Below are 72,089 nucleotides of genomic sequence, written 5' to 3'. Positions count from 1 at the left end.
TATTTGTTTATATATTTATAATTTATTAACTTTTTCTTAATTTACTTATTTATTTATTATGTTTTTTAATTTATTTATTTACTTCCTTATTTATTTATTTACTAACTTATTTATTTTTATTTACTAATTTATATATTTTTATATATATTTATATATTTATTTATTCATTAACTGATTTCTTGTTCTATTTACTAATTCTTTATTTACTGATTTCTTTACATATTTATTTATTTGTAGCAATAAATTAATTAATTTATTTATTTTATATTTATTTATTTCTTAATTCAATAATTTATTAATTTATATAAATATTAATTAATTATTTTTTTTTTATTTCTTTATTTACTTATTATTTATTTATTTATTTACACACTTATTTATGTACTTATTTACTTCTTTATTTATTTACAAATTAATAATTTATTTAGTTATATATTAATTACATAATTATTTTATTATGTGTTTATTTAAGTATTTATTAATTTATATAATAATTTATTTACACATTTGTTTCTTTATTTATTCATATATACATATTTTCTTATGTATTTTATTTCTTTTTGATCTACTTTTTTACTTATTTGATTACTTAATTATTTTGTATAATTATATATTTATTTATTTATTTTATATTTATTTATTTACTTATATATATTTGTATATACTTTTTAATTTTATTTACAAATGTCTTAATTTATTTATTTGTTATTTATTTATTTATTTATGTATTTATTCACTGTTATCATTTATTTATTCATTTGATTATTTATGTATTTACTTCTTAATGTATTAATTAATTAATTTATTAATTAATTTATATTCTTATCTATTCATTAATTTATTAATGTATTTATTAATTTATTATTTTATTAATTTATTGCTTAATTAATGAATTTATTTACTTATTCATTTATATTTATTTATTTTCATATATTTATTATATATTTACACATTTATATATCTATTTATCAATTTTTATTACATTATTAATCAATTTATTTATGTTTTAAAATAATTTAATTACTTCCTTATTTATTTAGTTATTTATTTACTAATTTAAATATATATGTATTTATTTATATACTTATTCATTAAATTATTTTTTATTTCTTTACAATTTATTTACTTATTTATGTATTTCATTTATTTATTTATTTTTGTCTATTTATTTGTTTACTTATTTGTTTCCTTATTTTTTCCTTATTTATTAATTAATTAATTTATTTATGAATCAATTGATTAGTTTATTTATTGATATATTTATTTATTTGTTTATTTATTTACTTATTTTTATTTATTAACATTTTCATTATTCACTTACTTATTTATTAGTTAATTTATTTATTTATTCATTTATTTATTTCCTAATATATTTAACTATTTATTTATTTATTTATAAATTTACCCATGTATTTATTAAGTTATTAATTAATTAATTTATTTGTTTATATATTTATATATATATACTTATTTAATATTTATTTATTTAATTATTTATTTATTTTCTTATTTATTTCCTTATTTATTTATTTTACTTACATATTGATTTATTAATTTATTCGTTTATTAAGTTATTAATTAATTTATTTACAAATTTTGTATTTATTTATTTATCTATTTATTAAGTTATCAATATATTAACTAATTTATTAGTTAATTAATTTATATAATTATATATATATATATATATATATATATATATATATATATTTGTATTTACTTATTTATTTTTTAAATTTCTTTATTAATTTCTTTATTTATTTATTTGTGCATTTATTCATTTCTTTATTTACTTGATTATTTATATACTTCTCAATATATTAATTAAAAAATTTATTAATTTATTTACTTAACTATTTAATAGTTTATTATTGTATTTATTAATTTATTATGTTATTAATTGATTACTTAATTAAATTGTTTATTTATTTATATATTTCTTTCTTTATTTTGATATATTTATTTATTTTCATATATTTCCTTATTTATTTATTTATTTATGTATTTATTAACATTTAATTAATTAATTAATTTATTTATTTATGTTTTAATTAATTTATTTACAACCTTATTTATTTATTTAATTATTTATTTATTGATTTACTACTTTATATATTCATGAATTTATATATTTATTTATTTATTAAATTATTTCTTTATTTCTTTACTTATTTTCATATTAATTTACTTATTTATTTATTTATTTATTTTTTATCTCTTTATCTTTTTACTTAATTATATCCTTATTAATTTATGAATTAATTTATTTATGAATTAATTAATTAAATAATTTTTTATGTTTTTATTTATTAATTTAGATATTTGTTTCTTTATCTATTTATTTATTTACTTATTTATTTATTAATGTATTCACTTATTCATTTATTAATTTATTTATTTACTAATTTATGTATTTATTAATTTATCTATCTATTTATTAATTTATTAATTCATTTATTAATTTATTAATTTATTTATTGATTCATATATTTATATTTATATATTTTTTAATATTTATTTATTTCCTTATTTATTTATGTATATTTAGTGATTGATTTCTTCATTTATTCCTTAATTAATTTATTTATTTCTTAATTTATATTTTATTTATATACTTATTAATTTCTTATTTATTTATTTACTTTCTTATTTATTTATTTACTTCTTAATGTATTAATTTATTTATTTATTTATTTATTAATAGATTTATTTACTTATTTATCTATTTATTAATGTATTAATGCATTTATTATTTTTTTACTCTATTAATTAATTAAATTATTTATTTATTTATTCACTTATTTATATATTTATTTATACACATATGTATTTATTTATATACTTTCATTTATTTATTTACTTATTTATTTATTTATTTACTTATTTATTTATTTACATATTTATTCATTTATTAACGTTTTGTTAATTAATTTATTAATTATTTTTTATTTATTTATATTTTATAATTTATTTATTTACATCCTTATTTATTTATTTACTTATTTTTTTATCTATTTACTAATATATATATTTATTAATATTTATAAGAATTTATTAAATTATTTCTTTATTTATTTACTTATGTTTTTATTTACTTACTTATTTACTTATTTATTTACATATTGATTTACCTATATATTTATATATATTATTAATTAATTACTTATTTAATTAATTTTTTATTTATTTATTTACTTACGGAATTATTTATTTACTTATTGAATAATTTATTAATTTATTTATGTATTGATTTATGAATTAATTAATATATTTCTTTACATATATATATATATATATATATATATATATATATGTTGATTTATTTATTTGTTTATTAATTAATTAATTAATTATTTAATTTGCTTATTTTTTTATTTATTTACTGATATTATTAGATTTATTTATGTATATGTATTAATTTATTTAGCTATTCATTAATTTATTTATGAATTTATTTGTTTACTTATTTATTAACTTATTACTTTATTAATCTATTTATTTATTCAGTAATTTATAAATTTATTAATGAATATATTTATTTATTTTATTTCTTTATTTACTTTATATTTTTTTAGTTATTAATTTACTTATTAATTAATTTATTAATTTATTAAATTATTTATTTATTTAATTATCCATTTCGAAATTTTTTAATTAATAATTTCATTTATTAATTTACTTTTTTATTAATTTATTTATTTACTAATATATATATATATATTTATATTAATTAATTTTTTATTTATTTATTTATTATTTGATTATTTTTTTAATTTATTAATTCATTTATTAAATTATTAATTTATTAATATACATACTGATTAATTAATTCATTCATTAGTTTATTTATTTATATTAATTTAATAATTTATTAATTTATGTATTATTAAATTAATTAATTTATATATTAATCTATTTATTAATTTGTTTGTTTGGTTTTTTGTGTGTTTATTTATTTTTTATTTATGTACTTATTCATTTTTTTATTTATTTATTTACTTGCTTATTTATTTATTTACTTTTTAATATATTAATTAATCAATTTATTAATATAATTATTTACTTATTTATCTATTTATTAATGTATTAATGCATTTATTAATTTATTACTGTATTAATTAATTAAATTATTTATATATTTATTTATTTATTCACTTATTAATATATTTATATATATTTACATATATGTATTTATTTATTTATTTTCATTTATTTATTTACTTTTTTATTTATTTATTTATTTACTTACATATTTATTCATTTATTATCTTTTTATTAATTAATTAATTAATTAATTTTTTATTTATTTATATTTTATAATTTATTTATTTACTTCCTTATGTATTTATTTACTAACTTATTTATTTATTTATCTATTTACTAATTTATATATTTATATATTTATTTATATTTATATTTATATTTATATTTATTTATTAAAATATGTCTTTATTTATTTACTTATTTTTATTTTATGCTTTATTTACTTATTTATTTACTTATTGATTTACCTATATATTTATATATTTTATTAATTAATTACTTGATTAATTAATTTTTTATTTATTTATTTACTTACCAAATTATTTATTTACTTACTTATTGAGTAATTTATTATTTTATTTAGGTATTGATTTATGAATTAATTAATGTATTTATTTATATATATGTATATATTTGTTTAATTAATTATTTACTTATTTATTTATTTATTACTTTATTAACCTATTTATTTATTTAGTAATTTATGAATTTATTAATGAATATATTTATTTATTTATTTTATTTATTTATTCACTTATTTATTTATTTATTTACTTTATATTTTTTTTAGTTATTAATTTACTTATTAATGTATTTATTAATTTATTAAATTATTTATTTATATATTTATCCATGTAGAAATTTTTCAATTCATTATTTCATTTATTAATTTACTTTTTAATTAATTTATTTACTCGCTAATATCTATATATTTATATTAATTAATTAACTAATTAATGAATTTATCTATTAATTAATTTATTTATTACTTGATTAATTTTGTTTAATTTTTTAACCCATTTATTAAATTATTAATTTATTAATTTACATATTGATTAATTAATTAATTAATTCATTTATTTATTTATATTTATTTATTAATTTTTTTTATTATTTAATTAATTAATGTATATATTAATCTATTTATTAATTTGTTTGTTTGGTTTTTTTGTGTGTTTGTTTGTTTGTTCGCTTCTTTATTTATTTATTTATCATGGTGATGTGATGCGATGTGATGTGATATTTATTTGTCAGCCAACTGTACAATTCATAGTTATGGTGGATTATTTAATTTCTACCTTTCGATCGACTCTTCAGACTATTTCATCATGTAAAATCATCACTGACATTTCATGTTATTCTTAAGCTTCTAAAACTTTTTGCGACGTCGAAAGAAGTGTCTTGCAATGTAAGTTTGTTTAAGTGACCACTTGACTTCAATTTTGGCTAATTTCGTATGTACAGCATTGTTCATTTCAACGCTAGTGTGGCATAGCTACCAGGTGATCCATCTGCGCCGTCTTTTGTTGAGCTACACTTCCCTTCGGGTATTAAACGCTAAATAGTTGCCTAGAGGCTTAGAGAACGGATCCCAAAACAAATGCAAGTGTTTGACTCGAGTGTCCACTGTTTCAAACATCAAGCACAACTACAGTAATAACAGGGTTATGAAACCGCTTCATTTAGTTCGTTCCTCTTTTGCTACTAATGAATGATAACTGCAGTATTCCTGGTACACAGACATTGTTTTACTCTTTGGTGAAACACTGCAAAATGCAGCTGTAGCTCGTAGGCTTTACTGGCAGTGATTTGAAAGTGATGTTAATAATAATAAAAAAAATAATAATAATAGTAATAATAATAATAATAATAATCATCATCACAATAATTACAAGCTATAAATCCCTTTCAGTATATTTAGCCATGGATAGAAACCAGCGACAATCGCCATCACATTGATTTCATGAACACATTGCTCCTGTAATGCAAAACTCGTTTCGTGCTCTTCTGTTTGATGGGTTTTCAATAATAGTTTTTAAAACGGTGCAGATGGGCCACCTGGTATAATACTCTCGGAATATCTTGACCGATAGAGATCGTTAGATTAGAAGTAGTTGGTACCTATTACGCATGCGTTACATTTACATCTATATTAGCTACATTTCTATTTCTACTGTTGTAATTATATTTCTGTATTCTGTATATATATTCAAATTTAATACATCAGTTGTAGTATGTACTATTTAATTTTACCATATGTACTTAATGATAAGATGTTATTAAATTAAAATTAAATCGTCGAATTCGGTATAGTCTGTAGTTTCTTTGGATGCGACTGTATTATCGATAAAGAATATAATCTAATCCTTTCAATTTCACATGGATAATCCATAGTAAAATGCACAGCTAACTTCAAATAATGGTCTACAATTTGCTTCTCTAAATTATTTCACCGAATAGTAGAACATCTGTCACTACAATTTTATAACATAAAACATTTGTTTCTCTAAATTTTGAGCAATGATTTGAAGAAATCTCATTACATATTATACAAATTTAATAATCTCGTATTCGAGAGCACTTATTTTACTGAAGAAATATTATATGGATGTAATAACGGAAATTAAAGTATGAAACAGAATTAAAATTGTACCCTACAAAGACATACACTTCACAATATATACAACGTTGAAAATAGTTCATCATTTCTTGGCTTACACCATCGCAAAGAAAACTTTAAACTTTGATATTGCAACACCATGATGAAGGATAAAATCGTAATTTTTAAAATAACAATAAATTTTATTATACCATCTACAATATTCAATAATCTTTTACATTACAACAATGTAAAAATTTTAGATACAAAATATACATCAGAATATTAATTTTCGAAAATTTGCATCATTCCAGTTATTTAAGAAAGAACATCTATCACTGAATAATCGTTCGAATTTTTATGTTTGCAATTGTGCTGAAAGAAAAAATTCACAATACTTTATTAAACGTGTAACAAAACCGAAGTTGGACTACACTGCAATGATGTGCAACGAAAATGTGACTTAACAGAGAGGGCAAGTGAACTCTGGATGGAAGTTAGTCGTAATACAAGAAGAGACGCAGTCGCCTTATTCATATCCTCAAATAGTGAGAACAGCATGGAAAGTCATCTTCATCGCCTCAATATAACAGACTCTGAAAATAACTCCTGATATTATTATCTTGTACAGTACGAAGACCTGGATCAGTAATAAGAACAACAGTGGTGTGAAAAAGGACAATAAAGTGTATTAAGACAATGTCCGAGAACATTAAATAACGTAAAGCTTCCTTTAAATGAAAGAAAATATCATGTTTGAAATGTAACAAAAAAAATAGTAAAAATGTACACCTCTAAGGCAGACGGAAGAAATCTATAAAATTATATATCATATAAATGTAATAACTTCAGCATATGAAGGGAAGCATATATTTTGGGAAGTCTTCACAATTCAGATAGTTAAGACACATGCCGAGAAAAGAATTTGCTGAAAAATTCGCAGAAAATGTGGAGGTGCTTCAACGTCTCTTCAGGTGTGGTGGAAAATTCACCATTTCGAAATAATACTTTACTTTACGTTTAACGGCGTCCTACTTTCAGCAGTTGCCTTCGATGGGAAAGGTATAGATCCTAGTCCAGTAGGCGGATCGTTGGCAAATGAATTTGAGAGAATTGCTGCTGGCAACCATTGATCCTCTCCTACCCGGATACACACTTGACGTCCTATGAGAATAAATCGTTATTGAAATGGAAAAAAAATTGCTAGAAATATTGACAGTGGATACTGACATGTTTGTTTCCATATTTCTTTACAATTTCCAATTAAAATATTATTTAATTACAGTATTTCAAGAGCAGAAAGAGAGAAACTTCAATACGTATAAAAAAATTTAGAAGAAATGGAAGAAAGAGAGAAAGCCATAAAATAGAGAAACAAGAAATAGAAGTTACTAAATTCTTGTCACAAAATATTATTCATCATACCGAAAGTTATCCTACACTTTAGCTAAAAGGGAAAAAAATGACAGACGACAAGAATGACATCGAGCATTTTTTCATATATCTTGTTGCACTGATATACAGTAATTGATTATATTGTACTGGAATATCTTAATAATGTGATTTTCATAAATTGAGACAAAAAAGATATGAAGTGGAAATCTAAATACTGATTCAAGTCGAAGAGTATGAACATAATTGAAAGAACAAAGAATGAATAATGAAATGGACTTGCCCACAAGGTAGGGAGGTTGGGATGGGCAGGGCGGAACTCGACATGCAGCCACCTCCACGTGGTGAGTTCTGGGTTGTTTCAGTTCAAGAATGAAACAAGCAAAGAGCTGCATCTCTTCTTTCGCCATTTCTTTCTTTTTATTTAGTAATAAATCGATTTAACACAGAGAACATAGATCTAGGATTATCTCACCATAATGCAGTCCTGTTACATGTAACTATACCAAAACAAACAAAAATAATCTAAATGAAAACATTTGCATATGGAAAAGATTTATAATGCTGAAAATATTGAACAATTTAACTTCTTATTATCTAAGGATAATTGGAATGAAGTATTAAACGAAAGTGACATTGAGAAAAAGGCAGAACATTTATAAACATTGTTACATATATTTTTGACCGGGCTTTTCCATTGAAAAGAATTAACAAATCAACTGCCGTATTAATAAAATGGGCAAGGGATGCTCATAAAAACACCTCATTGAAAAAAAGAAATAGTCTTATATTCGAATGCCAGTTCACAAAGTGCAGTCGTAGAGAGCGGTCGAGTGGTAAACAGTGTCTATAAGTAGGTTAGCGTGTGTGAAGAAGTTATGGGTGACGACCTAGTTTCCTACAGAGCGCGGATGAGAGGCTATAATGCAGGGCATTACCACAGGCATACAAAATGTGAAAACGCTGTAGTGATAGATAGATAGATACAATATATTACTGACCGCGTCTGTTTTATCAATCCTATTAATTATTGGAAATGTGGAGTTAAACCCTGGGCCAGGCTCTAGGGAAGGAAGAGACAACAGTGATGAAGTGTTTCAAAGAGGATGGATAAACTACATGAAAGAAACGAGACAGAAAGCAAGTGTTCTACTAAAAAAAGTTTCAAATGACTTAGATACACTAGTTAATAGGTATAATGAAGTGGAAAATAAGTTAAAAGAGGTTATTCAAGAGCAGGTTGTGTTAAAAGCAATAGTGAAAAGATGGGAAATTGAAAGCAGAAGAAATAAAATTGTTTTCTATGGTGTGGAAGAGGAAAATTATGAAAATGGAAGTGGCACTTGTTTCGTTGTGTTAGACTTATTAACTAAATATTTTAGACTTAACTTGGACGTAAGCGCAATAAATAATTTTAAAGGCATATTGGTTCCGTTAAGTTCAGTGTTACTTGATAAATGAGTTCTATTCAGTCAATACTTAATATGAAAACACAATAAAACAAGTTATAACAACATTTAAACAGATTTAAAAACAAACGTTTTCGCCAATTTTGATTGGCATCTTCAGGTCGTGTAGGTCGAATAGAATATGTTATAAAAAGTGAACACTTGGCATATAAAGTTAAAAACAGAAGTTAAAACTATAATATAACTTAAAAACAGAGAATAGAACTTAGCAAAAAGCCACACTGTATATAGAAGCACTATGTTGAAAGAGGCGTGTGTGACCCAAGGGAACGGCAAAACTCTTCCGTCATTGCAGGTACAGTTTTCGAGACGGATTTGACGATGCTACAAACAGGTCGGTCGTGTGTCCGATTATGGAAAGCAATTTACAGGATTTTTTGCCGGCGAACAAAACACATAGGCTACCAGAGCAACGAACGGTGTTTCAAATCCCCACAGAATTTTGTTCTAACAAGCAGTGTAAGCATTGTGGGCGAGAAGAGTGTTAAAATGCCTTAATCCGGTGTGCTTGGTGCACGATTAATTTGTGTTTCAACCACTCCGTGATTTACCAACCACAATACAAGTGTAACAACGTTATACAATAACTGCAGGGGCGCAGTCAGGGTGCGATGAAGCGCCGCCCCGGTACTTTTCTCTGCAACCTGTGAACGCCCTGTTTCTTTATTTTTACTTCTTAAAATAGTAATTGAAAGAAGTGAAATAGGGAGAGGAGTACGTCAAGGATGCTCTTTATCACCTACCCTGTTCAACATATACTGGAGGATTTAGTGAAGAACTGTTTTCAGAACATGGGAGGAGTGATAGTAGGAGGAAGATGAATAAAGTGCGTAAGATTTACTGATGATACAGCATTTTTAGCAGAAGAGGAGCTGATACTAAGGGATATGCTACTGAAGGTAAATGACAGCTGTGAGCAGAATGAAATGAAGATTAATGCAAATAAGACGAAGAGCATGGTCATTGGAAGAAAAATAAAGAAGGTAATCTTGCGAATTCTCAATGAGGCAGTAGAGCAAGCGGGCAGCTTCAAATACTTGGGGTGTACTATAAACAGTAACATGAGCTGCCAGGAAGTGAAAACGAGAACAGCAATGGCAAAGGAAGCTTTTAATAGAAAAAGGACCATCTTCTGCAGACCTCTGGAAAAAGAACTAAGGAAGAGATTAGTGAAGTGCTTTGTATGAAGTGTGGCATTGTATGAGGCAGAAGCATGGACATTACGAGGAAGTGAAGAGAACCGACTAGAAACACTTGAAATTTGGATATGGAGAGAATAGAGCGTATGAAATGGACAGACAGAATAAGAAATAAAGCTGTGTTGGAAAGAGTGAGTGAAGAAAAAATGATGCTGAAACTGATCAGGAAGAGAAAAAGGAATTGACTAGGTCACTGGCTGAAAAGAAACTGACTACTGAGGGATGTACTGGAAGGAATGGTGAACGGGAGAAAATTTCGGGGCAGAAGAAGATATCAGATGATAGACGACATTAAGATATTATGTGGATCATATGCGGAGAGAAGAGGAAGGCAGAAAATAGGAAAGACTGAAGGAAGCTGGATTTGGAGTGAAAGACCTGTCTTTGCGCAGACAACTATGAAAGGCTGAATGAATGAAAATATTAAATTGTCTTACTCGACTTAGTGTAAGTATGGATTAGTAAATCACTAACAAATAATAATAGTAATAATAATAATAATAATAATAATAATAATAATAATAATAATAATAATAATATTTATTTATTTATTTATTTATTTATTTATTTATTTATATTCATAATACACTTTTCGTGAAGAGGCTTAGTATTAATTTTTTTACGACTACATCTCTCACAATAACAAATTTGCAGCTGGTTTAACTTCAAGCTGTACGAGGGTCGAGACGAACAGAAGGCGGAGCTAGAGTGGAGTCGTAGCCCTGGAAAGAAGGCTCCTCAACTTCAATCAGCGATATTTTACACAACTTGTTTCCGTAAGTATTTCAGTTGAAATTTGTAGATAATATTTACAGGTTATCTTTATTTTTTATGTATCTCAGCATCTCCAAAATTTCAGGTAGAGTGTGCTCCCTTGTCAATCGCCGCGCCTACGCCGCCAGCGGACTGGTCTTCCATCCTAGCGACCTGTGTTCGACCCCCGGGAGATCATGATAGAATTTGTGGTGGACAAAGCAGACGTTGCAGAGGGGTTTTCTCGAGGTACTCCCGTTCCTTCTAAGTAAAAATGATTAATTTAACTACAATGGCTTTATTATGACAACGACAACAACAACAACAACAATGGCATTAGATAGAAATACATGAACACGATCATTTTTAGTTTGTGAATTAGCAAGGCAAAAGCAAGAGAAGTAATCAATTTACTATACTGACAGAGCGAACAACAGAAGAAGGCAATCTTTCTGAGTTACTGAATTTAAAACAAAAGTATGTTATTTAACGACGTTCGCAACTGCCGAGATTGTATCAGCGTCGTCGGTGTGCCGGAATTTTGTCCCGGGGGAGTTCTTTTACATGCAAGTAAATCTACTAACATAAGCCATCGATCTGGGCCGGGATCGAACCCGCAACCTAAAGCACATAAGGCCAGCGCTATACCAACTGCGCTACCGAGACCGACTTACTGATTTAAATAAAAGCATTTCACGTTATATATATATATATATATATATATATATATATATATATCCCATGAAACCCCACCATACATTTTTGCAGACTGTATTAAGCTTATCCACATACTGCACATATGTATAATAGTTGGGAGGTTTGTGAAAATTTTAAGAAATATAACTTTAACAATTTCTGGATAAACGAGATGGAGTCTTCTAGACTCTCAAAGTTTGTGACTCATTTCTGTAAATAGTAATTTTAGAATATTTAATTCTTTCAAACATGATATCTCAGCCAAATATGGTGATACCAAGAAGATATTGGTGTCATTTGCAAGCTTGAAATGTCCCCTAGTGCCTGACAATGAGTAAAATAACATTAATATAATTAATAATTATCTATGGATTTTTACATGATTTATGGAACATAAAATATTATTGTAAATTACATATATGGTAATATTTAATTAATGTAAATAAAAATAAAAAATAGTTCTATGTCAGGCACTAAAGAATAGTTTTAGGTATAAAACAGTGAAGAAACTGTGGCTCTATCTTAAAAACTGCATGAGCTATCATGTTTCAAGTTGCATGTCAAAAGCATAAACAAAATAATGTTTAAAAACAATTTAGACATAATATCAAGGGATCTGTTCACTTCATTCTCTTTCTGGTACCATTCTCAATTGTATAAAAATTTTACAGAGCAAAAGTTTACAAAACAAAAATGTTTGTATGTAAAGGTGTACATATACCTTATATTAGAGACAAGACGTAGAGAACAAGTGTTGAATTAGTAAAAAGCAGAAACAGAAAATGTGATTTTCAGTCATCCTTCAAGAAAGTAAAGACTGAATTGCGGTTGGAAAATAAAATTCGCAATGTAAGAAAATGAAGCTAGATAGACCTGCACATGGACAGAAAAATCTGTTCTTGTCTATCTTTCTCACGCTCGCTGCACCACATACACGTGTGTGTGTGCGTGCGTGTGTTGACAATCGGGAAGCGTCTTGTGTGTTCATCTGCTAACATTGCATTTCGTGGAGTCGCCTGTATGTTTTTCTGCGTCAGTTTCGTTGCCTTTAAACTGTGTATGACTTTACAATATTACTATTGGACAAAACGTTCGTGTTAATATGATAGAAAGCGAGTGGATTTCTCAAGGGGGCATAAATAAAGTTTGAATTCATTGTACATATATATATATAGTCCACACCTGTGGAGTAACAGTTAGCGCGTTTGGCCGCGAAACCAGGTGGCCCGGGTTCGATTCCCGGTCGGAGCAAGTTACCTGGTTGAGGTTTTTTCAACCAAATATGAGCAAATGCTAGGTAACTTTCAGTGCTGGACCCCGGACTCATTTCACCGGCATTATCATCTTCATCTCATTCAGAAGTTAAATAACCTAAGATGTTGATAAAGCGTCGTAAAATAAGCTACTAAAAGTAATAATATAGCTTCAATTAATGCTTCTCTAACCGTGTCATTCCACCCAAAATGTTTATATCGCCAAGCAGTTGTCTCCCTCCTCTTCGTCTACTGTTTCAATCTGTCTTGAGGATCCACTTTCACAGTCTTTATCGCCACTTTGATACACAACACTCGTTCCTATGCGGTCAATAACATTATCTGGCAACTTAATTATATGTGTAACAATTGCTGTCACTTCTTTTTAATCCATACCGTGTTGAGAGAAATGTAAATAGCAAAGGAAGATGCATTCTATTTCTTGGTTTGTTTTTCGCTACATTCAATACACTAAATATCGGTTCTATCTGCCTACTTCAGTGAGGAAGTGTGAGAATGGACTGACAGCGAACTAATAAATTTAATTAAATAATCGCACGACCAAAAGCGAAGTACAAAAGTCTAGATCTAGCCCGAAAAGGGCTAAATTGGCAACGCTGTTGATGCTTAGCGTTGTGACGTTTTCTCATAACCTATAAACCTCCTAGATTCTACAAGCTGTATTGAAGGTTGTACTTCCATTTTCCACCAACAGAGTTTATATTAAAACGTTGCAATAGGATATAAAAATGTCTTTTGCAACATTTTACCGCTGACAAGCAAACGTTCTGATGGGGGCAGATAAAAAAATTATTATTTTTTTCTTCAGCCATGTTAATAATGTCAAAAGAAGTGCTTATACAAATTTTGGCCACTAGACCGCAATTACGAGGGCCGTAAAAAATAAGTTCACCACGGGTCGTTAACAGAAAAAAAAACAATTTCATGGACAAATTTATTGAAACAGACACAGCAGTTGTTGAGCTATTTTTCAACATATTTTCCATCGGAATTGAGACATTTCTTATATCATGGGATCGATAGAGAGAGGTGCAGACGCAGTCAAACGCTGGTTCCGATCTGAGGCGGCTGACTTCTACAACACAAAAATTGATCCCATGGTATCACAAATGTCTCAATTCCAGTGGGGGATATGTTAACAAATAGCGCAACAATTGCTCTATCTGTTTTAATAAATATTTCTATGCAATTGTACTTTTTTTTCTATAAACGGCCCCAGGGAAAATCACTTTCTGGACGGACTCGTAATTGCGGTCGAGTGCCTAAATTTTGTATAAGCACTTCTTTTGACATTGTTAACATGGTGGAAGAAAAACATTACTTTTTTATCTGCCCCCATCAGAACGTTTGCTTGTGAGCTATCCAATTGTATATTACACTTGTACGTTAAAAGCATTATTAAATATAGAACTGGCAGCTTCTGTAACTGTCACAAGGGTGGAACTAATCCTATCCTCATTTTTAACAAAATATGTACAATTGTTATGTGAATAGGAGAGACTTTGGAAGAAAGCGGTCGTGTTCTATTTTAAAGTTATATCCAAGCATTTATTTACCTTGTAGAAATGAAGACAATGTGAATCTCTGGCAGGATAGCGGACTTCAGTGTTCGAACGCCGGACCTCCAAGTGGTGGGAGTGTGATGTTGACAATTTGCTTTCGTCTGAAACTGAGATTAACTGTGCATACTTTCTCAGTTTTCACTCACATCTATACATCTGTGAGTTGGGAATGGCTATGTCCATCAAGTTTGGCCACAAGCACCCAAACTTCCTTCTCTGGACCGTGGAAATTACCATTCGGTGAGTAACTGACACTAAAATTTAATTAATGTCACAACACGAGATACCTCAGTTCGATGACACACATTTCATCGTACATATGGCCATCAACTTATTTGTATTTCTATGTGTACATTTTTTATTGAATTATCGGCTTCTGTTTTTATGTGATTCGTATTTGATTCTAACAACATTAATATGTATTCCACTATGTTTATTTTTATTTTATGAGGTAAATTTTTATGTAACTACCTCTTTTTATCTCATTATATACATAAATTGTATCAGTATGTAATTACTTAATTCTGATCCAGTTTTATGTTCAACTATGTAAGCAAGTTTTAATCCTGGTTGAGTGTAAGAGAAGGTCTTACAGCCTTAACTCTGCCAGATTAAATAAAGCCATTATTATTATTATTATTATTATTATTATTATTATTATTATTATTATTATTATTATTATTATTGTTGTTGTTGTTGTTGTTGTATAGGCCTATTGAGAAACGTTAGCACTAACATAAGAGCTGAAGTTCAATAACACTACTGATAAAACATCTTTAGTAATAGACAATAGCTGGCTCACCTAGGACACTGCCATTGTCGTAGATCTGGACATTTCATCTACATGCTATAAACTGTAAAGTTTGTAGTTAGTAGCCAGTTTTATTACTTAGTTATTAGTTTGTGAATTAATAGTTACTTCATCAGTTCTGCAGTGCTTGGGAAAAGAGACATAAGTCAGTTTCCACAAACCTTTTTTGATAATTTATTGACAAGTGCACTGGTTTATGTCGATTTGATTATTTCTGTGTGAATTATTGTAATAGATATATATATTTCCAGCTAGCAGTTGTTCCGTAAGTTGTCAATAAATTATCGAAGGTTTGTCAAAACTGACTTGTGTCACTTTTCCCGAGCACTGCAGAGTTACGGTGCATCAGAGGCGGCTCCTCAGGGCAGGAAGGGTAGGCTAAGCCTACCTCAACACATTTAGAAAATCCTAAAAGTGGATATTTATTAACTACCCCAACACATTTGGAAAACCTTATATAATTATATGCTCTTGTCTAGGTGCTTAGAAATTCTTCAATTAACTATGAATGGGATTTTTTTAGGGTTAGTTGGACGTTGCTTACTACTGGCAGTTCGATTTATGCGACAAGAATACACAGGACAGATCACGATGCGTCAGAAGGTAGGCAGAAGCGAAGTTAGCCGACCTTCCACGTAATTTCAAAGCTGGCCCTGGAGTAAGCATTAAAAGAGATCGCTATTCTAAATGCTTTCTTAGCGCATGCGTTCTATGCTTAAGCCAGCGCGCTAGAATCCTGCCTGCCCTAACGAGAACCCACGAGCATTATCGAACACCTACGATTTGCGAAATTTCTGTTTGAAAGTTTCACGAGTTGGAACGTAGATTGTTACGAGTAGTATAACAGTTTTTAAACAGTGTGTTTTAAAAGATTTTTTTTTTCAGTGTATTTTAGAAAATGTGATTTTTGCAAGTACGTACTGTATATTAATGTTATGTTTATTTGGTGATTTATAGTTAATGTAAGTGATAAAAATTATATTATATTATGACTGATATAATAAGTAAACTGTTACGTTGTCCGATTTCGCGTCGTAATGACATTGAAAAGAGAAGCATTTTGGACAATGGACGACCCACTCCTGCATTAAGCTCTGTTGTTCATAAAGTCAGTGCTAAAGGTGCAAGAAAATTTAATCCTTCATGGTATGAAACACTATGAAATGGAAATATAAAAATTGGAGATTTATCTTTCGAAAAGGTGGAAAAATTCAAATATCTTGGAGCAACAGTAACAAATATAAATGATACTCGGGACGAAATTAAACACAGAATAAATATGGGAAATGCCTGTTATTATTCGATTGAGAAGCTTTTGTCATCTAGTCTGCTGTCAAAAAATCTGAAAGTTAGAATTTATAAAACAGTTATATTACCGGTTGTTCTGTATGGTTGTGAAATTTGGACTCTCACTTTGAGAGAGGAACATAGGTTAAGGGTGTTTGAGAATAAGGTTCTTAGGAAAATATTTGGGGCTAAGAAGGATGAAGTTACAGGAGAATGGGGAAAGTTACACAACACAGAACTGCATGCATTGTATTCTTCACCTGACATAATTAGGAACATTAAATCCAGACGTTTGAGATGGGCAGGGCATGTAGCACGTATGGGCGAATCCAGAAATGCATATATTGTGTTAGTTGGGAGGCCGGAGGAAAAAAGACATTTCGGGAGGTCGAGACGTAGATGGGAGAATAATATTAAAATGGATTTGAAGGAGGTGGGATATGATGATAGAGACTGGATTAACCTTGCACAGTGTAGGGACCGATGGCGGGCTTATGTGAGGGCGGCAATGAACCTGCGGATTCTTTAAAAGCCATTTGTAAGTAAGTAAGTATGGTATGAAACACATAAATGGCTAACAGGAAGTGAAGTTAAAGCTAAGCTGTAGGTGGTCACGTTTGTTATTGTAATCTAAAGAAGATACTTGGAAACAGATCATTTTTGTAACTCGGTAAGTCTAAAGAGACTTGAAAAGAATTTGAATCCAATTTCGGAAATGTTGTCTGAACAACAAGGGTTGCAAGACAACAGTATAACAATAAACTAGAAAAAACCGACAAATTATGAGACGTATCATTGATGTAACAATATTGTTATGTAAGCAAGGTTAAGTTTTCGGGGGGCATGATGAAAGCGAGCTGTCATTGAATCGCGGGAATTACATAAAAATGTTCTGTAAATTTTGCCTACCCTGAACATTTGACTACGAGCCGCCACTGTATATTACCAATTGTTCTTTATGGTTGTGAAACTTGGACTGTCACTTTGAAAGAGGAACATAGGTTAAGGGTGTTTGAGAATAAGTTGCTTAGGAAAATATTTGGGGCTAAGGGAGATGAAGTTACAGGAGAATGGAGAAAGTTACACAACGCAGAACTGCACGCATTGTATTCTTCACCTGACATAAATAGGAACATTAAATCCAGACGATTGAGATGGGCAGGGCATGTAGCACGTAGCCTACGGACGAATCCAAAAATGCATATAGAGTGTTAGTTGGTAGACCGGAGGAAAAAAGACCTTTGGGGAGAACCGAGACGTAGAGGTGAGGATAATATTAAAATGGATTTGAGGGAGGTGGGGTATGATGATAGAGAATGGATTAATCTTGCTCAGGATAGGGACCAATGGCGTGCTTATGTGAGGGCGGCAATGAACCTCCGGGTTCCTTAAAAGCCACTAAGTATAATTATAATAATAATAATAAAAATAATAATAATAATAATAATAATAATAATAATAATAATAATAATTTATTTTATTTATTTATTTATTTAGAATATTAACGTGCAAAACAACAGCAAAAGGCCAATTACAGTTTAGCACGATACAGAACAGAACAAAACAACAAACGATGATGAGCATGAATGATAGAAAATGGCAATGAGATGAAGTACAAACAATATAATAGTCTACATCAATAATTGATCAAATGCAACAGGGTAGAACAGCATAAATAATTATAAAATTAGTACAATGAGATAATTGAAATAATGGAATAGTCTACATTAATCAATTGACCAAATGCAACTAATAAATGGACAAATAATTATTAAAATTAGATCAGTGAGTTAATTAAAAAATGAAGCCTGAAATAATATGAGTATTGTAATGATATGCAATTGACAAGAATAGTATGATAAATATCTTAAAAAAATGGCATTATTAATAATACTGACATAAAAACTCAAAGATATACTACACATTAAATGCATCCAAGTTGAATCCATGCAAATTAGCATATTTAATACATCTGCAGACCGGAGAGAGAGATTTAGGATTCCTATTATAAAACAATTTATGAAATCTTAAACCCTTAGCAGGAATACGAAGACTGATATTGCTAATGAAAGATTCACAATCAATATCACCCTTAATGACTTTACAAAAAAATAAATAATCAAGATCCTGACGTCTGGTGAACTAACTACCGCAATTGAAATATTTGCAATTAATCTCATAGTTATAATCGGAATTTGGTAAACATCTATAAGAACACAAGGAAATAAATTTTCTTTGAATATTCTCCAATTTAGCCGAGTCAGTGGAAGTAATGGAGTTCCATACAACAGATGCATATTCAAGCTTGGATGTAACCAACGTATAGTATAAAATTAATAAACACATAGGAGTAGAAAAAGAATAAGTTATAGACCTAATTAGACCGAGCATTCTTAATGAATGGGTATAAATATATTGCACATGTTCATGGAAATATAATTTTGAATCAAGTTGGACACCAAAATCTCTAATACAATCTTTCTTAGTAATTACGACATTAGGGAGATAGTTTTCCGTGAGAAGGAAATAACAAAAGTTTTGGATTGATTAATTTTCATTCCATTTTCAACAGACCATTGTGAAATTGAATTAATGTCATTTTGAGGAATTTGACAATCAACCAAACTATTAATTTTACGAAAGATTTTGAGATCATCCGCAAATAAAATGCAGCTAGAACTTATTCTTTTACTTATATCATTTATAAATAATAAAAATAGGAGAGGTCCCAGTGTAGACCCTTGAGGAACTCCGTATAAACTATTAAACTATTAAATGGAACCGAGAGAGAATTACCTAGTCGAACACAAGACTGTCTATCTGTTAAATAATTTTCAAACCAATTAACGTAGTTAGTGGAGAGACCAAAATTACTTAATTTATTTTATGCTCGACCATGCCGAAATGTAGTAATTATACACCTGGTAGCAGTCCTTTAATGCATGTCATTAAAGTACACCTACTCATTAAAGGTCAGGTCTTTCAGCCAATGACGACTCAGGTTACAACTGTTCAGCCAATGATAGGTCAGCTTTCTACCGTTATAAAACCGCAAGTCTCGATTATTCTCGGATATGCAATCGAAAGAGAATTAGCGAAAAGTCACGGAGGCTGGAAATCCACGAGCCGTTCAATGTACAGCCAGGCCGGATTCCTGAATCCACCGAATATAGCCGAGAGGAGCCGAAATCGTAAATCACAAACACTCCACTGTTCGCGAAATGCGAGAGAAACTTCCACACAGCACATTCCTCTCTACTTGTTAAAATAAAGGTTCAAATTTCTATTCAAAATAACCGTCATTTAAAAAAACAAAAATTTCAATACCTAATCAAGTTTCCGGTTATGATGCAGGCGTGTTTGTTTTCCTTGTTAAGGAGTAAAAGAAAGGGTACTGTTAATTAAAGTTGTTAAATTGTAAAAACTACGTCTTTGGCTGTAAACGAAATGTATAACGGTTAGACGGAGGTTATATAATCTTGGCACAGAGACACGTGTAAATGAATAACACATTATATTCGTATTTATACACGATTTAGGAAACACGTTAAAGAAGTCGATGCTTAAGAGAATCATTTTTATGCCTTGTGTTGGTTGTAAATTCCGATAATTCTTGAGAATGTACCCTCATTATCTATGAGAAATGTCATTAAGGAAGGTATGTATATATATATATATATATATATATATATATATATATATATATATATATATATATATATATATTCGCAAGGAAAGATGTTTGTTACGTTTGAAATAATGGTTTATAAGAATCTGTTTTATGCGTCCTAGCAATGCTCACACAGACCTATACATACAGGCCTATATATATATATTCTTTGAAGAATTTAATCATCTTTTAATATTTCATAACATAGGAAGGCTCAACGAAAAGTGGACTCTGCTGTTAGTCGTCCGATTTTGTCATTGCTCATCCCAAATGATACGCGTATATAGCATATCCTATTAAATTAAGAAATAAATCAAATCATGGTTTAAAAATTAAATTAATGAATAATAAAGAAATATACGAAATGAATAAATGAGTAAATTAAGCATGATATAGGGCCTACTCACCAAATTTAAATGTACTGCTCAAAGTGACCACATTTCACTTCCAAACATTTATCGCACTTTAGGATAAAGAACTGCACTGGAATGTTATTAGCCTTTTCGTCTCTAAGTTTTTTTTTTTTTTTGTTCAAATCAGCACTTTTTATTATGCAGATATTCCATAGGTCTGCGCTTACGAGGAAGTTTCTAAGCATACGATTGAAAAGGACTCGTGTTTCGAGATACTTTCGTCTCTCTTGGATTTCTTGTAACCTTTCTTTCTCACTTAATGTTTCACAATAAAAATTCTCTATATTACACTGAAAGACATTTCACTCTCTATCTTTACCAAATATCAACACTCACAAAATAATGTCACAATGAACCCAATATATGACCAATACACCTCCACTTCATTTAGTCAGCCCGGCTGTTTTAAATTGGTACACAATGCACCGCACTACTGAGGACGTTAGCATACACTTGCAGCAGAGATTCAAAAGATTTCACATGAGTATTTGTTAAAATTGTTACAGTTCACAAGAGTCACAAATTAGAAATAAAAAAAGCATGTAATTATAATTTCTTGACCTAAGTTAAGTAAAATATCTTGTATATATATATATATATATATATATATATATATATATATATATATATATTAATGTACCGAAGTACATATGATATTTCCATGCAGATATTCTGCGTCATCTCTGTTCCATTACTCTTTCACCGTAAAATATCTTGTACTTTTTAAGCGAAAAGAACTTAGGTTACAATATTTAGGAACCAGTAGTGTAATAATTTCATTGCCTCTTATTGAGAAGAGATCCACTCTCATGGACATGGTCAAAATCTGTGTGCACATTTGTCACTAGGTTTCCTTTGATTGCTTCTTTTAACATTACTTTTTGCGTCTCAGTAGGTTTTGAAATGGTTCTTTTAGAGACAGCAGATTTCTTCTTCCTCGAATAGAATCTTTGTCGTTCAATATTGGCTTGTGTGGGTTGAACTAAGGAGGGTGCACTGAAATGAAGCGTGTCACTGGATTCAACTTCTTTAGTTTTCTGGCATAACTTCTGTGTTCTGTGAAGGAATTGTTCGGCCTCCTGACGAAGTTCGGGAATAATTTCGTCTGAAGCATTAGCAGCAATGCCAGAAATCATCTCTAAAAGTGTTTGCAGCTTTTGCCGTTCACTCACAGCTTCTTGAATGTGTACAGGTACACTTTGTAATGATCTCATCAGACTTTCAGAATGCTGGTTGAATGATGTGCTACCGTCTTTCTTCGTCTGTGTTGCCGAAATTTCGCCCTCATCCTCGAGAGCAAGAACACTCTGTAATTCTGTTTTCCTCTTCACTCGAATGCAAGCGTGAACGTGTTTGCACATATTTCCTTTAATAAGGTGGTCAACGCATGTGCAAGTAAATTGGTGCACGCAGACTTTGCATTCTGGACATGCTAGCGGGCATCCACTACATTCATCACCACTAAAGCACACCGTGCATTGTCCTCTTGATTCATGGGTCGAGTCAACGCTCCATTTAAGGGCTTGAATTTGTCGAACCATGGAATCCACTACTTCCTCACTTCGTTTGTGACTTTGAGCAATTTTCTTCATTCTGAAAGTTGGTTTGTTTTTTGCCATTCGTATCATTCTATCGAACATAACGTCTGGTCAGTCGAAGGAGTAATGAAATTATCTTGTCAGCCCTTCTGTTCTTTTTTCCATCCACGTAACAATATTTCAGCTTCTTGTGTAAGGCCTCTAAATACATGTTCGTGTTGAGACCTGTTTGGAGACGATAGCAGGAAGCCCACTGCTGAGGTCGATTGGCATAGGTACTATGAAAGTATTCGCCAAACGCCTTTATATCAGGATCGTCATTACAAGAGGATAGGAACGCAAACATTAGCTCTTGAAATTCATCTTCGTCTGTAAGTTCTAACAACATCCTGCATGATTTACAAACTTCAGACTGCCTTGGGTCTTTAATCCTATTCAAGGTTTGCCTCCAATTCTTGTCAATATGCCATATGCATAATAAGTGCTGGTCCGGCTGACCCATTTCCTCTGTCCACGCGTTTATACAAGAGGGAGAATCATCAGACATGAACACTTTGCTGTGTATTACGCCTGTCAAATTTCTCACGGAAGTAAAAAATTGCACCATCGATAATGAATCAATTCTGTTGCTTATGCATTCTGCCATAGGCACACCTGCTCCAAATTCATCCACTGTAAGCAAAATTGTGATTGAAAGTCATGTTCAGTTGTGCCATGTGCGCTGTCAATACAAATTTTATCTATTGCAAACTTTGAAAACTCTTTTTGGTAGGGTGTCATTAACACCAACATAAAGTCAACTCTTTTGAGGATGCCGTCAGGACTTTCAGCTCCCTGTGGTTTATAATAGAGTACAGGACTGTCAGCTTCCAAAGTCTTCTGGTCTTCAACCCACATATGCACACTCAAGGCATCATTACTATGTATTTTATCGGTGTCCAAATCAAAGGCTCTCACAACATTTCGCAGATCTTGTTTATCTATCATGTGGATTCTCTCTACTTCATGTTTTGTAGCCACGTCATTGCGGATATCATCTAGTATGTGCTCAAAAGTCACTCCGTTTTTTATTTTTCCAGCTAGAATGCTTCTCTCTTCTTTTGAAAGTCGTAAATACTTGACTGACATGAAGTGGCCTGCATGACTATTGGTGTACTCTACATGGATTTCTTCCTCATTTGTTGTCACTTTAATACGAGCTGGACAACACTTGTCAGTCTTCTGTGATTCTCTCCATCTGATCCTTTGTGCTCCGTTGGCGTAGCCTCTGCTTACTCCGGATCTGTGGCAAACATAGTAATTTATGTTCCCTTTCGATGATCGCTTCACAAATGATGCCATATCATCCTTCTCTTGCGCAGTCTTCCAAGCTTCAAAATCTGTACAACAAAAACAATAATGAAATAGAAGTACCTAAGTTACTAACTTACTTACAAATGGCTTTTAGAGAACTCGGAGGTTCATTGCCATCCTAATAGAAGTAAGTGAATGCTATAAAATCGTTGTTTATTATTTTATTTTATATTAACACTCACCTTCATGAGAACTGAAAGTTAGTGACGAAGTTTCAATAGGGAAGTCATGGCTGTTCTGCAGATGTTCGCGTAGGAATGTATATGTGAGGAAGCAGTCATCACAAAAAGGACAAAGAAGCTTGGGAACAGCATAAATAAGAGATTTAGCATGCTTGCGTTGTTTGTGTCGCCTCATAGTGCTTATGTCAAAAAATATTTGACTACAATCATCACATTGCACTGTTTTCGTTATTTTTACTGGTTTTTCTGCAGTTTCTTCGGCACTATTCTGATGATTGTGCACATGATTAAGTAAATCTTTTTCGGTTTTGAAGACAGTGTCACATCTGTAAAAACAATATTAGTACTGTACTGTATGTAGATAATCATAAAATAAATCAATAAAGAAGCTATAGAGATATAGCCTAGTCTACTCATATGTTGTCCTAAAACCAGAGACAGACAAAACTCTAGAATTTTCAGACGCCAGTTCCTTTTTTCAAGAGCCACTGCATTTTACCTGCACATGCAATGAGAAAACCATTCGAGCTAAGATAAAGATACAGTTACTTAAATATATTCAACAATATTATAATTAAGTAATAAAACACACTTCATGCTCGAACTTTCTAGGAACGCTTTTATTAACATTACATATTAGTCGTAGCGACATAAAAGAAACAGTGGCGGCACCAGAACTTTCAAACTGGGAGGGCACTGGGGTGGGCAAACCAAAAATGTATGTGAAAAAATGCACATTACAGTCTGTAAAAAATTACTTATTCGCACGAAGACACAACAGTTTCAATCATATTGTACTATTTACATTGATAGATTTTGGATTTTCCACCCCTTTACGCCTATACGCTCGTTTGAGGTTTGTGATCAGAGTAAAACAAAAAACACACAAATCAATCTCATAATTTTATTACACACCAAAAAAAATCCCAGGATATCAAATTGTACTTCGATTAGGGGACTTCGGATTTTCTTCCTACACTCAGAACTTACCCCATGGGGTGCCCTGATGAAGTAAACTTTTCCTTTCTTTCGTATCAAAGAACCTCTCTCTCCCATTCCCCCAGAACAGAAAAAAGCTCTTTATCGGTCGTATCCCAGAACCAAATATTACTGCTTTTTAGTGATTGAGGGATGAAACCAAGGGAGGAGTGGTTTGTCCGAATTGTGTTTATTTCTTGGATGTAAAAGTTATAAGTGTGAAAAATTTGGTAAATATTGGTCAAAATGTGTAAATTTGTATAGAGAACATAGATACATACAAGTAGATACTTACTGTACTGTTGACACGCATTTATAAGTTTCGCAATAAACTGTAAGAATGTGTGACTGACCACGAAGTCCGACTGCTACAGGGCACTAAATAAAATTCATAACAAACTCGACTCATAATTTCGAACCAAAGAATTTAAGAGATTGCACTTGTCGCTGGCGCTGATGTGTAGGGTTGCAAAAATAAACAGCTCAACCAGCAGAGAGACGATAAAAACTAATGTAATGCCTTAATTATAACGTTCTTTATATTAGATTGATTCAAAGAGATGTAATCTTGTAAAGTTCATTATGGAGTCATTATTACATCGGGTGTAAAAAATAATAAATTGTACCAAAATAATTATTTGTTATTTAAATCAGATTTATTTGATTTAAATCGATTTTTTTAAATTAAATTTTTGTTTATATAGTAAGTCATTTGAAATTATTCTCATATTGGTGTATGCTTCAGTGTTTATGAAGTGCCTGGGATGAAAAATGAAAACTGTATATACATGCTGTGTTTTAACAATAATTTGAATTGGAATGTGATAGGCCTACATGACAACATACTTGAACCAGTTCTTCTGTCTTACAGGTGAATGCAACAGAAGGATCTGTTTATAGAATAACAAAATTTGGCAACTTGTTTATCTAAGCCCTCTTTCTATTGCTCATTTGTTCGGATGACAAAGGGACTAAGTTTACTTCGCTTAATTTTCAGAGATAGTCTCTCAGTGGATAGTTGATCCGTAACTAATGATTTCTTTCGTTTTGATACTGAAGGTGCAACTATTGGATCTGTCTCTAAATTTTTATTTTCATTGTCAGATATTGGAGTAGGCCTATCCTAATTTTTCCTTGTTTATCTTTTATGCTGTTACATTTTGCAATATGTAACTTCATTGTAGCAACTAATCCCTGCATTTACAAACCATATGATTTGCATTTAGTTATCATGCCTTTTCCACTTGAAGTGGTAGAAAAAATTAATTATCTCCAAATTGGATCAAGTTTTCGGGGTCTGAATTCCTCATTTTAAGTTAACAGCAAAGTTATTGCTACACTTTTACAAATAGAACAACTTAATACAGTCAATAAAGTGACTCTTCTCTTAGCATAGCGAGTTACTACTAGATGTTAAACTCAAAAGTGACATAAAAGGAAGCTGGGGGGGGGGGGGAATTTGAACAACAATGGACTACAAGCATTAGACAATTATAAGAAAGCGAACTGATTTTAATTATTTATCCATTAGGTATGTCATTGTTAGGGTTGCCAACCCTCTCGTATTTCCCGGGATCTCTCGTATTTGCCCCTAATTTTTATGTATCCCGATTCTCGTTTTCTTTTTCTCTGCGAGCATTTTTCTCCTATATGTTTGCAAATGTAAAAATCTTTATTCTAAACATTTAATTTTCCCTTGAATGATGATTTATTGTATATGATAAATTAATTTTGTTTTCCAGAGATGCATTAAAATGTGAAGTCTTTGTAGAGGTAATGCTCGCCAGAAATTGGTTTTAGAGCTCACCTGTTTAAAATCAAACAATATTAATATTATAAATTTGTAAAATCTGACTAGTTTCTTTCTAAGTATACCAAGTACTTATGCTTATACAAAGAGGGTATTTAATCTGATGAACAATAATTGTACAGATGTTGACAACAGGAGCACGACACATCTAATCAAATCAGAGCTGCAAACTGCAGTCGACTTCAACTATTACGCGAGACAAAATCTATCTCAAAATACTCTTAATTTAGGCTTAAATCTAGCTACCAAATTGCATTATATATTTTTTTTTTACTGAACTGAATAATTTGTTAACTTTCTATGTGAAATTTTGTCGATTCCTTAGTCTCCCGTATTTTCTATTTAAAGAAGTTGGCAACTGTAGTCATTGTTAACAATAAATAGTGTGTAGGCCTATCTATAAATGAGTAGCTACTTCAAAAATTAATATTAAACATAATTTAAAAAATAATAATTCACTGATAAAAATAATTTGATTTAAATCAGTGATTTATGTAATAAAAGTCAAGTGATTAAAATCATGATTTATATTGTTCCGTCCTGTGTTATATTATTGAAGCGATTACTACTATTTCGTGATGAACGAAATATAGACTATAATAATTCATATACTATTTATTTTCATGTTGGGGGATTAAGAGAAGCTCTAATTAATTTTGGGCTGGAGCCCACCAAGACCCTCCCGCTGGCGCCGCCGCCGAAAAAAAATCGTAGTCTTAAAATTTTAACACAATAAAAAAAACTCAGGCGCCCCTTAAAAGTTTATCGACCTGGCGCTGGGATTTGTCTACCCCTGCCTGAAATAATGTTGTAAAAACTTACGTTTCACAGGAATGAGTTGCCTGGTGAAACTTCCTAACATGCTTCTTGAGATTCGTGGCTCTTGTGAATTGCTTGTCACATGCTTCACACTTAAAGTCCCTCTTCCTTAGCTGAGACTGAACGCCATGTACATTTCTTTTGTGTTTCAATAAATTCGAATTTGTGGTGAACGCACGATCACAATATGCACATGTATACTTTCCTTCCATTATGTATAACAATAACGCGAAATACTGGTAACACCTGAGCGCCAAACACGTGGAAAGTACGTCGCCTGCTCGCTACACGACACGCTTTAGTCCCGGTCAACTTCGGCAGTTTTCGTGTTGACTCGGATTGGTTCGGTGGATTCAGGAATCCGGCCTGGCTGTACATTGAATGGCTCGTGGAAATCCAATACTGTAGCAGGAGGTTATGTTCTGTTACTATAATAATTAGCGTTAATTGTAAATAATATTGAAATAAATTCAATTTGTCATCTCGTTTTTCAATGTCTAATTTAATTTCAATGTTATCTCTGTAGGTTCTTATGGCCTAGCAAGGTCAATGTGGACATCTGTTCCTCGGAAAAAATCAATAATTTCGCGTCTGCGCACATCTCACAACATACGGGACATTGCTAAAAAATTAATAATATCATTTAGAAATATGGTCGAGCATAAAAAGTCGTAAGAAACTCGCCTATAATGGTAATTAAGAAGCTCGTATGAAAATTATGAAACTCTCTTGCGCTCGTTTCATAAATATCCATACTCACTTCTTAATTACCTTCATTATAGGCTCGTTGCATAATGTACTATAATAAAATTTTGTGAGGAACAACATCAAATGCTTTGCTAAAATCAAAATAAATTGAGTCAATTTGACCTTGATTTTGAACTATAGGCATTATGAGATTCAGATAGGAAACTAAATTAGTAGTAGTAGTAGATTTTCCTCTTGTAAATCCATGTTGGGCCGAATTGATCTTATTTTTGACATAAAAAGAAATGTGTTTGTGAATAATATTTTCAAAAATTTTAGAAAAATTGTTTAGGATAGAAATGGGTCTATAATTAGTAACACTGTTTTTATTACCATTTTTGAAAACTGAAATAATGGATGCTTCCTTCCAAAGTGACGGATAAATTCCTGTTTTTAAGCTAAGATTGAATAAAAAAGTTAAAACAGGCATGAGAATATTAGAGCAACCCTTGATTATAAAATTAGGAATGCTATCAGTACCTTTAGATTTATTAGGCTTTAGCTTTTTAATAGCTTTATTTACATCATCGAATGTAATAATAGGCAGGGACAAACAGTCAGTAATATTAGAATCATAAGTAATGAAATTAGAGTTACAATTTTGTTGAACAGATTTAAATTGACAAGCAAATGCATTTGCAATTTCTTTTTCATCTGTGATGTGAACGCCATTTATTATTAATTCTGTGGGATTGCTATTAGTTTTTCGAAAAGTTTCTACATATTTCCAAAATTTATTTGGTTCATGCTTTAGGTTATCATCAATTGATTGTAACCATTTGAATTTATCAGATTTAATCTTGGGTTTGATTTGTTTTCTAAAATTTGAAAAAATTTGATAATGATGATCAGTTTTATATTTTTTGCAATTTTTATGAGCTTTATTTTTTTTTTCTTTATAAGCTGACGTAAATCGTTTGAAAACCATTTAGGATAGTGCGATTTTTTGACAAAAGTGACAGGGACACAAAGGGATATAGCATTGTTTATAATTTGAGACAAGGAATTTGCAGCAGTGTTTACATCAGTAGTCTGATATATGCTAGTCCAATCATAATTGTATAGAATAGAATAAAGATTCAGATAATCACCTTGAGAATAATTTAAATAAGAACTGATTAGAGAGTGTTCTGGTAACGATAATTTTACTTCAATATAAATAGAGATAGATGGATGATAAGTATCCTCTAAAACTAGAGAGTGATCGGCAAGTTTAACTGTACTGTTTTTGACATTAGTAAAAACCAAATCAAGAAGATTTTTACTCGCAACTGTAGAGTTAATTTGAATTAATCCAAGAAGGCAGGACGAGGAATATAAATCCTTAGCCTTAATTTTAGAGTAATAATGAGTGTCATTAAGATTAGAACCAGTTGTCCAGTCCATACCAGGAGTATTAAAATCACCAAGGATTACTATTCTAAAATTATGAGTGTCAAGATTTTTTTCAAGAAAATTAAGATAAGATTTTAAGTGAATATGATCTGTATCAGGAGAGAAATAATGGTTACCTAATAACAGATTAAAACCATCAGTCATTCTAATTTCAACCCAAAAGCATTCACTAATAATTTCTAAGTCAAAACGCCTTCTAGTAAAAGGTAACTGGTTGCTAATCGCTGTTAGGACACCACCACCTCTTTTTTGTTAGTGTCTTCAAACAGTCTATCTGCACGAAACACAGTATAGTTATTTGGAAATAAATTAGAATTAATTACTGACTCAGATAATCATGTTTCAGTGAGACAGATAATGAGATCATTATTACTCACTATATTCTGAAAAAATTAATCAACTTTAGTGTTAAGTCCACGAACATTTTGGTAGAAAATCTCAAGATGATTAATAGAACTGAACATTGAAAATGAGAGCAAGCAAGACTAAGACTAAGAGGCATTTCCCTGAGAATCAACGGAGTTCGAATTGGCAGAATGCGCAAAATGCTGTTCAATCTTTAATTTACCATAAAAAGGTGCAATTAGGCAACCAGCAGGCCAAACTTCAGGATTGTTAGTGGAATCAAAATCCCTCACATCAACAGTGATGTGAAAGGAAGAATATGATTGATATTTGGTTTTTAGTTTAGTTACAGCAAGAGATCTTAGCTGAAGTTGATTCTTCAGAGAGTCCTCTATATTGTTTGTGTTGACTTTGGAACTAAATCTCGAAACAAACAGAGATTTAGTTTTAATTCTCTCAGGGGTCATTTCAATGCTACTCATGGCCAACGTTCCAACTTTAGGATCAGTTGTCAGCAGCTTTGTTCACAGACACTACCTTGTTATATGATTTCTTAATGGGGTCATTAGACTGACCCACAGAAGAAATACTTTGAGATGATTTAGGGGGGCAGCACCCCTTTGATAACAAGTCTGCCATTTGATCTTTTAGGATAGAATTTTCATTTGAAAGCTCAGTGTAAGACTTCTTAGGGCCCTTAGCTTGCACAGATACATATTGAATTGATTCAGAAGGGACATTTCCCTTATTAGTAAGTACGTTAGAATTAGTCTTCACCAAAATTTCGGCCATCTGAATTTTCAGAGCCGCATTTTCATTCTTAAGTTCTGTCATCTCCTTTTGGAGACTCTTTACGTATTCCAATATGTCACTCACTGTGTCCAGAATGTTCACACTGTTTAATCGAACAGTCTCAACCTGGACGGAGAGTGAATCAACTTAAGGCAGGCTCGGCAGGTTGAGCTCCCTTGAAGGTGAAATGACTTTTTTTGTGGGCGAAACAGGCTTTTTAGAACTTACTAATAATAATAATAATAATAATAATAGTAAGTTCTAAAAAGCCTGTTTCGCCCACAATTAATAATAATAATAATAATAATAATAGTAATAATAATAATAATTATTATTAATATTATTATTATTATTATTATTATTATTATTATTATTTCACTGTTGAAGATTAATGCTAGATGCTGCAGGTAATCTATGAGATTAGGAGGCGACCCGGGTTCGATTCCTGTTCAGGTCTGATGGAATTTGTGGTGGACTAAAGAGATATTGCACAGGGTTTTCTCTGGGCACTCCCATTTACTTCTTTCATCCCACCAACACTTTCCATGTCCTATAATTTCGTTTATCATCCTATATTATAATTGGAAAAATCTTTTCACAACAAATAGATACCTACAAAGGGTTGAGACAAGGCTGCAGCTTATCACCAATACTGTTCAATATATACATCGAACAGGTATTGAAACAATGGAAACAAATCTGTCAAGGAATGGGAATAAAAATAGATGATAAATTCCTGTTTAATTTACAATTTGCAGACGATCAAGTAGTGATTGCCCAAGATCTTTTTGTTTTGAATTTATGGTCAAAAGATTAAACAAATTTTATGAATCCTGGGGTCCCTCTATGAATTATAAGAAGACAGAATATTTGGCCATTAATACTAAAATAGTGATAATATTGTTATAGATGATGAAATTGAAATTAAACAAGTTAACCAGGCAAAATACCTAGGTACCTAAAGCAGTAGGTATTGGCGAAGAGGAATTAAAAAACCGAATTGAACAAAGTAAAAAATTATAACATGTTTAAATTCTGTATGGTGGGATAAACATCTTTGGAAGGATACCAAAAAATATATTGGCAAAATGTTAGTTATCTCTATTAAACTTCGGAAGCGAAATATGGGTAACGAATGCATATTATAGAAAAAGAATTTTTTCCGTAGAAACGGATTATTTGAGGCGAAGTGCTAGAATCTCCCGCTTGGACCACATTAAAAATGAAGAAATTAGGCATAAAAAGGATGCTGAAGAGACTGTGTTAAATAGAATAGAAAATAAGAGTTTGGTCATCTGATGAAAATGGGCGAAGATAGATGGCCTAAATAAATTTACCAGTGGAAACCTCCAGGAAGAAGAGGAAGAGGTAGACTAGAAAGAACTTGGGACAACGAAGTAATGGAGGTCATGCACAAGAGGGGGTTGAGGACTGAAGACGCACAAGACAGAAGGCTTTGGAGGATTGGCACAGGAAGACGGCAGTAGCTGTAGAATCCTGAAAAAAAAAAAAAAAAAATATATATATATATATATCTTTAAGAGAGTAATAGTTATAAAAATAGGAGTCGTTTGGGTGGCGCAGTCGGTATATTGCTGGTCTTTTGTGCACAAGTTTGCGAGTTCGATACCGGCCCAGGTTGATGGCATTTAAGTGTGCTCAAATGCGACAGGTTCATGTCAGCAAATTTACTGGCATGTAAAAGACAAAATTCCGGCACACCGGCGATGTTGATATAACCTCGGTAGTTGCAAACGTCGTTAAATTAAACAATTTAAAATTGAAGTAAAACTAGGCTGGGGTGATGTCTTCGAGTAGTACGAGTTTCCGATTTTGACTGATAATTATAATCAGAAACTCTCTGGCTCACCCCGAACAAAGACGATGTTCCGAGAAGAATTAATTATTGTGTGTAGAATTTCTGTATGCAGTAGCGAATTTAGTGCCTGTTTGTATTCCAGTTCGTCCAACCAAATGACTGCATGGATAGTGTGAGGGAAGAGCATTCTTAAAGAAGTTTCGGACACTATTTATAAACACTCGCGTCCACCGCTGTGGAGTAATGGTTAGCGTGCCTGACCGTGAAGAGCGGTCCGGGTTCAAATCCTGGTAGGGACAATTTACTTGGTTGAGGTTTTTTAAGCATTTTTACTCAACTCATTAAGATATAATGCTGGGTATTGTTAGTGACTGGTAAATCCGACCCTAGAACTTGGAGAAGTTAGGGGTGGAAATTGCTCCCCAGCCACCACACGCGTCAGTAGCGAGAGTTTGTCAGTCAGTTTATGGTTGTCAGGTGGTCAGGTCCTCAGTCTGCCTGCCTGTGTGTTGTACGTGTTGAAAACATTTGGTTTGATGATCTTTCGCTTTCGCGTTCTGTAATACATTACTAGCTCTTTAGTTTTTGTTATAACAATTTAGTTTAGTTAGTGTGTTCTTCTTTATAATTGTTTCATGTTTTTAGTTATAATAAATGTCGCCTTGGACTTACTCATTCGGTGTTAACATCCGACTGCCTCTGCCTAGTTTGAAAGCGGGAATCTGATTCCAATGCCAAGCCTGATTTGATAATTACTCATGATGACGGGTAATGAACTTCTTCGTTACTTTAGCCCTTTGTCCATTTCTTAATGATTCGAGGGAGTCTCGCTATCCTTCGGCAGGTCTTCGTACAAAACTTCTTTCTTTGTCTTGTTTTATCTCCGCCTTAACCGACTCAACAAGCCAACGAGATGTAGGAGATGACATACTCTCACAATACAGGACCATCGTGGAGACGTTACAGGAGAAGTGCAAGATCTACCGAGTCCTGTGGCATAGAGATAAACGGAATGGAACCACGGACTGTCTAGTTGGGAAGCATACGTTGTCGTAACTGCGGATCCTATACTTCTTTCTTGTGAAAATTTATTGCAAGTTACTTTCACAACGCGACTTCTTAAAAGTATTATTTTATTCTATTTTTACAGCAAAGAGCTGGCTGGCACTTTCTCTTAATTTGCAGTTAGCTTATCGAAACAGTTTTGATATTACTGATGAGTGTGATTAACTCGCAATTTATTATAGGAGTATGTTAATTCATTTACAGCTGCTGAAAGGACTGCGACTGGATTGGCATAACGTTTTCCCATTATTAATTAAACTACATAATAGCGAACTAGTATTTACTATTTAGCTATAGTTATAGTCATTTTAAGAATACCCTCAAATCGCTTAAATGTGTATTTGCTATTTGATATTTTACATTTAGGACACTGCAGTCCTAAGTTTCCAATAATGTTTTAATTACCATCCGTCACAAATGTTTGATGAAATAGTTAATTTCGGCGAACTAATGTACGTAGTAATTTACCAGGGTCTTAGAAATCTTTTCCAACTTATTTTCCTTCAGATTTTGTTGTCAGAAATATGCAATGTGAATTCGTCCCTTTCTTGCAATATGTCATTTTGGTTAATGTTTGAATTTCGGCATTTCTCGTGTGATTTATCTGAGTGTATCCAATCGTTCATATAGTGCTGTTTTTTTTTTTCAAACAGCGCCCTTTTTCGTAACAGAAAATAAGCAAGTAATATCTAATAGGAAATACAATTTTGAACAGGTTAATGTGTTCAGTTAATGGGATGGCTGTTATCAAATACAGCTAAAACGGTTTCTGAGGCTAATATAATTGAAGCAACAGCATTATGATTCACCGGTGAGTAATATGTTTTCTTTATCAATAGTAGCAGTAGCAGGGCAGTCTCTTCTCTACCCTCTACCTGGGTTTGTCACGTGTTTGTTAACAGCTTGCGGACTCTTAGAAGTGGAGTGGGTGAAATTTGTTACAGGGCCGGATTTACCAGTCACCAACAATAACTTTGGGCGCTGTACCGTGGACTCACTTCGCTGGTATCATCACCATCTCATTCAGACTCTGGATCAGGGATGAGACGATATTTGCTCCCAATCACGGTAGAAGAGCTCGACCTTGATCACGAGCGCATAGCGTAGACAACAGGGATGTACATGCACATGCAGCGAATGAAGGCAGCAATTATTACAATAACTTGCGTTACTAAATTTCTGGCTATGTAATAGGGCTAATTATTCAGTTATTTAATATACATGTACATATATAAACAAATCGCAAAGGAAATGGTTTTTAGGAACAAAAAGATAATTAGGAAAAGTTAATTGTTTGTAAACCATTTTCTTGTTAAAAGCAATTATTTATTATGTATATAATTCCCTTCATTGGGTAGGAGAAACTAATAGGGTCTACCTGCTCGACGTGTGTGATCTCTAAGTACTTTTGAATATTTGTTAAAAAAATAATAACGACAATATTGATTTAAATAGAGTATATTGATTGTGTGATTGTGAAAATGTAGTCCTTACTCTCCAGTCGTGATTATGTAATGAGTTTTCTTAGAGCGATTTGTGAGATGCACGTAACACGAAAAAACAAATTAAGTTAAGATATTGAGAGACATCGTAATTTTTGGGATCAATCATTTAAGGGGATATGTATGACTTTTAAAACTTCTACAATTTCGGCCAAAATTTGTGAAATTTAAACTGGCCTATATAAACATCTATAATAATATCATCTGTACAAAATTTGGTGCAATTAGGTCTAATAGTTTTGAAATTTTATTTTTATGTATATTTTATATTGACATTAGTAAAAAAAAAAGCTCCTTGCATCAAAGTTTTCAAAATGTTTAGTTCATATTTGCTCAAAATCTTGAAAATAGTTATTGGAATAAAAGTGAATTAGCTTTTTGAGCTTAGTAACAGTATAAGTTAAAGTGCAATCAAAGATAAAATATTATTTCTAAATTAAAGATACACGTAGTCCAATAAAAGAAAATATCCAGAAACAAGCAACAAATACAACATCAACAATACATTTAAAATAAGGAAATAAAAGGAATCTAGATACAATCTACTGACCCAAATGTAAATCAATTTCCTTCGATGTCAATCCCGAAATCAATTTATTTCTCTCTTCTCCTGAATAATGCCTATATATTTTTTTCATGTTGCATCTCATAATGCCGTTTTATGTTGCTTTTTTTTTTTTTTTGCAAATGATATGTTTATACTCAACAAACACTAGACTTCATCACCATGTTCGAAGGATAAATATTGTATCTTCCACTCTTCCTTGAAAGCTTTAAGGTACTTCCGTTCCGTCATGATGCGCTGTGTTCTGAGATCTGTACATCCTTTAGCAATGTTTACAGGTAAAAGAGCTCCGCGCGTCCGCAGCGGGCATAAAATATCTCTCGCTTGCAAGTATTAGTTAATTTGCAAGACTGCTCTAGATCATACCTGCGCAAATAGCGCTCAATGAGCGCGTGCGCTCCTTCGGAGCGGGAGAGCTGTGTTTACCGCTCGCCGAAACGGAGAGGAAGATACGTCAGAATGACATAGACTTGCTGTAGGTAGAGGAGTGAGAAACGACCACTCAGCTATCTAGTGGAGTGCAGTGTGTAGGCCTATTCTCAGTAACTGTTTCACGTTGCTTACCTACTGCTACAGTACAGTATGGAAGAATCTAAAAGACGGAACATAACATTTAACGATTTACAGCCCGAACTTATTGATCTTCAATGTGACCTAAGGGCTAAAGATCGTTTGAATAATACTACTAGCTTGGTTGAGTTTTACAAGACTAAACATTAGCAATAATATCCACGACTACACAGGCTGACTGTGAAAATTTGTCTCAACATTTATATTTGTGAGCAACTGTTTTCTGTAATCAACTTTAATAAAGGCAGACATCGAACATCTGTAATTGATGTTTCATTACGATCAGTAGGCTACTGTTCCTTTCAGCTGCCAACAGCATAAAACCCTGTCCTGATGTACGGTACTGATAAATAAAAATATATCAAAATGATATTGTATGTACATATAAGTAGCTATAGAATTTCTATTACTTCTGTAAAATAAATATTTCTTTATTAATTAATATTAGTCCAAGATAGATTTGCAAACAGGAATTCACTTCATAAACACTCGTAATAGTTCTTCCTTTTGTGTATATTTTGTACGAGATCGCCCCTTCTTCCAGTCCACCCTTATACAGAGCGCAGCTAACATCTGCATTCAGCTCTTGAGCTGTGAGCCGGCTCGGAGAGCAAATGTTAAAGGTCGTAAATAACCAATTAAAGAATTAACTCTCGTTTCTTAAAGAAGTGTCTGCTACCAGTTACAAACCTCTTTTGTTACGTGTAGGTTACATAGAAGGAAACAATGTCCAAGTGAAAAGGAATTTGCTCTTAGTGCTTGTTCAAACATTGTAACTCACTAATATGTTTCTTTAGATGCGTATGACTTCTGAATGCCAACTGGAATGTTAATTGCGTGTATGTAGTTAATCCGTACAATTTAGAAAACGTCAAAACATATGTTTTACTGTTGAGTTAATAAAAATCAAATTTTGTGTGCAATCCAGAATATAGGCCTACCTAATTTTTCCTTCATTTTGCTGTGTAGACCTAGTAAATTATATGATTTTGACCAATAGGTCAGGAAAAACTATAAATAGTGATGCGATTTTCAAATGAATCAGACCTCCTTCGAAACTCTTGAAATATGAAAGTACAGAGTGATTCAAAATGATGGAAATTTGTTGTGTACACTTACTATAAAGAAGAATGCAATAATATGGTGTGCATCTGTTGGCTAAACCTTCAATGTATTAACTGGCTCCTTACATACACTGGATGTAAGTACTCTGTGCCACTTGGCACATCACGTAGTTATCAGTCCGATCGTCAAATTCTTGTCGCATTCTCAGTAACATTTACTCTTTATAGATATAATCACAGCGATATCCCTGTGCCTTAATTTAATGTTTGTTTTGTTGTGTACAATCACAGACGGCATCCTTCATCCCCAAAGACAGAAATCGCATGGAGTCAGGTCTGGTGACCTGAGAGGTCAACCGTGCGCTGTAGGCCAGACAGTGACAGTAGCATTTCCATTCCAACGATACAGCAGATGTCCAATGAGAGAAATGCGGACTTAATTTTAGAAATGAGGTCTAGAGCTGTATTGTTGGAAAGCGGAGAAAGTACAGACGAACCTTTGCATTGTTGTTATATAGCAGGTGTCCACAACTGAGCGTGGCGCTAGTTGCGTGCAGCGCCTCGCCTGCTGTGTAGCGATGTCTGTGCAGGCGCACGGCCACAGTTCGTTCTCTGTAGTACACAGTGGCGGATCCGAAACGTCAGAAGAAGCGATGTCCGACAGATCATCCACGCCACTGAATTTGCTATTATGGAAAGAGTCATTTCTATTTGCTGAAAAGTCGTGAGTGCCCACGTTTATGGTTTATGGTTTGTGGTAAAGTTCTGAATAACAGAAGGAATTCCTATTGTCCTATCACTGAAATGATTATGAAAAATATAGGGGAGTAGAACGAACCACTCTCATCCAAAAATTACTAATAACTAATGTGTATTATATTAATAGTAGTAATAATAATAATAAACTAAATATTAAACGTTCTTTCCCTAACTATCGGTACAAAAGTAACTAATTTTTGCATTTCGTTATTTTAAAGTAAGTTTAATAAGCTCATTTGGCATTTACTATGTTTCTAGAAAGAAAAAATGTTTGTTAGATATACTGTACAGGAAAATAAATCACTTATATAGACTGTAGTTTGATGGAGAATAAATATTGAATACAGTTTATTAATTTTTATTAGTTTATATTTGTGGCCTTTATTTTCATGTAATAATTTAATTTGCGGTTGTTGAAAGAAGGAATAATTTATGTTAAACATAAAATTGAAGAAACTGTGTCTAGCTTTAGGAACAAAATGGGTCGTTAAACTCAGTGTATTATTTGGCTGATTTCAGCATATTTAATGTGCACGGTTTGTTGACTAATTTGCCAGAAAAAATTAATGATGGCATGTTTTAAATTCTTTAAGTTCTAGGATCAATTTTATTACGTATGTTTCAAATAGAAACACATGGAATTGTGCATAACCAATAGGCTGTAAGAGTATAAGGGATGCGGCCTACTCTTGAATGACTGTACTGGTAGACCGCCACTGACCCGGTTTCAGCTAGCATCCCTTCCCTGATCCTGCACAGCGACTGATTCACGTGTAGACTTGTGCACTGTGCACGACTGTGCGGTCGGTTGACGACGCCTGTTATAGAGTTTGTCTTTGCTAGTTAAAAAACGTAAAGGACTTGTATTGTGAAAACAGCATTTTTGCACACTTTATCCCCTAGTTGCGCAAGTTTGAAACAAATTTCCCGAATATGTAAAACAGAATTTTTGATAGTTTAGCTGAGAATTGAGGCACATCATGTTTCCATCATTTTGAATCGTGATATCCGTGTCACCTTCGTAATGCTCTTCATGTACGAGTATAACTAAATGAATGCGTATGTCACAGTTAAGTGCAGTTTACACAGCTTTACAATATCACATCAATTGAGGGACTGATAGTGAGGCACAGTAAATTGTAGAGCTCTGCTGTTATGTACTCATAAATCCCAAATTTTAGGGAAGTGAATTATGCTGTTGGATAGCATCCTCTGATTGAGGTTCTGGCTGATATGTTCATATATTATTAGGCAGTACATCTTACTTGACGGTCCACTCCTGTGAAGTAACAGTTAGCGTCTGGTAGCGAAACCAGGTGGCCCGGGTTCGATTCTCGGTCGGGGCAAGTTATCTGGTTAAGGCTTTTTTCCGGGGTTTTTCCTCAACCCAATATGACCAAATTCTGAGTAACTTCCGGTGCTGGACCCCGGACTCATTTCACCGGCATTATCACCTTCATCTCATTCACCTTAGACGCTAAATAACCTAAGATGTTGATAAACCTCGTAAAATAACCTAATAAATTAAAATCATTTGATGATGTGTGTCAGAGGAAGAACAATTGTTTGTATGCATCTGCAGACTGACTAGTGTAATATGTACCTAGTCGGCGCTGTATGCAATGGAGGAGGGAAGGAACTGGCCACCCTACCCCATGATCTCCTGGCCTAGTTGCCTCATAAGGCTCGTCTCCACTATTAAACATTTAACAACAACATGTTAAATGTTAAATTGTTTACCGTTAACATCCCAACATGTTGAGTGAACATGTTAATGCTAATTTCATTTAACACTTTGTCCACACTGTTAAACATGTTAAACTTGACTTTCTTTGCGTAGTCCACCATAAACAGTCTATGCGATTTTAATATAGATAGTGTTTATTTTCAAACTTGGGGAATGGACTCAGATGATGATATGACTTGTGTAATTGTCTCTATTGCTTGTTACAAGGCTTTGAAAATGAAGAAAATGAGAATGTGGATGCGGCAAAATCTTAGTAAAAGACACTATGCAGGATACATTCTAAACGAGCTTAAAGTTGACTACATTACCGGTATCGATCTGGATTCAAAAACTTGCTGAGAATGTCGAAACAAGATTTTAATATAGTGCTGCAAAAATACTTCCTGTTACATCAAAGAAATACACAGTTTAAGAGCAGCCATTTCATCCCAATTAAAAAAATTACAGCGCGATTGATTATCATAGGACCTACGACATGATAGATATTAAAGGAGTGGGTAATATCGCATAATTATTCTTTCCGAAGTTTTACGAACGTTAACATACATCACCAAATACGACCATTACTGACGTCAACATATCATTAACGTTTAGCGTACGATGAGAGTGCGAAAACTCTCTATTGTATTCTCGAGAACAGTTAAATAATAATTCCAGTTCTCTAAAACAGTCGGTCTTCTTAGTTTTGCCCGTGTATTCTTTTGCAGACACGGTCTTTCCATTAGTGCATTAATTTTATTGTAATGTATTTTCTTTCGTCCACTCCATTATTTCGAACAACTTACAGGCAACACCAAGGACCAATGATAGTATAAAAATGATCAAGATACGCGCCACACAATCGGAACTTATAGTTGTTGCCATGGAAACTGTACGAACTTTGCCGAACTGTACCGACGCCGCACGAGCAAGTGAATTGACTTGACATGTTTTCCATTTCTGCTGGAAAACACGCCAACATGTTGAAAGTGTTAAATTCAACACACTTGGTTAACATATTAAGTCAATTGAGACTTGAAATGTACATATACATGTTAAATTCAACATGTTATATTTAACTTGTTGTTGTTAAATGTTTAATAGTGGAGACGCGCCTATAGGTGTGTCTTCTTGGTGTCACTTGTGGATTTGGACCTGTCTTCGAACAGTTGACTACACAACAACAATACGTATCAGGATTTGTGGCATGTCCCCTTCCCTCAATTGTTTCTTGTAAAGAAAGTGCCCGTCCAACTGAATGGATAGCCTAGGGACATCAACTTCTAGGTAAAAGGTATCTTCGTCACACGCCATTAAGGTACTTGGGGGGGCATGGAGGTAGAGCCCCATGCTTTCCATGACCTCGGCACTAGAATGAGGTGGTGTGGTCGGCACCACGTTCTGACCTACTTTTACCCCCGGGAAAGATCCGGTACTCAATTTTATATGAGGCTGAGTGAACCTCGGAAAACTCCTAGGTATGAATTAGTCTATTATGGTCGAATCTCTGTATTTTGTTTCCATTATGAACATCTTATGTCACTGTAAAGGTACCACATTACTGGTACTAAATTTCATTTATATTCAATATATTTCTATAGTTTATTAACATATAATTTCAATATGAAATTGAAGACTTGAAGCAAGTAAGGATTTAAGAGTTACTCTCACAATTTGGAGGAACTTGAGTCTTAACATACGTTGAAGCTATTGGAAAATACACGTCCGCTGTATACGAACGCCAAATAAAACGATAAAGCAACGAATCTGGATTTCGATTTTTATTTTTGTTAAAGGGTTAGATAATACGGTAAGTTGTTATTCCAGTAAAACCGCAATTTTCACGAAAATGCCACTTCAAACCTATGTTTACTTGATATCTTCAAATATCTAATGTTAGGAAACGAATTCATAAATAGAAAAATTGAAAGTACTGATTTCAAACCTAGAAGTTTTAAGCATATAAGCTTTCATATTCAGCTTATGTGGTCTTTAACATGGCTGTATTGTCTATTTATGATTAGCTAGATGCCGAAGGCGGAATTGTTAAAATATTGAACTAATATTAGAAAAGTATTCTTTGTGCAGCATTTACATTGAAGCCAGTAAGTTTCACTTAAATTCACAGTTAAAACTTACAATTGAGGCGGTAGCCGGAAAAAGGGCCCATGAGTCTATAGGCCCTTCTTCGGGAGAATGTTTAATTCGATTCTCCGTGTTAAAATCTACTTGCTTACGTAGTTTCGTTTCAATATCTTGCAAATAGAACGCAGGGTAGCTACTTGAATGAACCCATCGACCTTTGCGTAGTTGTGAAATGCAGCGAACATCAACACAGTCAGTTCGAGGCAGGCACTGCAGGCAGTATAATTGTGTTGTGTGCAGCAGTTGTGATCTGTGTGCGATCTGAATTGTTTCAAAATGGAATGAAATGAACATAAACGAAACAAGAGGAGACAGGACATAAAAATGAACTTAAAACGGGAAGACAGAAAAATGAACAAACAACATAATATCACGTATGTAACTTCTAAAGGTGCTATTGTTGAAGGTAAGTTTTTACACTCGTTACCTCTGCTGCCAGAAGGAATGTTTCGCCAAGTTCACTGCTGATGAACAAGAAGATCTTTTCGAAATGTTTTAAAGTGGGCAAACAAAGTTACTGTAGGATGCTACAGTGGCAGGCTTGTTATAAAAAATCTACTTTTCGTAAACGTAACTTAAAATCGAGAAGTAAGTCGTGAAAATATATGGAGATATTCTCTGCGTCGAAGTGGATTCAGCAAGAGGTGTGTCGTCAAATGATTTTGTGTATCTACAAAATTTCTGTCAAAAGACTGAGAATAATACAAGGGAAAATATTAAAAGGTGAAACATTTGAGGAAAAGAGGGATTCTCATGAAAACAGACCATATAAAATGAACAATAATATAATCAGATTTACCGCAGTCACATCTACAATCGATTCCACATAGCAAGATCCACTATTGTCCACACCAAAAGCTAAATGTCAAGATTCTCTTCGGGTTATTCCGTGATTATTACAAAGAAAGATGGTGAAAAACTGAATGTGAAGTACAAATATTTCAAATAATTGGCTTGACAACATTGTTGAAGAGAGCAAAGTTAGATTGAAAGAAAACATCAATGAAGATGATTCTCAAATGAGTGTGAGTCCATCGAGTCCATCCAGGATGTGCACTAAAGTGTAAACTGCACCGAGTATGAATCCTTTGTAGATTTAATATTCAATAACCTGTAATCTGTATTCTGTACCCAACAGATATTCTTCATTTTTACGTATTCGGTACAATTTATGACGTAACTATGAGATATATGTAAGAAATATAATTTTACTAAAATGATTATGAAATTGTAAACCTCTGTAATGTGCGCCGTTCAATGCTGATATTAAATTTCTGCTAGAATATAATCATGTTGAAAGTATTTTCATAAAATGAACTTGTTCTCTGGAAGAAGGGCCCATAAAATGCTTCAATAAAATATATTCTTTTATTAAAATCGGAATGTATTATTTAGCAAAATCCTGTAGACAAATAATATTGTAACAGTATGAAAATGGCTATCTTGATAAAAGTGCATCCAAATCGCAATGACATACAAATAAATATTTCAATCATTGTTTCCTCGAAACATGACTTTTGCTTATGGGCCCTTTTTCCGGCTACTGCCTCAATTATTACAGTGCATCGAACACTTCTGCCACTGATATGATAAGCTGACGTGTCTCTTTATGATTGCAGTTCGAAAATCACTCACGAGTCTTGATATTTCTCATCATTAGTAGCCAATCATTATTCACATTGAATGATATTTCTACTTCTGCCGTTGATGTTCTAGTTTTGTAAGTTTTATGCGACACTAATATTTTCGTACTTCATTTCAGTTCCCACATCGCTCATGGAAAGCACGTAGAAGGGGTTCAGTGGAGGAAAGACGGAGGACCTGACAACGAAAGGTAAGGAATATTATTTTACATACAAATTTATACTCGTTTTTATTAAGGATATAGTGTGCGTAGAACACTTGGAGTTTAAATTTACTGCAAGAAGCTCAATTATATTTTTAGTAACTTCATCAAATGTCGTAGCTTGTCTATAGATCTCGGTTAAAGACGATAAAAATTAAAAATGTTCACAGAGCGTACATACAATTTTAAAATAAGGATTCTCTGGTAAAACTCTGCACAGTTTTTCACTCAATATTTATATTTAGAGCAGCACACTTAAGTTCACATTTCACTTTCTCAAAGACTGATGTAGAATCATTAAGCGACGATCCACACTTTTCTAGTTTCTGTATTGCTTGGAGTGGATTTTATAATTGTGCCTGTATTAAACTGAAGTTTCTCTGCAATGTTTACTTTTCGAAATATTCTGTGTACGTTGAATCAAGAAAGTATCACTTGGGTTTAGTCGTAAACAGCTTTGTTAATCGCACTAAAATTACCAGAATAAAAGAGAATAGCCTTAATCCACGCACGCCCAGCGGGTAAAACTTGGTTCCTGGGATAAAGAGAGTTCAGGGAGGTTTTCCCTGCAAGAATTAAGTCGGACAGGAATTTTTACGATCACCTTAATATAAGAATTCTGCAGTGCTTGGGGAAAGTGGCATAAGCCATTTTCCACAAACATTTTCCATTAATGTATTGACAACTTACGGAACATCTGCTTGCTTGGGATAAGAGACATAAGTATTTCTCCCATTACAATAATTCATACAGAAGGAAATCAAATCAACATAAACCAGTGTGAAGACAGTTTTTTTTTCTTCTTTTATAAAATTAACATTCTGACTTCTGCCACTTTTCCCGATATATGTTATTTCTATCATCAGGTGAACAAATACTTTCTGAATCTAATAATGTATCTCGTCTGTGCCACATAATATTAAACCCGTAATTGTTTTCATGAACATTTTTCATTTCTCTCGGCCTGGGTAGAGCAGTCGGTCTAGCGCTAGTCTTCTGTGTTCGAGGTTGCGTGTTCGATTCCGGCCCAGGTCGATTGCATTGTAGTGCGGCATGCTCATGTCAGTAGATTACCTGGCATTTAAAAGAACTCCTGCTTAACAAAATTCCGGTACACGGTCGACGCTAATATAATCTCGGCAGTTTCGAGCGTCATTAAATAAAGCATCGTTTAAAAATTGTTTTTCATTTCTATTGTAATGAGTCCAGACAGTGTATGCTTAAGGAAAACTGAAGTTTCGTATCAGAGTATATGGCACATGCCGCTTCATCCGTCTTTTGTGTACTTGGCGAACAGAGGCCGGCAAAATCTCTTTCAGGCCTGCCCATACCAGTTTTCCTTCGTGAGCGGGCTAACGCATGGAATCGCTTGCCTGCCTTCAACCTTCCTTCACAAGCAGACAGGCAATGTCGTTGCACGTGACGTCAAACAGTTCTACAGTGACCCGAAAGGACTGTTGTGTTTCGCCGACCTGCGCCAGACTGTGCTGCTTTCAGATGCATGATAAATATCAACCAAGTCAATCAAACCTAACAAGAAGCCTACAGATATAGACAAACTACTGAAAACTTAATTAGTTGGCTTCTGAAACGTACCGTTAATAATGACAAAAAAACTATTTCTCGTCAACATAATATCCATTAAATGCCAACAGTTATTATAAATTACTTGCACTTTCCTTTTCATCGTAGTAATATAAATTTAATGCAAACCATTCAAACTTTCAGCTTCATAAATAAAAATAAATCTGTCCCTCAGAAGTTAAATAGCAAATCAATATTCTGAAGAAGGAAAAACTTTTATACATTTTACAGGTATTCATGAACAGTGGCGGTGCATTAATGGAAACAAAGTGTTCACGTGCTCTTGTACTCTTATTGACATGTCCCGCAAGAGTTCTTTTATTATTTTATGAAATTCTGTAGAGAAATAAATTGTAAAACTATATTTCTTTAGGCCTAATCAAGAATTTTCTGCCGTGTTGGACCATAAAATAAAGACTTGTTGAAGTGACTAAATAGCCAACGAACTTAGATTTCAAACTAGTACTGTTTCATCTTAACCAGCGCAAACTGGCTTCCGTGAATGCAAGTCACTCTACCTTATACTACTATGTTGGCGTAGTGGGGATGTATAATATCAGGATCGAGTATTTTAAACTTCCCGCATCTTGCATAAACTGCATATGTAAACTTGGCAACATCCGTTCACGTACAAGCCGTGCTCTTTTCAAGAAGATTACAGAAATTTCACGCATGCGCGGGAGAAAATTGTCTTTCGCTGGCCGCTATGACTCGTCAGGTTGTGTTCATAAAATGTTTCTCTTCTACTCGGAGTATACTCTAAGTCTACTCCAGCCGTTCATAAAACTAATTTTCTCGCTGTAGAGTTACTTTTTCCATCATTCATAAATACCAAAGAGCACACTCCGGAGTGTACTCTCTTTACTCCGTGTGCTGTGATGGGTAAATCCTACTCGACATGCGCAGTCAACTCCCGCGCTTATTAATCTGATGTCGTGCAATTTATCATAACAGTGCAAAATGGAATTCCAATTTGTTGTTGATACACAAGAAAATAATATATTCAATGAAGAGGGGCATGTTTTAGTTCAAAATGAAAGAGGTAAGTGTTTAACAAATAATAAGCTCATAATCGTAATCTGTTTATGAAATTCAGAGGCCGACGAATTCTATCATTACGTAGATTAATAATAACATACATTATTACAAAATGTAATATAACAAGAAAACAAAATTTAATTAAAATACATAATAGTCACTACTCCTGTTATTTGTTATTTTTTTTACTAGAAGTAAGTTTATCTTCTCCATTACGATCTAATATCTGCCCTTGTAATCGTATTATTCCAGCAATGCAAGTTTTAACATTAGCCTATTTTTCTTGTTCTTGTTTTTTTTTAAGGTATTGACTTTATTCTAGGTGACTTATTGTATGTCCCATGCACCTACGAGGAGGTTGCTCATTCCCCTACTACAAGTGGGGTTGAAGCTGAGGAAGCCACTTCAATGAAGGAGGTGACGGACCCCCCTGAGGTCGAAAATGTGGATACAAATGCAAATCGATGGTCTCATAATGATGTGCTTTCATTAATAGATGCATACAGACAGACTATTGAACGCTTTAAATCCTCTTCGGTAAGGAATGATATAGTCTGGAAATGTGTTGCTAATCAAGTGAAATCTGTTGGGGGTAATTTCACCCCCAAACAATGTGAATTTAAATCCAAATATCTAAAAAAGAAATACCAGGCAAAAGTGGACAACATGAAGGCTACACAAACAGATGCTTCAGCCGTGTATTTTCAATATTTTAATGAGTTCCACGACCTATTTGGAAAAAAGCCAAATATACAGCCAGTGGCAGTAGCATCATCAAGTAGAGGTGGGAACATTAATCTGGGTGATGACGATGATGATGATGACAAAGCCCTTGAGGCTAGTGAAGTGACAGTGAGTGAAGTGGTAAGGGGCGGAAGGAAAGAGGGCAAAGAACCACCAAAGAAAAAGACAAAATTCGAAAAGGTTGTTTCAGAATTTATTAAAATGAGAAAAACAAAGGAAGAAGAAAAAGAACATAGACATAAGGAACTTTTACAAGTTCAAAGAGAAGCGATAATAACATTCAGTGAAAAAATGGACAAACTAATTGATAAATTGTAAAGAAAACTGTACTTATTTGTCTGTATTGTTTCATTATAGTGTTTTTTTTTTTATTTTACCTTAAATTTTAATAGTTCACACAATACTAAGTAAACGTTAGTTTAACAAGTTTTAACGTTTTATCATATTGATATACAAGTATTAAAAGTGTGTGAACCATGAATAAACTATTTTCTGTTCATCATATATATAGTCTTTAAATGTTTCTTGCAAAGTAAAGCTGATGTGCTAAATTATTTCTTTTTTCATAGCCGTTTTCTTGGTTCTGTAAATGATCATCCTCGACAATATCTGCATTATCCTGAACTTCTAGTCCCTCATTTATGTACTGTTCAATAAAGAAATCGTTATCTATACATAGATTGTGCAATACACATGCTGCTAGTACAGTCACTGGAATTAAATCAGTTCTATTCATATCCAGATATTTCAACCTTCGAAATCTACCTTTAAGTAGTGAAAATGCTCTTTCAATCACTTGTCTGGTTTGTGATACCTGGAAATTAAATTGACGTTGAATTCTCGTCAGATTGCCTCTATCAACATAAGGAGGGATAAGCCACTCCATCACAGGGTAAGCTTTGTCTCCCAATATAAATTCATCTTGTGGGAAAAAGTGGCGAGGATTGGACATAATATCCCTATAAATGTCTGAATTTCGAAATATTCTTGCATCACTTATTGAGCTGGGATAGCCAATGAAACAATCAATAAATTTCAGTGATGAATCGCAAATCCCTTGTAAAGTAATAGCATGGAAACATTTCCTATTTATGTAAACTTCTGGGTGGTCTTTGGGGGCTTTGATGGGTATGTAAGAACCATCAATGACACCAATAACATTGGGTATGTTTGACAGCTTTGTAAACAACTCTTTTGATTTTCCAACATCTGCTCCTTGTGGCCATTTAATATCATAGTAGGAGCTACATTACACAAAGTCTCTATCACTCGCATGAAACAAACTGAGAGGGCAGATTTGGCCACACCAAATTTTAATCCAATGGACCTATATGAATCTGGGGTGGCTAATATCCAAAGCACTGCTAATAATTGCTTTTGTGGATCAACTTGTGGCCGACCTGTTCTACTCTGATTAATGCATAAGAGAGGGGCAATTACTTGTAGCAGCTTTTAAAATGTTGATCTCTGTAGCCTGAAATGCCTCTGGAATTCTATTTCGTCGTAACTGCTCACTATATTATCCATATATCCATTTATTCTATTAGATGTATCTTCCTTCTGTAACCCAGTGCAAATAAATGCAAATTCATCTTCCTCGTCATCCGAGTCATCCTAAAATAACATAAAATAGAACTTTAAAATTATGGACGCGCAGTTTTAATATAATATTCAGGGTATTCTTTTTAATCCAGAACGCCATTTCATGATATAATACATTAATATTTAATTTCATGTCTTCATCACCTCGTATTGAACCACCAAATTTTTGACAAAAGAAAATATCGTGAATGCTATAACACGTTTTATACGTTTTATTCTATCTGACATTTTTACATTGCTTCTACCGTCAGCTGACGAAAGGAAACAGGTGTTCTGTGCGTGATTATTATCGAATGATATGAAACGAGAGATTAATTACGGGTCCATTTCAAAAGTCCCACACAGCGTAGCCGTGCTCTGGTCGTTCAGAAAACAAGCATGCTAGGAGTAAAAGTCGAAGTTACTCGCGTAATACTCTTCTCCGTTGTTACTCTACTCTGAGTAATAGTTTGTGAACGCAGCCTCAAGAGCACAAAGCATTAAGTGAACAGTGAATCTATCCTACAGATGTTTGATGCATCGATGCGTATCGTTTACGTACTATATCTCGAGGAGAAAATTTAATAAGACTGTATTTTAGCCTGCAGGTGTCAGCATCTCACTGTCGGAACGTTTACTTCATGTGGATGTGTACAGTGCTGCTACGAGAGTGTAGCTTGTGAATTACTATACTTCAGTGTCGGCATATAGCATAGTTTGGCTTTCAAAGACGTGCTGGCTGAATGTGATGGTGGTATGAATTTAAATATCTGTATGGTGGCGTATATTATTTAAGAATAATATTTACTGGCATGTATTTATAGTAATCAATCTATGCGAATGTGATTACAGTACTGGTATAGGCTATAGTGTATCAGTGTGTTGTGAATCAAATACTGTATATTACTGAATACACGATTTTGTAAATTGTTTTATGTATTAATTTTTAACAAACGTAAACAATGAACTCTGTTCAAGTAATTTTGAACAGTAAAGAACTGGGTAAACTGGCTTTCCAGGAAAAATTGGAAATAAAAAATTAGGTTTCATTATTATTATTATTATTATTATTATTATTATTATTATTATTATCATCATCATTATTATATGTTGTTTTGAATTTATATACGGTTTTTTCGACAGTGAAATATTGGAATCATGACATTTCATATTAGGCTAATAACGTAGGATTTGAAATTCTCTTCGATTTTGGAACACAAAATTGTGAACGCACACAATATTTTATCACGAGCCGCCACTCTCCTCTCCTCTCCTCTCCTCTCCTCTCCTCTCCTCTCCTCTCCTCTCCTCTCCTCTCCTCTCCTCTCCTCTCCTCTCCTCTCCTCTCCTCTCCTCTCCTCTCCTCTCCTCTCAACTAGTCATAAGTTACGAAATGTTACTATTTTGTTGAGTCCCCTCTCCTCTCCTCTCCTCTCCTCTCCTCTCCTCTCAACTAGTCATAAGTTACGAAATGTTACTATTTTGTTGAGTCAGATACACTTTGCAGGAATATGAAATGTACAATATTGTCATATTATTTTATGAATTCTGTAACCCAATAAACCGTAAAACTGTGTTTCTTTAATCACGAATTATCTTACGTTATTTCTTGAGTCACACTTTGTAGAAAAATGAAATTTATAATATTTATCTTAATATTTTATGAAATTCTGGAGCGCTATAAATCGTAAAACTGTGTTTGTTTAATCAAGAATCATCTGCCGTTATATCTTGAGTCAGACACACTTTGCAGAAAAATGAAACGTAAAATATTTATCTTATTATTTTATGAAATTCTGTAGTGCAATAAATTGTAAAACTATATTTCTTTAATCAAGAATTTTCTGCCGTGTTGGATCATAAAATAAAGATTTTTTGAAGTGACTAAATAGCCAACGAATTTAGATTTCAAACTAGTACTGTTTCATCTTAACCAGCGCAAACTGGCTTCTGTGAATGCAAGTCACTTTATCTTAAAATACGAGCAAACAGCCAGGCTTTCTTGGGTCCCGCCTGGAGTGAACTCATAAAACTCGGGCTGAATGGGTACAGTCTTAAAAGTTAACTTGCTTTGTAGCTTCACAGGAGCCCAAGCCTGACGGAAGGCAGTTACCGAGCGTGAGTCTTGTCTGATTTGCCGGTGTCTATTAGTCATGTTGCCAGAGATTTGTGTTCCATCTTCGCTCCTAGAGGCAGAGTTCAGCTCATAGGGACATTTTCGATGTGCTTGCACTGGCGGAATTCCTAGTCTTGCAAGGTAACGAAAGCAACGGTTCACACTATCCCAAGTGTATATATAATCATAAATTATTTATAACACTTGAGTAAGCTGCCTCTTGCATGATAAAATTATCATCTTCTCAAATAGTAAGCCTAGGACCTGTTAGTCTCGAATCATCTTTCGTGAGGTCTTCCAATAAGTCTCTTCCCTCATGATGTGTTGTGAAGGATCAGTCTAGGTCAGGTATGCACAAAATTGTGAAAGCACCGGTTACTCGGATGATGCTGCACTGCATAACACACACAGTGTACGGACTGGGCTCCGCAACTACATTGCATTGTACATTGCAACACCGTCCGTGGCATAGTTCTTACGCTCTTACGAATAAGGATAATAAGCGAGATATTTCGATTTATTTAATTCAGGCCCCCTTATCACCCCCCCTTTTAAATAACGTATTTTGAATGCCATATAGCCTATAATCTAAGTTACAACAAACTTAATTTATATTCCAATTTTCATCGAAATCGGTTCAGCCATTATCGCGTGAAAAGGTAACAAACATACAGACAGACAGACAGATAGACAGACATACAAACAAAAATTTCAAAAAAGCGATTTTCGGTTTCAGGGTGGTTAATTATATATGTTAGGAGCAATTATTTTTGGAAAATCGAAAATTACCAGAAAAATTTCGGCTACAGATTTGTTATTAGTATAGATGAGTTCTGCAATGCTTGGAAAAAGTGGCATTAGTAATTTGCCAGAAAATGTTTTATTAGTTTATTGATAACTTACGGAACATCTGCTCGCTTGTAAGTATTTCTCCCATTAGAATAATTCATACGGAAGAAAATCAAATCGACATAAACCAGTGTGAAGACAGTTTTTTCCTTCTCCTTTAAAATTAACTTTTTTGACTTGTGCCAATTTTCCCGAGCATTACAGAGTTATTGTTGAAAATTGGTATGTTACTCATGGTTACTCGATCTGTGGTGGAAGGTAGTCAGTCGCATATGTCTATACAAAAATTCGAGTTCCTAGTTTAAGTGACATGACCTCAGTCCAGGACTGAAGTCCTTTTTGCATATAACTCGGCATATATTACAGACTTTAAAAATTACATTGCAGTGCGTATCCAGTGAAAGTGAGAAAATTTATTGAAAAATTATTTCATTCATTTATTATCATAATTCACTGTTCTCTTAAATTGACTGAGAATATTGGAAATTGCTGCAAATCAATGACTTTCCCATTGAAATGTGTCATATAAAACAGTTTTTGTCTCTAAAAGGAAGCAAAGAGAAAAAAATTGTATTAAACTTTTTTTTTGAAATATCTCAAAGAATAATACACTGAAATTAATGATATTACTTGAGGTTCATCCTCTTGTAAATCTTACATTGTTTCTGTCTCAAGATACTCTTATGCATAGTAGGCTAACTCGAATCGATGTTCACCTTTCGCTTGCAAGGTGCAGTAACTGGAAACAGTTTTTCGAAACAAACCGACTCGGAACTACATTGTTAGGTTAGCAGTCAAAGTTTTATTAACTTAGGCTAAAAATAATAATAATAATAATAATGATAATAATAATAATAGTGGAACAAATGACAGGGATATGGAATACCATTTTGTTTTCTAATCCTATCGTCTAAAATATTTATATGAAAAGACAGTTTTTATGATAATGCATATTACATTTATTAGACATAAACATAGAAAGAACATGATGCATGCAATGAACACAATTTTAAAAAGACCAAAGATATGAAAAGGATGGGTTTATGGAATACCTATGACAAAAGCATTAAAAATAATATCACTGATTAACGTTACAACTTCTTTACTGTGTTAATTTTATTATTACAAAAATTACCTAGTTGACTGATTTCGAAGTGGTGTCCGTCACTAGGCTTCGGGCAATGACGGACATCATGTCAAAACTAGTCAAGCAAGTATTTTTTGTAATATTAACACAGTAAAGAAGGTATAACGTTAATCGGTGATTATACAATTGTTAAAAGAATTTATCAAAGAATGAAGTAAAAAATATTATTACAAATTACAAATGTATGGATATGATTCCTATTCTGCGCACTGTTCATGGAGGCCACATCTCACACTGAATACCTCATTATCCAAGCGTTTCCCCTTGTATCTTCAAACAATTAACTCCCACAAAATATATGTACAGTTTGTATTACTATCTTGTGGTTTGGAATGTAGGCTTCGAAACTTTTCGTCACAAGATTCTTTCAACTTCACTTCACGATGGCTAGGATTTGTTGCGAGGGCTCCGTAGCTTTCTGCTTCCTGATGTATTCCATAATAGAGAGCTGCAGATCGGGGTTTAGAACCGGTTTAGATTCGACCGACCGAATATTTGATTTTCAAGCTGTTACCCCTGACTGTATTGTAGATTAGACAGAACACTAGGTGCACTTAGTCATATAAGAAAATGACATTTTTCGAGTACACAGTCAGGATAACAATTGGAGGAAATTTACTTTGTCTTACTGAAGAAATGTGTTTGCAAGTACTGCTACAGTTGATTCGACACTATAACACACATCCTTTTATTATTTTGAACATACAATAACTTCATAAGTATCGTTTATAGGTATTTTAAACGTTGAGTCTTACAATTAGAAGTTGCTTACAAATGTGTTAATAGTATAGTTTCACATGGAACAAGACGTGCATAAGCCATGCATATTTTTCTTACCAATAAACGCTACATAGCTGGTGTTTTATTATACCAGTGTTAAACAGTATGTCATAACTCCATCATTTTATTACGTCGTAACTCTTTCTCGTCACATATCGACTAAATCTCGTTCGATTTGTATTACCCTAAAATCGATATTACATAGGTGGTTACTGTTTACGTAACATATCGCGGCTGGTTTAGAGCACATATCTCACACAGAAAGAAATGAGAAGTGGGGGAAAAAAAATACGATCTCCAAATTGCGAAAATACAGAAAAATTAAGTACCATATAGGTCTACAATACTTTAATACGTCATTGTGTGTATTAATAAATGTCTTGCATAATAGGTAGGCATTATATCAACCATGGGGAAAAATGGCTCTGAAGGGCCACTGCACTCAAAGCCGCCTTACCTCACTCCACCGACCCTCTCCTCCGCCTGGTGCTTCTCTAGACACGCTTCATTCAGTGGCGGGTATGGATTCGATCTCGGGACGTCAGTTTCAGGAAGAGTTGCAGAAAGAATTTTTGTTACTTATAAAAAGAAGAAAGTCTGTTGCTTAATAATGTAAGTTTAAAATTGCGCATATAAAACGCTTCCCTATTAAACGCCACTTTGATCGGAAGCATAAAGCGGACTTCGGTGATCTTACAAGTATTTATTATTTTTTTTTTTTACAATTTTAAATGCTATTTTCGTAATATTTGTGAAAAGATACAAAACAAGATATGTTTATGATATTTTCAGGATTTAGATACTTATTATTTTATTAAGTATCTGGAACTGAACTTATTTAAAACTTTGCATATTAGGCCTGCTTGATGCGTTCTCTTTCCAAGAAAGATTTTCAGAAATAACTGCAATGGACATGGAGATGTGTCTGTTCAATAATCCATTTGTATTTGATGTTACCCAAGCATCAGAGCCACTATAGAGATGCAAAAGAGCACGCCACTAAAGTGTTAGGAAAAAAATGTATTAGACCTCTTTAAATACCTACCAGAGGAGCAATTCCCTAATGTGCGCACATTTGCAATGCGTATGGTATCTCTATTTGGCTCAACTTACTGTTGTGAGCTGTTTTTCTTTTCAAAATGAATATAACCAAAAGTATCTCCAGGTCTAGGATCGCAGACATGCATTTAGTTTCAGTATTTCGGTTGAGTTGTTCTATTTTAGAGCCAAATATATCCTTTTTAGTTAATAACAAGAAATTCCCAGGGCAATCAACAAAAAAAAAAAAAAAAAAAAAATTAAAACCAGCAGTATAGGCCAACAGTAGTATTTCGTTTCATTCATATCTCATATATTTTGTTTAAAGTTAAATGAGAGTGGAGCTTAGTTTTACTTTCTTTAGTATTTATAAAAAGAAACAATTGATTTTGTTGATCATTATATTGTGTTTAATATGTTTTCAAGTTAAATGACAATGGAGCTTAGTTACTTTATTGGTTTTAAAAAGAAACAATTTATTATGTTGAGCATTGTATCTTTTAATATATTGTGCAGTTACATGACAATGGAGCTTTGCTTTTTTCTTTATTGTTTTTAAAAAAGAAATACTTTATTATGTCGATCACAAGGCAGTTCAAGAATTTTTCGTGCACATGATAAGGGAATGGTCATACAATTCAAGATTGCCTAATGACAGTAGGTGGGCGTCATAATTATTGTATGATACGTGTACTTTCTATAAACAAAATACTGTAAAGATTTTGAAACAAGAAATAAGAGCGGAGAAATTACTGATGCGCAAGGTGTGTGGAATCCACCACTGCACTTGACTTAGCGAAACAACTGCGTTACCCCTCGCCTGTCAATCAAACGACTGTGGGGTGAGTAGGAACGTTCCCTCCCTACTTTTCTCATAGTCCCCATAGCTGCATTATATTAATAAGTCATAAGAATAAAAATTTAAAAAATCCATAGCGATACAGCCCTGAAGGGCCAAGACCGACCAGCCGGCTGCTGGCCTCACGCCCACAAGCCGACGCAGAGGTGGACTATCATCCAACCAGAATGGAGGTATCGTGTGGTTAGCACGATGATCCTCCCAGCCGTTATAGCAGGTTTGCGAAACCGGATTTTCGCTACCTATCGTAGTTCCCCAAGTGCCTCACGATGCTGGGTGGGCACCGATCCCATACACTGGCGAAATTTCATGAGAAAATTTATTCCCCCATGAGGATTCGAACCAGCGCGCATTCCGTAACGCGAGTCCGAAGCAGGCTGCCTTAGACCGCGACTCCACGGGGACAGCCTTAAGAATACTCAGCTCATATTTTACAATATCGTAAACGTATGTTTTGTTCATAAGTAGGACGAGATATATGCGGTACTTATTCTGGCTAAAAGAGCAAAAGAAGATATTGTAGATTGTATAGTCAACTGTCCGAAGACGGGTCTGATACCAAGAAGACGCCACTTATAAAGTAACTATTTCAAGTGATGATGGGGTAGAGTGGCCAGTTTCTTCTCCCCCTCCATTGCATGCATTGCCGACTAGCTACATATTACACAAGTCAAACTTCAGATATAAAGCTTATGGGCCGTATTCATAGACATTTTTAGCGCGGGTTTCCGGTGGATGATCAGCGTTTTTCGTATTCATAAACCAGTGTTAGCGATAGGATATGATTTGAATTCTGTACTAGTAACCAGTGGATAGCCGGGGCTAGCTTAGTACGCTCGTAGCGCGTGCTGCGAAATGTCTATGAATAGCACCCAAAATGTCTAAATAATGGTTATTGAAAGAGACAAGTTTTCTGTCTATTTATTTCAAATAGGAAGTATGTTTTCTTTATACTGAAGAAAATATCATTTAACCACTTATAATATTCAAGTCCTAAATATACAGTTACAAGCACTTAGATTTCCACTCGCACCAGAGCCCTGCTTTCTTATATTCATGAATACTTGACACCATTTTGTAACTTCTTTGGTGTAGTTTTTGCAGAGAATTATAAGAAAATTTGATTCAAAGTATCTGTCACCATTATTTTTAATTATTCAAGTTAGAGGCAAGTGCATTTAGTAACGAAGTCAAGCGTGCTTTAATCCATTCTCTACCCCAAGAGTACAGGGAAGGATATATTAAAAAAAAGGCATAATCCATTCATTTTCCTAAATTAGAACACAGAATATATAATATGATCACTATATTCATAGATCTAGGCCTAATTAAAATTAAGTCAATACTTCATTTCTTCCCCATGTGCGAAGACTTCGACGTGATATTAAAACTTGTAGTTCAGAACTTACAAATCCACCTGCTTCAAATCTTCTTTTACAATTTCAGCAACAATTCGTCATCGGTCCCGTGTTTTTGAACAAAAAGCTCCACTGTACAGATAGAATCTCGAGGCTACACTGCTGTTCTACTTGGATGACCTGCCCCTAGAAAGAAGACGTTGGTTTTTCTTTCAGCAGGATGGAACATCACCGCATTTCAGATTGACAGTCCGCGAATTTCTCAATGAAGTTATCCCTGGGCGTTGGATCGGTCGCAGGGATCTAGTGGAATGGCCGCCTAAGTCGCCAGATTTAACGCCACTTGACTTTTTTTCTCTGGGGACATCTCAAGTTTGTAGTTTACAGTAACAGGAAACTGGATGAACTGCAGAAAAATATCAGGAGAGAATGTGCACAAATAACACCTGCAGTGTTATGTAATGTGCGAAGCAGTTGCCTCAACCGTGTATGGATGTGCCGTCAACAAAATTGCCACCAATTTGAACACTTACTCCATTAGTGTGCATGTGGAACAATTACACAGGTCGTGAAAGTTCAAGTGCTAAAATGTTTCAGTTTGCCATTGTGACTCTCAACTTACTCACCTATCAACACAAAAAACACAATTTATTAATTACGGCGCGCGACCAAAACCACATTTCTAATTTACGTTTCGTACCCTCCAGAGATGTGACACCTAAGTTTTGGATGCGTTTTCCCTAACCAAACTGGTACTTTATTTGAAACGCGAATATGTTCATTGCAATTTTCTCAAAAATGGCTCTTACGATTTTCTTCAAATTTTGCACATGAACTACACATACAAATATCTAAAACATTTATTTGAAACTATTTTTTGTACTTAACACTAATAACGGAGATGTCCTATGTCGCGCGACTTTTGAATCACTCTGTATATTGCTTTGTGAATCTATATTTTGCTTTAAAATTCTCATCGTTGAATTTAAATGAATAAAAACGAGTTTTATAGTTCTCTATTTTTCTATAGTCACAATTATTTATACCATCAAAGCCTTCAATGCCCTCTGTATTTATTAAATAACACTGGTCAACAAAAAAAGATTTTTTCGAGGTGCCAGGGAAGTTTCAATGAATATGGGGTATTTTGGTGATGCTGAATCCGAATCTCCCATTGGTTTTTTCCAAATTGGCTCTAGTTTTTAAGATACAGGGTGTTCATCAAATAAACCTTGTATTCTGACATTACCTACCTGTTTCGATTGACTTATGTGGGAGAATCTTTCAATTTTTTTTTAATTTCGGTTTTATTGTCATGTAACATTATATTGTGTCAAATTAAATATTAAGTTCCCATTTTCTATGCTTTGTTGCAATGAAATATGAAATATGAGTTCTTTACGAAGAGTTGCTTCACCTGCTCTGATGAGCTCTGTTATATGTGTGGTGAATAAACTAAGCTGAAAAATAGTAAGAACATAATTGACTTTGTGAAGCAAATATGTTTGGCATATTTTGGTATTCATCTTGGGGAACAACATAAGTCTAGGACTCCCCATGAGGTTTGTAAAACCAGTGTGGAGATTTTATGAAAGTGGACAAAAGGAAAAAAGAAAAGTTTAAACTTTGGAGTGCCAATAGTATGGAGAGAACCATGAAACCACCACGACGACTGTTATTTTTGTGTTGTGAGTGTAAAAGACTTCAATAAATACAAGAAACGGAAGTGGAAATATCCTGATTTGAACCAGAAGACTGGTGACTGTTTATCGACAAATTCGTGAAAGCTTGAAATGCGTGCTGTTACACTATGTGAAACGCTCTGCATCTATTCAACTTGTCCACTCCACAGAACTTCATGAAGAATACAGCAACATGAATATGGTTCTGCAGAAACTTCGTTATCATCAGCAGGGGTGGCTTATTTGTATTGATTTGAAGATGATCAACATCTTGCTTGGGCAGCAAAGTGGCTACTCAAAGCACCCATGTTTCATCTGCATGTGAGATAGTAGAGCTAAGCAAGATCATTGGGAAAAGGTGACATGGTCTTCAAGAAAATATGTGCCGGTTGGTGCAGCGAACATCATACATGAGTCTTTGGTTGATAGAGACAAAATCATTCTCCCTCCGCTCCATAAAAAGCTAGACCTCATGAAGCAATTTGTTAAGGCCTTGGACAGAAATTCTAATTGGTTCAAGTGCGTTTGTAGATCCTTCCCTCGACTCAGTTGTGAAAAACTTAAAGCAGGAATCTTCGATAGTCCTCAAATTCGCAAGCTCATCAATGATTCAGATTTGAGTAAAATCATGATTGACATTGAAGCATCTGGCTGGGGTAGTCTTGTCTCTGTTGTAAGGAACTTCTTGGGCAACCTTAAACCAGAGAACTACGAACAATTGGTCCACAACATGCTCACAAACTGTCATAATTTGGAGGTTAATATGAGCATAAAAGTACACTTTCTTCATAGCCACTTAAATACATTTATTGTCAATCTTAGTGATTTCAGTGAGGCAGAGGTTCCATCAAGACATCCAAATCATGGTGGAAAATTATCAAGAAAGATGAGACAGCCACATGATGGCAGACGACTGCTGGAATCTCCACTCTGATCACTCATATAGGAGACAATCATACAAACTGAGTTTTTTCAAGCAATAATTGTTGTGAAGACTATGATGCTTTCTGTTATGAACTGGATCCAATGTCACTATGTATTTCATATTCTTTTATGATGATTGGGTGTTGTTTTCATACTTTTTGTGAGTAGATTATACTTTTCATGTTTATTTTCCTGTTTTTTTTTTTATGTTTTTCGGTAGGACTTACAATATCTCAAAAACTAGAGCCAATCTAGCAAAACCGTTGCCATATTCTGAATCAGCATCCTAAAGTCAACCTAAAATCACTCAGATCTGACTAGCACCAAAGTTGTTGTTGACCAATGTAATCGTTTAAATTTACCATTTCGTTTGTATAACTTTCTTTACAGAAGATATTTAGCTCAGTATTCGAAAAAAAAAAAGTAAGGAAACAAACTATAAGCTGTTTACAGAGTCGGCCATCTTGTCCTTCTGTGCAAGACTTACACTAGTGGGATAGGTTGTGTAACGATTATCATATGTAATTGTACACCTCTTATATATAGATTAGCTTATATGTTGTTTATTAGTTACGTTTTAAATTCCAACGGTGTATAAGTCCTATGTAACCTTAATACTGTACATAATTTATTAGTAAAATGAAAATGTATAACTAATAAGAAGCTGATATTCTATAGAATGCTTTTTAACTACTGTAAGTACACATGCATTATTATTTCACTGAGAAGTCATTTCTAAGAAGATAGAATGTAAGTTTTAAGAAAGAATGTAATTTTTAGCAAAAGAAAATTTACTTTCATGTCTCTGCTCGCTGTAGTTTCACACTGCATGTTGTTCTTGAAGATAGGTCATTGAAATATCTGGAAGACTCAATGACGTGATCTGCCTTAACTGCTTTATTTGAAAGCACATTTGAAGCCTACCAAGACAACTTATGCACAGTCAGACAATTCACAGCGTGATGTAGAATGGGAAATTGGGCCTCTTGTCGCCAAAGTAAATTTTACAAGAGAGCTGAAAAACGAAGTTAATCAAAATTAAATTATTTTGTTTTCCATTTTAGTTTCTTACAACTATTTTATAAAGATGTAACAGTAATAAAATTTCACAAAATATATGTTCAAATGACAAATATAGTTAGGATTATGTGAGTTGAACTTTAACCGTCTTTTCTGAAAATATTGTTTTTCCTATTGGAATTCAGAATGTTACATCCCTGTCGAATTTTTAGATTGTTGGGTGAATTTTGTATTAAAATGGCTACACTTTTATCCTTTACAAGAAGAATTGAAAACATAAGGAAAAATAAGGAAGGAGTTACGATAGTATCCAGGAGATGGAAGAACCAAATAGTGATGACTTGCTGGTTTTCCAAAACCGCCTATTTCATATCCCCTCTTTTAGTCTAATAATAATAATAATAATAATAATAATAATAATAATAATAATAATAATAATAATGCAGTGATAATGTACAGCCCAGTTACTTTATGGTGACAGCTCGTCGACGCGATAGAGGAGAAGGTTCGACTGTGGGAGGGAGACCGATCCGAGGCGGAGCGAATGGAGGGAGGGAAATACAGTCATATTAGAAATGAAGCGTCTGCATAATTTTGAGCTCCTGTCACTGTGTTCACTTCATATTCCGAAATAACAGTCACTAATAAACACTAAAGAAGTAAACTAACATGGAAATACAATGAGCAACAGTTCGGAACAATAATAAACACTAAAGAAGTAAACTAACATGGAAATACAATGAGCAACAGTTCGGAACAATAGTCACTAATAAACACTAAAGTAGTAAACTAATGGAAATACAATTAGCAGGAGTTCGGAACAATAATCACTAATAAACACTAAAGTAGTAAACTAATGGAAATACAATTAGCAGGAGTTCGGAACAATAATAAACAATAAAGAAGTAAACTAATATGGACATACAATGAGCAGCAGTTTGAAACAATAATCACAATCACTAATAAACACTAAAGTACTAAACTAATGGAAAATCAATGAGCAGGAGTTCGGAACAATAATAAACACTAAAGAAGTAAACTAATGTGGAAATACAATGAGCAGCAATTTAGAACAATAAATCACTAATAAACACTAAAGTAGTAAACTAATGGAAATATAATTAGCAGGAGTTCGGAACAATAATAAAAAATAAAGAAGTAAACTAATGTGGAAATACAATGAGCAGCAATTTAGAGCAATAAATCACTAATAAACACTAAAGTAGTAAACTAATGGAAATACAATTAGCAGGAGTTCGGAACAATAATAAAAAATAAAGAAGTAAACTAATGTGGACATACAATGAGCAGCAGTTTGGAACAATAATCACAATCACTAATAAACACTAAAGTAGTAAACTAATGGAAATATAATTAGCAGGAGTTCGGAACAATAATAAACAATAAAGAAGTAAACTAATGTGGACATACAATGAGCAGCAGTTTGGAACAATAATCACAATCACTAATAAACACTAAAGTAGTAAACTAATGGAAAATCAATGAGCAGGAGTTCGGAACAATAATAAACACTAAAGAAGTAAAGTAATTTGCAAATACAATGAGGAGCAGTTCGGAACAATAATAAACACTAAAGAAGTAAACTAATGTGGAAATACATTGAGCAGCAATTTGGAACAATAATCACTAATAAACACTAAAGAAGTAAACTAATGGAAATACAATGAGCAGGAGTTCGGAACAATAATAAACACTAAAGAAGTAAAGTAATGTGCAAATACAATGAGCAGCAATTCGGAACAATAGTCACTAATAAACACTAAAGTAGAAATATACTGAGCAGCAATAGAATCACTATATTTAACATTTAATCACTAATTAATAATGAAATATACTCATGCGGAAATATCGGTAATGTTCATTAGTGCTTCACTGTTACCTTTCCCACCACCACCACCACCACCATCATCATCATCATCATCATTATCATCATCATCCATGTAAAAGACGGAGCGGCCTTATTCTCTGTACTTCTTTATTTTCCTCAAATACTGCAAATTTTGGCCCTAATGCTGTAATGCTCGACCAGAATTTGGCGATTATTTTTTTTCAATGAAATCCTAATTTCAAAATAACTTTCCTCAAAGTCGAGATACCTCCCTGAAAGTCGACAGTCTTTCAATTTCTATTATATATATATATATATATATATATATATATATATTTATTTATTTATTTATTTATTTATTTTAAGTGTGGGCCGCTATTTCTGTGAAATCTAGATCTCGTGCTTTGGTTCGTCTTATGACAGCTTCATTAAAGTTGTCCACAGTTGATTTTGGCGCCGATTATCAATGTCTTTAGTCTCCCTTATTATTTGGCTAACACAGCTCTCAGACACAGCGGTAAACTCTGCTACAAGTTTTCCAACATTCGTTACGTTTTTTCTTCCGGCGCTATCTTCATAAAGCGCTACACGTTGCTCACGACTTCTCGCGACTGCGAATGCAATACCCGGCCTTTCAGTTTGCTTCTAACAGGCAGCATTTTCACAGACAGAAAATAGCAGTGAATCTAGACAATAAATACTACACACTAAACAATACAAAACAGAAGCACACAACTATTTAAGTGACTAAATGAAATGTACGTAACAAACGCACTAAATTGCAATATACAAGACAGTGGTGGTGTAGTACGTCCTTAGCGCGACTGTACGCCCACACTAACGCTCCCGACATGTGACCGCTAGCGCAGATAGGGGGAGACTAAAAGGAACACCCCTTCGAACAAACAGTGAACTCGCCCAAACCACTGCGTCGCCAGGCCAGAGCTGTCACCATAAAGTAACTGGCCTGTATTCTCGTATAAGGCTAATATAAGATGTTTTGTTTTATTGCAGGTAAGCGACCCCGTCATGTGTCTAGCTCTGTCGACGTCGACTGTAAGGTAAGTTTTTTTTTTAAATTGACTAGTTACGTCCCTATGGGAAATCTCTTTATTGATGAATGTCTTTCAATGAGTACAATAAACATAGTAATTAAAAAAAATATATTTCGGATACTGTAGCCTATCATCGCGGGATATTTAATTCTTCCTTTTCGATGGAAGAAACTACGAACTGTATGAGAAAAGTGCTGACGTGTCACTTGATTACCGTAACACGTGACATTCAGAAAACAGCGTCTAACTTTATTATAATCGTATTATATAGAACGACGTATCTCGTAAATCGAGCCGCAATCTGTACGTTGCAGAATTTCATAAAATCTATTTGTGAATTTTTTTAGTCAACAGTGTTTATATTCTGGTATTAAAATTCGTGTGAAATTTCCACATTCAGTTTTGAATGAATCGGAGAGATATAGAAATACAGCCGTAAAATCGGCTGTATAACCTTTTCATCTGGTTAGTTGGTCTGTAATCATTAGAGTGACTGCAATGACCGCAGTTTATAGTGCTAGTGGAAAGTTTTGATCAGTGAAAAGTTTATAGTGTCAGTGAAATGTGTTCTACTCGTATAGCGTCAGTGAAGTGTGCCATAGTGCCAGTGCAGGGAGTGAGATGAGAGTGAAGTGAAAGAGTATCAGTGCCAAAGAGAAGAATGGAGCGTGCGAAATGGACAGACAGAACAATAAATGAAGCTGTGTTGGAAAGGGTGGGTGAAGAGAGAAAATAATGCTGAAACTTATCAAAAAAGAAGTAGAAGGATTGGTCGGACCACTGGCTGAGAAGAAACTGCCTACTGAAGGATGCACTGGAAGGAATGGTGAACGGCAGAAGAGTTCGGAGAAGAAGAAAATATCAGATGATAGACGACATTAAGGTAATATGGATCATATGCCGGGACTAAGAGAAAGGCAGGGTGTGGGAAAGATTAGAGACAGCAGGGTTTGCAAAAAATTATGAATGAATGAATATAATATAATATAATATAATATAATATAATATAATATAATATAATATAATATAATATAATATAATATAATATAATATAATATAATATGTATGTATGTACGTATGTATGTATGTATGTATGTATGTATGTATGTATGTATGTATGTATGTATGTATGTATGTATGTACGTATGTACGTATGTACGTATGTACGTATGTATGTATGTATGTAAATTGTAATGGCAAATTAGGTTTACTTTAATTACTTACTTACTTACTTACTTACAAAAAATTATGAATGAATGAATTTAGTATAATATAATATAATATAATATAATATAATATAATATAATATGTATGTATGCATATATGTATGTATGTATGTATGTATGTATGTATGTAAGTTGTAATGGCAAATTAGGTTTACTTTAATTAGGTTATTTTAAATTATTATTATTATTATTATTATTATTATTATTTTTATTATTATTATTATTATTATTATTATTATTATTATTATTATTATTGTTATTATTATTAATAATTATTATTGCTGTCAAAAAATCTGAAAGTTAGAATGTATAAAACAGTTATATTACCGGTTGTTCTGTATGGTTGTGAAACTTGGACTCTCACTCTGAGAGAGGAACATAGGTTAAGGGTGTTTGAGAATAAGGTGCTTAGGAAAATATTTGGGGCTAAGCGAGATGAAGTTACAGGAGAATGGAGAAAGTTACACAACGCAGAGCTGCACGCATTGTATTCTTCACCTGACATAATTAGGAACATTAAATCCAGACGTTTGAGATGGGCAGGGCATGTAGCACGTATGGGCGAATCCAGGAATGCATATAGAGTGTTAGTTGGGAGACCGGAGGGCTTTACCTTTGGGGAGGCCGAGACGTAGACGGGAGGATAATATTAAAATGGATTTGAGGGAGGTGGGGTATGATGATAGAGACTGGATTAATCTTGCACAGGATAGGGACCGATGGCGGGCTTATGTGAGGGCGGCAATGAACCTTCGGGTTCCTTAAAAGCCATTTGTAAGTAAGTATTATTATTATTATTATTATTATTATTATTATTATTATTATTATTATTGGTGGTGGTGGTGGTAGTGGTAGTAAGTAGCAGCAGCAGCTGTAGTTATTCTGTGTAGTTATGCCTCCAGTGCCACCGGGTGTTTGCCCTTTTGCACTTTGAATAAACACATACAAATAAACAGTAGATTGAATACGAAGATATAGCCGTTCACCCCTTATTCTAAATGATGCCTTCATTTAAAATTAAAGGACAGTGACTTGATCACACCGTGACGTTTTTTGATGATATGGGAACAGGTATAGACAATACAGTTGTGTAGATATTTTAATATTGCGTCTATTTTTTGACTAATTTACTAAACTGACGCACGTGGGATGCGAATAAATTTTTCGTTGTCTGCACAAATTTTCCATATAAGGCAAATATAATAATTTGTTACGATATAAATAACTTTCATTATCTTTGTAAGAATGGAGAGAAATATTTCAACTTAACAGTAAATATTGAATTGATATTTGCAGATTAGCTCATTTTACAGTTTAATAAGTAATTCTGCTTCTAGTACATTAAATACCGTAGCCTACCGAATTTCTGCAAGTTTACCCATTAATATATACTTTTATAGATCAACCGATGAATAATTGTTTAGGTTTGTAAACTGAGTCATTTGCTTGCTATGTACTGTATATTTTTTGTAGAGCCACGAACGTAGCTCAGTCGGCAGACTCGCTAGCCTGCTGATCCGGAGCTGTGCTAGGAATTGGGTTAGACTCCCGTTTGAGCTGATTACCTGATTGCGTATTTTCCGAGGTTTTCTCCAATCATGAGGCAAATACTAGATAATCTACGACGAATCCTCGGCTCACATCATCTCGCCAAACAAAATTGTTACCTTGTATTATCTTGACTTGTTCCACATCTTAAAGCTCCAATGCTGATGTAAGATCTATAGAATACAATACGGAATGAAAAATATGGAGATCCGACCAATGTAGATGAAGCCTGTTGCATGGTTTCCTCTCAGAGGGAAGTAAGGCTTGGACGTCCGTGCAGAAGATTTCTGACAAGTAAAAGAAACCTCTACCTGTTGGAGTGATTTGAGCATATACATTGAATTTGGACACTGAATAGCCTGTGTAATGGAGAAGTGTCGCTATAATAAAGGGTACTGACATTGCTAGTACTGTCGCTACTACCTACGTCACTACCACTAATACATTTGAACCATATTCTGTCTGAGTAAAATCGGGTATTTATAAAACACTAATGATCTTATAGAAACATTGAGGTTTGATTGATACTTACAAAAGAAATCATCACTCACTACTTAGATGACATAGCAACGAAAATAAAATACAAACTTGCATATTACATTAACTTCCAGGTAGATTTGATAGCCGTCTCAACCAGGGTTTAATAATCGGCCTCCTTATCATTTCTAAAATTATATATATATTTAATTAAATTTTTTCTTTAATAGAAACCATAGTTAGGTTGGCTATAATTGAAACATTTATTGGAAATGCAACAAACAATTTAGGCTACAACAAAAATTACATTTTATAAACAATATAAATGATGATTCAATATGCAAATTGATGACTTCAGTGCAGTGCAGGATATCATCTCCAGGAACTTTAAATTTTCGGAAGAATTCTAAGGACTTTCGAGGGATTGTGCCTCTAGCCCCAATCATAATTCCTATAACGTCCCATGTCTTGATGTTATATTTGGGCCCAAATCACTGCAGCATGGCAGATAAATCGCACGTTTTTCTTTGCAGACTTCTCTAGGTTGTTCCTCGCTGTTCTTAGAACGGACTGTGGGATCTATAATAAGTCCACAATTTTTTTCGGTCTATAACGATGATATCTGCTGTTCGAGTTGATCCGTCAGCAGAAAGGCACCCAATTTCCTTGTACACCTCATACTTATCAGCCCGGCGAAGTTCATTGGCAATCATTGATCGAATTTTATTATGACTCAATTCTCAGTAATTCTCCCTTCCGGCAAAAACCCAGTACATGGACTAAGGTTTCTTGTTCTTCGCATCTCCTGCATTGGGTCGTACCAGGCTTCTGATTGGAAGGGTTCTGACTGGAATTTCACCATTTCATTGTTAGCTTATTATACTTAAAAATAAAATTCGTGTGCTAGATTCAGAGTAAATGGTCATTGAGCTTTTGATGGAAGGACTAGCCGAGAATTATATTTATGTGCATCAGCCCCAATTTAACTGACTAGACGTGAACAAATTCCATCCACTATAGCTTTACATAGGAAATATAGAAAGACATCATGGGTATAAAAAACTTTTAGAGATCAGAGTGCTAAGCTATATCTCCTTGCATATCTCGAAATTGAATTCTGCATCGTGATGGTACTTTCCCTTAGTATTTCGTATAATAAGAAGTTGAAGAGGCACAGGTTGTGTCATTTACTGTTAGTATGCTAGTCAGAGTCAAATAAAAGACTCCGTGCAACACTGCTCTAACTCGTCATTTTGCAATATGATGAAAACAGCATTTGAAATTTTAAAAATACCTGTGAATTTTGCTTTTAGATCAATGTGGATTGTTTTAATTATATGATCAGTTCCACTCTAGGGGATGACATATGCATGATTTATTTGCAGTAGCATCAAAATAAACGTGTTGAAATAAAAATTGTATTATTACATGTGTAAACCTATGAGATTGGGCTGTGTTACTGGAAAGTTTTTAAAACGATATTTTTAAAGAAATAAGATTTGTTATTTGGTTGAAGATCTTATACAGAAACTTTTAATTTTAAAGACGCTCCTAACTGCAGAGTTTATATCAACGTCGCTTCTACTTTTGTGCAGACCGTAAGTCATAGGTGAATATAGAAATTGTATCAAAATCAATTATGTGATTTTCCGTTAAATGTTTCAATGTACTTACTTATCTGCTCTTCATTACTCTCTCCAAACTTCTTAAAAGTGATAAAATACGAGCATGTCACTTGGGTTGTATAGCATCCGGTCCCCCAGCTTCAAGCTATAACTCTCTCTGTGGGCCGCATGAATGTGTGTTATATTTAATACAATATATTAGTTATAATTAAATGTATTATAAGCAGATATAGTGCCCGTGAATTATGTTTATTTTGAAAATAATTCTGTTACTATTTTTAATGTTACAAAAATGTTTGAAGTGGTCAGCGTATTCTGTATCAAGTTTTCCGATTACTGTCTGGACTTCCCCTACCAATAAATTGAACTACTCCGCCTACTACAACTACGTTCAATATTATTGGCAGTTACAAAGTCCACTTACAGTAGTATAAATACTACAAAAATATTATAGATATGCACAGGTTGTATTCAGATTTAGTTAAATTTTGCTTGTAACTATTTAACACCAAGTACAAAATATAAGGTACATGACCCAAATAAGGCCCGGTTCTAAATAAGGCCCATCTGTCATTTTATTAAGATAACGTTACAATTTCCACAAAGTTTTTAATGTTTCTGACAGTTCCTGGCCTCTAACGGCTAGACTAAAAACTGCAACAATTTAAGTGAACGATTTCACCATGTTTACTTTAGTTGAGCAGTGAACAGCGTCTGAAGCTGTTGTCGCTACTATTTCGAGGTATTTTAATAAACCTTCTGCATTTTTTGGTAACTGAACATAAATGAACATGGTATATGTCATTTCAAAGCATATGATTAGTAGAATAAGATACTGTATTGGTATTTTCTACTTAACGTGTATTTATTTATCCCTTAGTAAACCTACGAATGAAAGTGTAGATTTACAGGGAGCTCCAAATAAGGCCCTCTATAGATGAGCTAAACAAGGCCCATGGACCTTATTTGGAACACGAATTGTCTTCAAGGCTTTTCTTATTTTGAGCCTCATAAAGACGTTCTGTAACATACAGTAATTTATTTATTATAAAATTGTGAAGATAATTATCAAAGCTACAACAATTATTTTAATTCGTAATTTAATTAATTATTTGTAGCATAATAATTGTGTTTATTTGTTAAAATATAATATTTTAATTCTTTTGGTATGTAATACCTACACACAAAATTTTTATTTATTTAGAGAGCTTAAACTTGCGTTATTTTGACTCGAAAGGACTTGAACCACAGAATGATTGATTTTATCAGCTGAAAAACTGTATTTGGCGAATCCGTGGTTTTCGAAAACTACGTATCTCTAGTAACATTATTTCCCTATTATTTTTAGACGGAAAAGCCAAAGAAAATGAGAGCACTTTGGACCGAACAGCAATTGCAGCAGGCAATGGAGATTATAGCTCAAGGAATACTGTAAGGACGGTAGCAGCGTAATTTAAAATCCCACGAAGGACATTGAGAAATCACCAAATTAATGAAAAGAATACAAAAACGTTAGGCATATCATCAATTTTAACCTCTGCTCAAGAACAGAATCTCTGCAAGAGGATTTTTAGTCTAGCACAGATAGGCATGCCAATAACGGGCAGAGTACTTCGACTACTACACTTTTTGTGATAAAAAGAACATTGAAAACCCTTTCAACAAGTTAAGTGGACTTGCTGGGAGAAGATAGTTGGAAATGTTTTTACGACGACATCCAGAAGTATCCGGAAGAAAGGTGCAGAGCATGAATCCTGATAGGGCTGCAAAACTCAATAAATTCATTGTTAAGGATTATTTTGATAAGCTGACTCGCTTAGACATTTTAGATAAGTCCCAGCTAATCCATAATACTGACGAAGAAAAGATTGTAGACTTTCTATCCATAAACAGCAAACAGTCTATGCAAAGAAAGGTGAGAAAAGAGTACATCTTGTAGCCCCTGAGCACGGTGAAAATGTATCTATTGTCTCATGTGGCAACGCAGTGGGTGAAGTTATACCGTCTATGATCCTTTTCAAGGGAAGAGATTAAATTCCGTATGGAAAGAAACCTTCCATCTGGCACTGAGGTTGAGATGACAGAAAGGGTCAATGACAACAGCAGCCTTCATCAAATGGTTATATCATTTCGCTAAATTCAAGACACAAGGCAATATTCTATTAATATTTGATGGGGCATCATCGCAATTGGACGCTGGCATTGTAGATGTAGCAGACTCATGTGGAATTACGTTGTATTGCTTACCTAGCAACACCACTCATGAGTGTAATCTTTAGGCTAAGGAAAAATATTCCGTTTTGTTTTCCCAGAATGTGTCTTAAACTTAGGACAATATGCCAGTTCTCTCTGTGAAGAGTATAATCTTCAGATAACAGTGAAAATATGGTGAAAATATTCAGTTTCCTTTCCCCAGAATGTGATCTTAGACTAAGAACAGTTTTTTTTTTTTTGTTTACTCAGAGTGTAATCTTTAGACTAAGGACAAAATATCAATTTGCTTTATCCAGAATGTGTTTTTTTTTCTACTTAACTTTAAATATTATTATTGTAGTTCATTTCGTTTCAATACAATTATTGTAATTTAATTGATTTCTATTTTCTTTCATAATCACTATTTATTTACACATGGGCCTTATTTGGGACTGACACTGGGCCTTATTTGGAACGAGTGTGTCAAATAAGGCCCGTTACTCACATTTTAAATATTGCACTATTATAGACAAGTTTTTCAGTAACTCTAAATCTAAGACCACGTCTTCTTTGTTGCTCACCCTGAAGCATGTTTTAGTACATATTTCAGAATTTTATCTCCTTCAATAACAATACAATAGATCTTGATACGTTAAGTGGGCCTTATTTGGCACATGTACCTTACAAGAATAACATATATTATAGGTTTGTTTCCGATCTCTGGAAACAAATTTTGAATGACGTCATATGCGTCAGGAGTCACACGACAGATGAACTGTGGTGAGAGATGACAGACCAGTGGTGAGTGATTTCATAGTCAGAGTGCGCGGTGTGTCACAGGAGCAATGCCCAAGAAAAACGAGTTTTTTTTTTTTTTTGGAAAGGGTACATTACGACACTTTCCGATGCCACGATGCCAAGTATAATTACGTGAAAATCATAGGAGCCCGCAAAAAACCTGGTTTCTTCATTTCCAAGAAAGGCATCTACTGTGTACTTAATAAACTGGCGAAGCTCGGATGGGATTAATTGCAGAGTGGAAAAATCAAGCAAATTCACCCCTCGCCACACATTGCACCCCCGAAATGACGCAAATTAATCCCATCCGAGCTTTACCAGTCTTATTAAGTACACAGAAGATGCCTTTCTTTGGAAACTACATTTTTTGCAGGCTTCTATTATTTTCACTTAACTCTACTTGGGATTG

Source organism: Periplaneta americana, chromosome 9, assembly GCF_040183065.1.
Source record: "Periplaneta americana isolate PAMFEO1 chromosome 9, P.americana_PAMFEO1_priV1, whole genome shotgun sequence".
Taxonomy (NCBI): domain Eukaryota; kingdom Metazoa; phylum Arthropoda; class Insecta; order Blattodea; family Blattidae; genus Periplaneta; species Periplaneta americana.
Note: the sequence above shows the minus strand (reverse complement) of the source record.